Below are 72,089 nucleotides of genomic sequence, written 5' to 3' on the forward strand. Positions count from 1 at the left end.
AGAATGGGAATCCGCCCAGCTGTGGTTTTTGGACCATATCTGGAGCTACAAAACTCCAAATGGAGTGATTCAAAAAAGGAAATTCAACTAGACAAAATAAGGAACAACTTTTATGTTTTACATTTCTTCAAATTCCCACAGAAACAGTGTTCAATGGAACAGTGAAGTTGACTCACAAAAACTGAAAATTCTGCTTGTGTTGGTTTAAACTTTGAAATAGTATAAATGCTTAATGCCAACAAGTTTGGAATGCCAAATGTGGTATGTTGGGAGTGCCAAAGTCAATGTACATATTTTTATTCTAAAAGTCAACATTTTTGTTGACCAATAAGATGAATAGTGACACCAAAAATTTGAAATTCACAAATTGAAGAATTTAAAAGTTTCAAATGCCCTAGTATACCTAACAAGATTGGTTTGGATAGTTTGGCATGCCAATAGGGTTCAGTTAGCAGTACTGCACATGGCAATATGCCATTCTGATTTCATGGCTTTTAGCCATTCGACTTTGTATTGAGACTTGGCCTTGTGCTCGATATTACTTACTGTTAGCCGGGAGATGCATATGTGACCGATGGTGTGACGACCGAGGTACTAGGTACCCGTTATCCATCAGTCATCTAGTGTAGGTTACTTGGGCAACCAAATGAATAAAAGTGAACAACGTTAATGAAAAAAATGAATATACCAATACCAAACAAAGAAAGCATACACATTCTATACACATTTATTTTCTTGCTATTTTCTTTTATTATATTATTGCACCACTAAGAATTATTGCTTAACGCGTTGCTTTTGCCACGCAGATCCCGATCGTGAGCCCAGTAGACCACGGTTTGGTGAGTCCATCCTTCCATGTCACCTCATCACCTGCAGTGCATTGGTAGGACACTAGATGTCATTTTGTCATTTTGTAATTAAATTTTTATTTTCTCATATGTATTTGGGATTTATGTAATGTATTTTGAGGTCCATATAAATAATAAAGATTTATGGTTATGTATGGAAGTAATTTGAATATTTAATTGTTGTTTATATATGAGAACTCTGAGAAAGGGATGTTTGAGAAATGAAAAGGTTGTTGAGACCTGAAATTGAAATGTTGTTGAGACTTTGTTGATGAATTGAAGTTGGGATTGTTTGGAAAAATTATTTGGAAGCGCTTTTAACAGGTTCCGAAGAACTGTTTTCTCCATTTTTAGCCGGTACTCCGCCGGATTTTCTATAAAATTTTCGGAACCTCAAATAAATAATATTTTCGATAAATGGCTTAAATAAAGTATGTTTCATAAATTATATTCAAAGACATGATATAAATTAATTAAGGTATATTAAAGTGTGCCGGTACACCGTGTGGCATTACTTACTCGGGTATACTATACACGGGTAAGGGGTGTCACAATATATATGATAACTTTTTGTAATTTTAGTGATAAAAATGTCAATTTTTAAAAAATTTTACAAAACAAAAATTAGAAAAATACGAAATTGATATTTTTATTAATCTATATTGTGCATGCAAAGCTTTGATAAATTTTTAATATATATATATATATATATATATATATATATATATAATTATAGTAAAATGAAGATTTGAAAATTTAAATGTTATGCCTACAAAGCTTTGATAATTTTTTTTTAAAATATAAAATTTAATTTAATAAATTTAATATTTTATTTTAATTATTGGTGTAACACCGCTATATACATAGCCTAGTATATTGCACTGCTCGGGTGACCGGTGTCGGTCCGGACAATTAAGAGGATTAGAACTATGTTTAAGACATCTAGAAAAGCCTTGAAGGAAAATAAATAGTAATTACCAGATAGTTAAGTGTAAACAAGAAAGACAAAGCATAAAAAGTTAAATGAGCCAATGGTCACAGCGATGGGTGACCTTCCCAGAAAGTGACTGAGAGGTTAGTCCTAACCCTAATTTTGAACAGGAAATTGTGACGCCGCGATCCTAAGGACTATTGCGAATATAGTGGAAAAGAGAAAATCATAGAAAAGAGTTGATAAGCAGGTCAATTAATTAGGTCAGGGATCCAAAAGAAATACTAGATTATTTGCAAACTAGATCAATGCGACGAGGGGCAAATTGGTTAATTCACCCCTAAAGGTGACTCCTGACCTAACTGTCCAATAAAATCAGAGAAATGAAAATTTCGAAATATAGAATTAAATTAAAGAACTATAGAAAAATAAAGGAAAAAGAAAAAAGAAAAGAAAAGGAATTATGACCACATTCTTGTGACATCATACATGATGTCAAAAATATAATTAAATTAATTTAATTTTAAATAAGTCAAAAGACAAGATAAATACATAAAATTGAAAAAGAAAAATGTGTCTTTTTTCTCCCATAAGTGCCGTCCCTTCCTCCTCTCTCTTCTATCTCTTTTCTCACTCAAATCCCCCATTAACACTCACTTTGAGCTTGAGTACGTCCCAAATTCAGCCACTAATCCTTTAGTTTCTCAAACTAAAACTTTGTTTTGAGTCTTGAAAAGAAGCTTGATCAAGAAAAGAAGGAAGAAAAGTGGAAGAATTGAGAGTTGGAGCTTCAAAGTAAAGGTTAGTAATTTAAACTTATAAATTGTAGTTAAATTATGCTTATGTATGTGAATTAAACTTAGAATGAAAGTGAAATCCAAACAAAAACAATTATGGGGGACCAATTGTGTAATTCTGCCAGCCTATGGTGGGAGTAGAAATTGCATGATTTTGAGGAAATTAAAGATGTAATTGAGTTGAATTAAGTGTGTAGATGTTGAGTATTTACTTTAATTGCATTAAATGGGACAAATTCAAAAATTAGGGTTCTTGGCACTTAGGATTTGAGGAATAATTTAGAGAAAATTGGTAATTGATGTATTGGAACCTAATTGAGGTTTGAAATAGTCATTTGGAGTCATTTGGGATGTGTTTGAATGAGTGAAACTGAAGTGCAATTCGGATTGGTTAGGGGTCCCAATCTGGCAGTTTGACCTAGGTCCCTTCCAAGGACCAAAAATGAAATTCTGCTAACCCAATTGGTATGAGGCCAATTGGGAATGAAATTAGACACATAAAGACACAATTTTCATTTAGAAACCATGCCCAAAAAGTGACTCTAAGTTAGTGAACAATTAGGTCACATCCGGAATTGGCACACTGCCACTGTACAAAAATGACAAAATAAACAGTATTTGTTCATTTGACCATAACTGGGCTAGACAGGTCCAAATGACATGATTTTTGTGGCATTGAAAAGGCATGATATAGCACTACAACTTTCATGGAGAACACTAACCCATATTTTGCCCATAACCAAGTCATTTTGCCATCCAAATTTGGTTGCCCAAAACTACCAGAACCAAAAACTTGCCCAGAATTCTGGGTAACACCAATCCAGCCAGCCTTAGAAAAATGACCATATCTTGGGCTACAAAACTCCAAATAGAGTGATTCAATAAGGGAATTAAATATAAGAAAATAAGGAACAACTTTGATGAAGGACACTTAGCCAAATTTCCATGGAAACTAGACCAATAGAACAGTGCAAAATAGGGCACCAAAACTGAAATTTTGAATTTTCTCTTAAGAGATTTAAAAATTGAAATGGCAACCAAAACCAACAAATTAGGCACCCAAAATATGGTATGTGGGTGTAATTGGAATCCACATACCTATTAAGCATAAGAAAGTCAATAGTTTGACTTAAATAATGTCATAAATAGTAACCCCGAAATGCAAACTTGAAGGAACGTTATTTTAAGCATATTAGGGCAAGAATTCACTAGACATGAATTTAATTATTGGAATTATTATGAGTTGTGATACTGAAACACTGTAAATTGCATGTTTCAGTTGAAAAAGACCTGAAAAATGATAGGGCAAACTAAGTCAAGGCCTAGAGGCAAATCACTTCAAGTTTGTGCATAAAAATTTTTAAATTATAGTTTTCACATTGAAAATTAATTTGTTATATATTGTGAATGTGTTTTATTCATTATAAATTTCGAGAATATTGTGTTGCCTATTTTACAACTGAAATTTAGAATTAAAATTTTGAAATATTTAAATTGTGATTTATTGTTTGTATGAAATATGTAAATGTTGTGATTTGAAATTGTTTTTTATTCACACTTGGCATGATAGTCCCTTACTATGTTTCTTCTCCACTTGTGGGGTTGAGTTTGATATTTGATCATTTTCCTCTCTCTCTGGCTTGTCAATCTGAAGTGAGTTTGGATGAGTACTTATTAGCTAGCTAGCCACCTCCCTCATTGATTTCGATTAGTGGGGTGAGTTTACCTTGTCGTGGTGTACAACACGGCATGTTTGAAAATTTTGTGTCATGGCCTAAGTTATGTTATTGATTGGCAACACTGTGTTTATTAAATTGTTTAACCAAATTTGTGTTATATTAAGCTTTGAAAATTGTGAAATATTTAAATTGTGATTTGTTATAAATGTAATTTGGAAATTGTGAAATGCAATTATGTAATATTTAAATTATGATTTAGCAATGAATAGTTTATGTTTAGCTTTTTAAATTTTATTGTACACCACTGAGTAAAATTTATTCAGCGATAGCTTTATTTTGCTGTCGCAAATAGGAAAAAAGACATAGCAGCAGAGTGAGCTGCTATAGAAATAGGGGAGCACAGTTTGAAGATTTTGTACGGGTATTTATTTATACCCTTGTAAATTTGACTTGATATAAATAATTTTTAGTTTATATGTATCTAAGTAGTTAGATGAGTAATTGTACATTAAAGTTTGTAATAATATGATTTTTTATTTTCCTTTTGTAAATTAAGACTTGTGTAGGTAAATTTAATTTAATGCAATGTTTATGAATTTATCGAATTATTTTGAAACAAAATTTTGAGTTATAAATTTTGAATTGAAATTTGGTTGAATTGTATTGATTTGAGAATATATTGGCAGTTGGGGTTGAGAAATGAAATTATTGCGAGTGTTTTCACAGGTTTTGAAGAACTAGTTTTTCCCAATTATAGACGGCACTTTGCCGAAATTTTTATAAAATTTGCAAAAACTTTAAGTTGATTGAAAATTTGATATGTGATTTAACTTCAAATAAAATTTTTTAATTCCTACCAAAAGTGCTTGCCACCTTCAAAAGAAGTAAAATTTGTTTTAAAATCCCTTGTAGTGTATTTAATGGGTTATCGGTAGGCGAAGTTCGGTAATTTATTAAGTATACTACGGGATCATGTTATGCCTTACGAAGGGGTAAGGTGTGACAATTGGGACATAAAAATTATAAATAAAAAATTTAATTAGAATTTATATGCTGTGTTTATTAAATTTAAATTTGCATTGAAGGTTTAATATGTCTGTTGGAAGAACAAGTTTTCTACATATTACGTATTCCAAAGTTCTGATAAATTCTGACGTATGCTTAAGAAATAACCAGTTGAAATGACATTTTCATAAGTAATTTGACACACTTTGAAATGCTAGCTTGATTGACGATTTTGTACATATCTGATACTAACACCCTGACACTAACACACTGACTTTATTAATGTGAAATTGATTGACATTGTCAGTAAAATTGCTTTTTGAATTGACGATTTTATAGTTACTAGTTAAGTATTGAAATTATTTTTTCAATTAGCGTTTCACAAGCACTTATTATATTTATAAATAATTTCATATTTATATTATTTTCATAAAAGTTTTTAAAAACCACATTATTTAAATAATTAACCCTTCAAACTAAATACATATATAAATATTTCATAACGTATTAAAATTTAAAATCAAAAAAGAGCAGCATTGTGCCCAACTGACATAATAAACTGGCTTACAAAAGAATGGTGCTTCGTTAACTACCGCCACTGGCATGACCAAACCACTGTAGAAACCATGTATGGGAGTACTCTTACTGCTGGATCTCGAGCTCGGATGACAAGGTGGCGATACGCCATAAGGACGTGTACATGGAGCAAGAGGAGAAGTAAACAGACGCATTAATATCTGATATTGAGAAGCGGCAAGCTCCAGCCGGAAATGGTTTCCATATGCACTTTGACCTCTCCACTCCTCCCAACTACTGGGCCCCATGGTATGTTTCGATAAGTTCCACAATCTGTTTGGCTTTTGAGAGTAACAGAGGAAGATGTGAATTTGAATGATCCTTCTTTTACTATTTCAAGGTGGATTTTCCTCGCCGCAGGTTGTACAATTGAAGAGTTGAAGAAGGAAAGCAATATCCAGTGCTTTGTCTGAGACTATTAAGCTTAAAAGGCTAATCCATCTCCTCAGATCTCCTGCTGGCAGATTTGATTTTACATCTGGTAAAGGAATTGAGTAGAAGCTGCTTGATTACAATCAAGAAGCGTAGAGATTTGGAGGTATCTAGAGAATATTTTTTTTTTCTTTCCCTATGTTGAGACAATCTTTGATTTGTTTGTGCACATGAAGAATTGTCAGAAGTGTCCCCTGATCATCAGTTTCTTGTGAATACTATCTATGATAAGGACAATGATTGGTTTAAGTTGCCTATAAGGAATCTGAATTCTGGTGAATTGTGCTGCAAGCCTTAAGCATATAGGGTTTCAGCTTTGCTTGAGCCATGGACGGCCAAGCACTGCTTTATGTGGGTACTAATCAATATAAGTGTAACACCCGAATCCTATCTGAAGCTAGAACTGGAATTACATGCTCCCAAGACACACCCAAGGATATATCCCAAGGGATTGACCACTTTAAAACTTCTTTTTATTATTTAGGTAAGTATTCCTTAGTGTAAAGTAAAACTCATGAGAATTTAAATTAAAACATTTCATGTTATCATAAATCTATTAAAGTTATTAAAACATATTTTAGATAGTAAAAGTCCAGCTCAAATCAGTGAACATGCAAAAGTAAAAACCGACAGAGTTTCTTCTATAAAATAAACTAAATACCTGGGTTACCCCACAAATAACCCTCCAAGACCTACAAAAAAAATAATAATAACCCACGGAAACCTATGGGGTTTCCAACACATGCCCAAAGATATTTCATAAATAGATGATAATATAAAGATCTCATAAACTCTTTGTATAAACTACATACTCAATAATCATACTCAATCCAAAATATTAAAGGTGTTTACACCCTTAAAACTTCCAATCAATTACATAAGATAGCATAGTCCTAAACAAGAATGTCCATACTATAAGAAACTAATCCTATGTAGTCAATTTATTAAATTGAGTCTTCCACCTTCTAATTGTAACACCCCTACAATTATAGTCCTGTGCATTTCACTGTTTTGGTGATCGGTGTCAGTCCGGACTATTAAGAGGATTAGGACCATGTTTAAGTCATCTAGAAAAGCTAAGAATGAAAATAAATAGCCATTATATGATGATGAAATGAAAAATTAGAAAACAAATGAAAATAAATAGCCATTATATCATCCTCAGGCACATCCATTATTGGAATTACAATAAACTATAAGTGAGCAACTCCTTGCCCATCACATCTCATGTGAGATTCAATTCTTTACCTAGCCCCTAATGCTCAAAATCTCAGGCACATCCATTATTGACTTATCTTGCATTAGTTAAGTTGATCCCATTGAGCCAGTAAACATGCAAATAATTTTAATGTCCTTAAGCACAACCATTATTGGCCAGCAAACCATTTACATATTTACAACATCTCATGCTTAACAATTATTCTTAAGAAAATCTCTTAAAGTAATTGCATCATATGCAAGTATTTAAAATTTCTTAAAATAATTGCCTCAATGGAGGGCCCATGATATAATTACCTTTAATTATACCATTTTCAACTTAATCATTTGTTTGGAAGATTTTGTGGTCGGCCTAATTACTATTATGGTCTCACTTTGCACATTATCCAATTAGCATGCATATATCATATACTTGCATACATTCCCATACATCTCATGCATTCATGGATAAACATATAAATATGGTATGATCATGAACTTTCTAAAGGATTCAATTCTGAGCCACCAAGAATTGAATCAAGGCATTCCTAGGTGTATTTCATTCATTCATATTACAAGAGTTGCTAAAGGAGTATATAATCAACACTTGATCTTGAATTCCTCCCACTGGTCCCACCAATGTTCTTGACCTCCTTGATCTTCTAGCAATCCAATTACATAGTAATCCTTGGCATAGTAGGGTGAATTTACAAAAACCAAATAAATGAAATTGCAACCCAAAAATATTACAACCTTTATAATACATGCCACTAAAATAAATTAAATAATTTACAACCCAAAGAAACATAAAAGAAATAAATCCAATCACATTGGTCTTTTATTGTCCATAATCATCCATCATACATATCACCATTTAACAATTAAATAAAATATATACACTAAAATTAAATTGAATATCTCATATTCAACTTAAAAATCCATATTTGAATCTCATTCAAACAAATTTAAAAATTCAGATTTGAATCACATTCAAACAAATTTAAAAATTCATATTTGAATCAAAATTTAATTGTATAATTAAAACTCCTAATTAAACATTTTAATTAGCCATGGGCCTAATTATGGGCCTTGAAAACAAGCCCACATTCAAGCCCAAAATCCATGTGCATGGTTGAATGAACCAAACTATGTGCACCAATGGCACTCATCATCATACCGCCACCTATTCTTTGCAACCAGCAATGAATCAATCAACTTTTGATTAAATCACACAATTAAATCAGATATTAAACAATCTAAATGGCAAATATAGTGGCTCTGATACCAATTGAAGGAGCAGAAGCATGAAAATTATTAGATTAGAACATTGAATTCAAAAATTTTCTTCTAGGGTCTCATGCATCATGCAAGATTCAATTTTTACCTATTGATTTCAATGTTCAATTGCATATTAAAACACTTTTACTATATATTTGGATCTACATTTGCCATTTAAGATTTTAGAATTAACAAATTAATTCATTAGAACCCTAGATTAATTCAAGAATATGTGCACTAGCCTTTTGATGCACTATAGATGTGTTTGGTACCTTTGGGAAGCACCTAGGACCCCAAATGTTGTCCCTCTAGTTTGTCCACACTAAGATCACTAATGGTAGCCCCTTGAACAGCTTCTAAAGCCTTGCTAACCAATTAGAAAATAGGGATTTGCCTTTAGAGAGGTTGTAGATGTATACAGGACATTAGAAACGATTTCTAGCAATTTTAATTCAAGAGAATATAGGCAATTCTCTTTGAATTGATGAAAGAAGAAGAATAAGAGAGAGGATAGCCTCTTTGGGTGGTGGCACCTTGAGAGAATAATCAGATTGTTATGTTATTCTTTCATAATATCACATTATATAATTAGGTCATCACTTAAAACCCTTGCCACATGTCATCTTCTGATTGGCTCAGAATTTTAATTGACCTAATCACATTAAGCCAAGTGTCAAAGCTAGATTTAATCTTGACTTTGATCATCTTACATGATTGGAAGACAAATGGCAAGCTTATATGGTGCCATGTGTCACCATATCATGGTACCACATGTCACTCTGTGAAATGACCAAATTATCCTTGTATTGTAATTTTGAGTTCTCAACCCAAAATAATTATTTCTCCTCTTCTAATCAATTTATATCAAATATAAATTAATTAATTAATCTTTATTAATTAATTTCTCATAATTAAATTCATATATAAACACTTTAAATATAAATTTAACTTATACTATACATCCAATAACCTAGATTTAGTTTCAAGTCATGCTAGGGACTTTGCAATCTAATTGCAAACCAAACCTATTTAATTAATCAATTAAACTCTTTAACTAATTAATTAAATCACATTTAACTTAGTGATTACTTGTGTATGTGTGTGACTCACTAGGCTCATCACTAATTGGCAATGAGATATGATATTAACTCTTAATATGATCAGAACTCTTTCTTACCATGAATGATTTCTCTAAGTCATTTTAGGCATCCCATAGACCATGGTTAACACCTAGCATAGCATGCCATGGCCACCCAATCAGTAATAAGGAATACCTTAAATGAACCTTTAATCATATGTTACCATGCACTAGAATCTCTATGTTATAAAATCCCAATTCGAGCTGGAGTCATGGTTTATGTCAAACTCCATTTGCTATGAATATTATGTTCTCTTTTAATTCCAATTCTTAATTAAAAAGATTTTCTCATCAGAAACTCTTTTCTGATTAAATCTATCTGTTCTAGCCAGGAACTTAAAACATCAAGAACAATTAAATGAATATAGGATTTTATCCCTATTTACTTAGGGTAACAGATTACATCTTGATCAACACCTATCTCCATACATAACTAGTAGGAGCCAACACATGCCCATATACCCATACACAGTACAAGTATGAAAGCAGTATCAAACTCAAACCACCTATATACAAGATAACTGTGCTATCTCGAGTCTAAAGATTATATGCACTGATATGATTTATGACAATGCATTGACAAGAGTAAACTCCATGTGCTTGTCATAAATGTCACTGGTTCGGCCTACTTATCATGCATAAGTACCTATCATGTTCGCTATATGGCATGAGACTCACCATTCCATCTTATTTACATCTCATATAAACAACTTGGGAACAAATATGATTACAATCTTTCTGGATAAGTCATGTCCTTATTGTGAAGTATCCTCGATTGTGAACCAATTTATAATACTTTGTGCTAGAAATACTGTCACTCATATTCTTAACAACTTAAGAATAGAATTTCTAACAAAATATCAATGGACCTTTTCTATTACACATAAGTATATTATGTAAACGGAAAAGTGAAAATGCCTTTTATTAATAAAACATGTACAAGATACATACTAAATGATATGCTCTAGGGCATACTACTAACAGAGCAATCAGTGGAAGCCGAGGCACAAGGGGAAGCCCCAGTTCTCCAGAATGTGAGTGGGTCAGCAGTTCCAACTCCTCAAATGCCGCAGTTTCCTGCTCAGTTCGCTCAGTAGATGGCTGCACTATTTCAGCAAATGGCCAAAGGTATACGCACCCAAGCCCCAATTCAAACCCCAGCAGCACAACCACAGCCTCCAGCCAAGCAGTATGACAAGTTCATTAAATATGGGGCTACTGAGTTTAAGGGGACAGTGGATCCGTTGGAGAAAGAGCAGTGGTTGGAAAGAATAGAAAGAATTTTTAAGAAGTTGCACTGCACGGACGAGCCAAAATTTGAGTACTCAGTGTCACTTCTATAGGGGGATGCGTATGATTGGTGAAAAACTATCCCCCTTAGTCTGGTGGAACCCCAGTATTGACATGGGACGATTTCCTCAGAGAATTCAGATAAAAATACGTCCCAGATACTTATATGGATATAAAGCTATAAGAGTTTTTAAGTCTGAAACAGGGGGGCAGAATAGCGGCTGAGTATGAAAGGGATTTCTCCTGTTTGAGCCATTATACTAGGAATTTACTTTCTACAAGCAGAGAAAGATGCAAACGGTTTAAGACTGGCTTAAAGCCCAGTTTTAGAATGCAAGTAGTTGGATTTCGGCATGAAAATTTCTCTGAACTTATATCTCAAGCACTTGAGCTAGAAAGGATTGAAGCAAAAGGGGCACCAGAGAAAGAGAAAATAAAGAAGACAGAAAAAGAGAAAAGTGGGAAGTCAGTGGATCAAAGTTCCAGTGGCAATGCTGGAAAAAGAAAGAACTTTGGGGGATAAGGCAGTGGTAAAAAGTCTGGTAGGGGAAGATTCTCTGGACAGAGACCTCCTCGATCTAGTTAGCAGACAACCAGAAGTTCTTTCCCTCCCCGTCCATGTGAAACATGTGGTAGAAATCATGGTGAGATATGCTACAAGGCCACTGGAGCCTGTTATAACTGCGGGGGCACAGGACACTTTGCTAAGGACTGCACCAGTGCCCATAGGTTTGGGCCACCTCCTACTACTGCAGAAGGTTCTGTTCAGAGTTCTACCACCAGAGGTTCACAATCAACTAGCAGAGGTAGGGGCAGCACCTAAGGCAGCCATGACACAGTGAATCAGTCAGAGCAAGGCAGTGCTCCAGCCAGAGTCTACACGATGAGACAGAGAGAAGAGGCTGAGACATCTAATATTGTGGCTGGTACCTTCTCAACTTTTAATCAAGATGTGTTTGTATTATTTTATCCGGGTTCCACCCACTCTTATATTAGTGTTAGCATCCTTGGTTATCTTATTGTTCCTTGTGTAAAAATGGATTTTGAGATGCTAGTAACTAGTCCGCTAGGACAAGAGGTTAGGGTCAACAAAATGTATAAAGATTTTCCTTTGATGATCCAAGGACACACCTTTTTATCTGACTTGATAGAAATGCCCTTCAGAGATTATGATATCATCTTGGGCATAGATTGGTTAGCCAGGCATCATGCAATGATTGACTGTAGACTGAAACAGTCATTTTTTGTCTCCCTCAGTACGATGATGTGGTAATACATAGGGAGAGGCAACTATTACCATCAAATCTCATTTCAACTGCACTAGCTAGAAAAATGATCCGAAAAAGGTGTGAAGCATATTTGGCCCATGTAGTAGACACCCAAGTGGGGAGTCCAGCATTAAGGGACATCCCTATAGTATGTGACTTTCCGGACGTGTTTCCTGATGAGTTGCCAGGATTACCTCCGGAAAGGGAGGTGCAGTTTGAAATAGATGTTATGCCTGGTGTGGATCCAATCTCCATTAAACCTTACAGAATGGCACCTGCTGAATTAAAGGAGTTGAAGGTGTAATTGCAAGAATTGCTTGACAAAGGCTTCATTCGCCCTAATGTGTCACCTTAGGGAGCACCAATGTTGTTTATTAAGAAGAAAGATAGCACTCTCCATTTGTGGATTGACTACAGGCAGTTGAATAAGATGACAATAAAGAATAAATATCCATTGCTCCGTATAGATGACCTGTTTGACCAATTGAAGGGTGCAGCTGTATTCTCCAAAATTGACTTAAAATCAGGCTATTATCAGTTGAGGGTGCAAGAGTAGAGTATTCCCAAAACTGCTTTTAGAACTCGATATGGCCATTATGAGTTTCTGGTTATGCCATTCAGGTTAACTAATGCTCTAGCAGCTTTTATGGATCTGATGAACACTATCTTCAGACCATACCTTAGCCAATTTATGGTTGTGTTTATTGATGATATTCTGGTATATTTGAGGAATGCAGAGGAGCATGATAGGTATTTGAGGATTGTACTACAGACCTTAAGAGAGAAAAAACTGTATGTCAAATTATCGAAGTGCAAATTTTGGCTGGAAGAAATCTCTTTCTTGGGGCATATTATAACAGCTGAAGGCATTAAGGTAGATCCCAGTAAGATTGAAGCCATCCTTAATTGGAAGCCACCTAGGAATGTTACAGAAGTCCATAGTTTTTTGGTTTTAGTTGGATAATATCATCGGTTTGTGAAGGGATTTTCTATGTTGGCATCTCTACTGACCAAACTGCTTCGGAAAGATGTGAAATTTCAGTGGACTGATAAATGTCAGCAGAGTTTTGATGAATTGAGGAGATGTTTGACTGAAGCTCTAGTCCTTACTTTACCTACACCGGGTAAAGAATATACAGTTTATAGCGATACTTCTCACAATGGATTAGGCTATGTACTAATACAAGTTCAAAATGTCATCGCTTATGCATCACGCCAGCTAAAATCACATGAGAGAAACTACTCGACACATGACTTGGAGCTTGCAGCTATTGTATTCACTCTGAAGATCTGCAGACATTATCTGTATGGGGAGAAATGTTATATTTACACAGATTATAAGAGCTTGAAGTACTTGGGCACCCAAAAATAGTAGAATTTGAGACAGAGGAGGTGGTTAAAACTGATTAAAGACTATGATTGTCTGATAGACTACCAGCCAGGGAAAGTTAATATGGTTGCCAATGCTCTGAGCCATAAAACCATGGCTAGTTTAAAGGTTTCTCCCTTGTCCATGGTACATGAGTTGAAAGCACTACATGTTAGCTTGGAGGTTGATGATGAGGGGAAAATGATAGTTGCAAGGCAAGTAAAACCAGTATTGATTGATCAGATTAAAATAGCTGCACAAACTGATGAGAAATATCAGAAATTAATGAAAGAAGCTCAAGATGGCAAGAAATTTGAATTTTCTGTGAATGATGATGGGTTATTGCTACACCAGGATAGAATGTGCATTCCTAATAATGTTGAATTGAGACAAATCATTATGAATGAAGCACATGATTCTCCTTTTGCTATGCACCCTGGTGGCACTAAGATGTACAAAGGGGTAAAAGAACATTATTGGTGGAATGGGATGAAGAAGGACATAGCTGATTTTGTATCCAAATGCCTAACTTGTCAACAAGTTAAGGTAGAATACCAAGTGCCAGCTGGTCTCTACATCCATTTCCAGTGCCTGAGTGGAAATGGAAAAGGATCACAATGGATTTTGTGATAGTACTTCCGAGAATGCAAAAGGATCATGATGCAGTGTGAGTCATAGTGAACAAATTGACCAAGTTTGCTCACTTTCTGCCAGTGAGGATGGACTACAGTCTGGACAGATTGGCTAAACTATACATTGATGAGATTATGAGACTACATGGGGTACCAGTGTCAATTGTGTCAGACCGAGATCCTAGGTTAACTTCTAGATTCTAGGGTAGTTTGCAAAAAGCCTAGGAACTAAATTAAACTTCAGTATGGCATTCCATCCATAGACAGATGGCCAGTCTGAGAGGGTGATTCAGATATTGGAGGATATGCTACGGGCTTATGTGATTGAAATTGAAGGTGGTTGGGATACACACTTGCCTTTGATTGAGTTTGCTTACAACAACAACTACCAATCAAGCATTGGGATGCCTCCATATGAAGCTCTGTATGGCAGGAAGTGTAGAACTCCTTTATGTTGGGATGAAGTGGGGGAAAGAAAATTGATTGGCCCAAAGATTGTTCAGCAGACAGAGGAGAAGATCAGACTTATCAGAGACAGACTTAAGGCTGAATCAGACAGTCAAAAGTCCTACATTAATCTAAAAAGGTGAGATATTGAGTATGCAGTGGGTGATAAGATATTCCTCAAGGTTTCCCCTTGGAAGAAGATTATGAGATTTAGCAGAAAAGGGAAATTGAGTCCTCGTTTTATTGGACCATATGAGGTTCTAGAGAGAGTGGGTCCTTTGGCATACAGATTGGCACTACCTCTAGAGCTAGAAAAGATATATAATGTCTTTCATGTGTCCATGTTGAGGAGGTATAGATTCTCATGTGCTACCAGTAGAAGAGATTGAGGTGAATCCAGACCTCACTTATGAGGAAGAGCCTATTGAAATTCTGGCATATAAGGTAAAGTTACTGAGAAACAAGCAGATACCATTAGTGAAAGTGCTGTGGAACCATCATTCAGGCTAGGAAGCTACTTGGGAACGAGAGGAGAATATAAGGAAGCAGCACCCACAGCTATTCAGAGACTAAGACCAGGTAAAATTTCAGGACGAAATTTATTTTAAGGGGGGGAGAATTGTAACACCCCTACATTTATAGTCCTGTGCATTTCACTATTCCGGTTACCGGTATCGGTCCAGACTATTAAGAGGATTAGGACCATGTTTAAGTCATCTAGAAAAGCTAGAAATGAAAATAAATAGCGATTATATGATGATGAAATGAAAACTTAGAAAACAAAGCATAAAAGGTTAAATGAGTCGGGGGTCACAGTGATGGGTGACCGTATCGGGAAGTGACTGCCAGGTCAATTGTAACCCTAATTTCGTATGGGACATTATGACACCCAGTCCTAAGAATTTTTGCGAAGCTAGTGGAAATGAGAAAATCACATAAAAGAGTTGAGAATCAAGTCAAATAATTAGATCAGGATTTAGGAAGAAATACAGTGTTATTGTTAAATCGGATCAGACCGACGAGGGGCAAATTGGTTAATTCACCCTTGGAGGTGACTCTTGGCCTAAATGTCCAATAAAATGTAAGAAATTAAAATTTTGAAATATAGATTTAAATTGAAGAAGTTATGGAAAAAGAAAGGAAAAAAAAAAGAAAAGAAATTAAAATAACTCTTTGTGACATCACTAGAGTGACATAAGCATGACATGATAATTATAATTATTAATAATGGAAATTGTGGATAAATATATACCAATTAAAAGTCAAATACACAAATCAAAAAGCAAAAATTTTATTGCCTTCTTCCTCCTTTGCCTTGAGCCTTCTCTCTCCTCTCCCTCTCTTACATTTTCCACCATGAAAGCTTATCATCAAGCTTTCTAAACCCAAATTAAACCATAAATTCTTTGTGAAAGATAATAGGAACCTCAAGTTGAACCTCAAGAGAAAGATTAGAAGGAGAAGAATTGAAGAAAATTGAGGAAAATTGGAGATAAAATTCTGCTCAACAAGTAAGTTCCTCTTTCCAACTTAATTTGAATAAAATGCATAGGAATTAACTTGAATAAGTAGGAAATTGCATAAAAAAATAAAGAAACCACTCATGTATGAAACTTCATGGAATCCAGCCAGCATGTAATTAATTAGGGTTTGATATAATTTGTTGGAATTAAAGGTGTAGATGAGCTTGAATAAGTGTATAGATGTGAAGTATGCACTTTAATTGCATGAATTGAACCAATTGAAGAATTAGGGTTCTTGACCCTAGGGAAATTGGGAAAAAATTTGGAGATTTTTGAAAGTGAAGCAATTGACCTAATTGAGACTCAATTTGGTCAATTGGTGGGAATTAGAGTGTGTTTGAACGGTGAGAATTGGAAGAGAATGCTGGTTGGTAAGGGTCCAATTCTGGACAGCCTAACCATGGTCCACTTAAAGGACCAAAATTGAAATTCTGCTTCTCCAATTGGCATGAGGCCTATTGAAGATGAAAATGAAGACATAATGCAACAATTTTTGTGCAGAAATGTTGCCCTAAAAATGACCTTAAGTTAGTGAAAAATTAGGTCAAACCCGGATTAGGCACACTGCCCCTGTATAGAAATGACCATATGAACAGTACTTGTTCAAATGGTCATAACTGGGCGCAGAAAGGTCCAAATGATCTTATTTTTACACCATTGGAAAGTTATGACATAGTACTACAACTTTCATGGAGAAAACAATCTCAAATTTTAACCATAACCAAATCAATTTGCCACTCAAACTTGAGTCACCAAAACTGCCGAAACCCAGAATTTTGCCTAGAATTCTGGAATTGGTCAATCCAGCCAGTTATGGTTAAATGGCTCATAACTTGAGCTACAAAACTCCAAATAGAGTGATTCAAAAAGGGAATTAAAGTTAAGACCTTAAGGAACAACTTTGATGAAGGAAAATTAGCCAAATTTCCACTTTAGAGGCTCCAATGGAATAGTAAAAGTGAGTGACCCAAAACTGAAAATTTACAAATTCTCCTAGGAAACTTTGAATTTAGAATGGCAATCAATGCCAACAAATTTGACACTCAAAATGCGGTATATAAGTGCATTTAAGACTGACATACCTATTAAAGGTGAAAAAGTGAATATTTTGACTTGAATAGTGTAATGAATAGTACTTTCATAAACAAAAATGTAAAGGACCTGAATTTATAAACCGTAGTGGGTAAAATAAGTCTACAAAAATTTAATTGTTGAAATTTCTCATTAGAAATTATTTAAATGAGTACTGAAACACTGTAAATTGTGTGTTTCAGTAGAAAAAGACACTTGAAAGGACAAAGAGAAAGTGAGTCAAGACCAAGAGGCGACTCATAAAAGGTTTGTACACAACAATTAATTTCTTATTGATTTTCAATTGAAATTTTATTTTGAACAAACTATGAAATTAATTTATGACTTTATTTCTATCAAGAATTGTGAATAAAACAAATTGTATACTGTTGGCCTAAATGTTGAGGAATTTATTTAAATACAAATTGCTAAATGCTTTGGTGCTTAGGAATAGTTCAAATGCTTTGAAACCACAGCAATCATGATTATTTGTTTGAATTCCTCACTAGCGTGTCTAGTGGAAAGAATTGGTTTTGAACTCCCTCTCTGGCTGAAGTATTGAGGTGTGTGCCAGTCGAGGATGAATAGGATAAGTACTCATTTATTTTGCTAGCTAGCTATGATATTCTGCATTAGCCTTTGGCTATTGGGATGAATTGAACATTGATATCATGATTAAGCTGTGTGACTTGTTAAAAATATTATTTGATGAATTATAAAGTGAAATTTGATTTCTTTAAGAAATTTTCTGTCTTTCGAAATTAAGCATGATTTTATGTGTTAACACATCAAGTGGTTTACTTGTGATTTATTTATTGTTTAAATTATCATTCTTTTAATGTTGTGCACCACTAAGACATTGGCTCATTGTTGTCATAGATAGAGATACAGATAAAGCAGCAGAGTAGACTGCTTATGGCTAGAAGTGACTGCACTTTTGAATTTTGCTGGGTATATAGATTATACCCCTTGTAAACTTTTCATTTTAATGTATATGAACTATATGTATATACTGTAATTGGTCTTGAGTAGTTGTATAATAAAGTTTGTAAATTATTTTGATCTGTAAAAATATTGTAATATAAACCTCTTATTCCATTTTATGACATGCTCAGTTATTTTGAAAAATTTTTTTATAAATTGCTGGGAATGATATTAAATTGAGTTTGAATTGTGTTGTTGAAATTCAGTTGAATTGAACTATACTGGAGTTTGGGGTTGAGATAAATATATTGGAAGTGCTTATACAGATTTTTGGGAAGAACTATTTTCCAAATTATAGAAGGCACTCTTCTGAATTTTTAAAAAAAATTGCAGAGATTTTAAATTAATCAATAATTTTGATTTTGAAATAAATTTCAATTTGAGGATTTTAATAATTAAGAATTATGACCCACCATTTTAAATTAAAATGGAAAGGGTTTTAAAATCTCTTGTAGTGTATTTAATGGGTTAACGGTAGGCGAAGTTCGGTAATCTATTAGGTATACTATGGGATCATGTTATGCCTTATGTAGAGGTAAGGTGTGACACTAATCGCCTGTCAAATGCTGTCTACGCCTTCTGTGCTGCCTTGCTCTTATCTGGACCTACAGACATTCACAAGAACAATCCACTAAGCAATAATGCTTAGTGGTGTATTTACCCTTATGTTATGTGTATGGTAATATGCGTAGAATGTATATAATATGGCATGCTATAATGTATAGATATAAGATGAGGAAATACCAACATAAAGGCATTTATAATTTATTAAGATATAATCATTATAACATTTATACTTATTATGAGTCATACTAATCATAATTCACATGGTAATTCCAAGTCATGGACATGAGCACCATTATAGTAAGAATTTATGTGTATGATTCTCAATGCCATTTTTATGCACCTTCATGCTTATTTATAACAACTAGACATGCCAATCTCCATATTATCCCTACACACATATGATATTATCATGTAACACAACCATGCGCATAAATTAACACCTCAAGCATCATGTGACATTGATTTCCATATAATTTATTATCACAATGCCCATGTCATTTATAATGGTGGTGACAAGAAACACGTCATGGCTTTTAGCCAAGAATTTCCTCCCCTTGATTCCCACCATGGCTCTTTGCTAAGTACACATCATGGCTACATGCCAAGTTATAATCACGTCATGGCTACATGCTAAGTGAATCCACATCATGGCCCTAGGCCAAGTAAATCCATGTCGTGGTAATTTAAACCATGTATGCGCGTATATAAATAAATGACTAGTCATACCAAGGGATATTAAACACATCATGTCACCATTGATTATCTTTAACATGGGCTTAATTTAATGTTTCCAGTAATAAATATCATATATGTGGCTGTTCATATCATTTACAACTCATTTAATATAATAATGGTGCATGCAATGCAATAACCAACATGCAGCATAATTTCTGAAAAATAGCAGCATAATAGTCATCTTGTAAAATATACCATTAATTCTACATTAGTCCAATTATCATTAAACTTTACCAAAACATAACATTATGAGTCTATTTAATTCTCCAACTTTTTTCACCTCAATCTGAGTTACAGAATTCTAGTTATGAATTTTTTTACAGCTGTTGTGAACTGCACAAGACCTACACAGAGCACTAAAATGTTTTTCTCTCTTTCAGTATGCTACAGCCCAAATTAGCCTTTGACCCAAACTACAAAGTTATAGGGCTTTCTTAGAGCTTGAATTTAGACATAAGATTCAATTAAAAGTCATTCTTATAGCCTGAATTATGATCATTTAAAGTTGTTATAACAAAATAAAATGTAAATTCTAGCAGCAGTACAAAACAGAGTAGAAATTTTGCACAAGCAATATGTAATTTTATTTGATAGAATCAGTTTTTCCACAAAACATAAAAGTTTTAGCTCTTTGATTGAATTTCATTTTAGGCACAAGATTTGCTCAAAAACTATTTAAATTGGCTGAGTTATGCCCTCTCAAATTGGGTTGTTCCAATAGTACTATAATCAAACTTAAATCAAACAGCATATAGTCAATTTATTTTCCCAACAACACCCATACAATTTGCATCAAATCAAAGGCCAAAGCCCAAGGGTAATACACTAACCTATTGTACTTAATTTTCAGTAAATTAAAATCCACAATTTTGCCTCTAAAGATTTGAGATCAATCGACCAACACCAAAAACCCTCAATTTGATAACCTAACAGCATAACCACATACAATCAACACACAATTCCATTCGGCCATAGCTAAAATCATCAAGGGAGGGTTTTACTTACCAAAAATCAATTGAATCTCCCCTTAATTTCTCCCAATTCAATTTGGCCAACTAGGTTTTAGGGCTTCCCTTGCACCAATCTTCAAAATAATAAAACCCTAATTCAATTCTCAACATGAAATTGAAAGAGAATTCAAGAAGAGAGGAAAATCATTAGTCTCTTACCTCAATTCAATTCGGCACTTCAAGATTGTCTCTTCAACAAGTTTTCTTCAATTTTTTGAATGCCAAGAATCGATTAAATCAATGATTGGGGAAGATGGAATTCGCCTATGGAGGGTGTAAGGGTTTGGTGTGTTCTTCCTTTATTTGATTGAAGAGAAATTTGATAGAGCTAAGAATGTGAGTGTCAGCTAAGGTAGAGGGAATGGGTTTGTGGCTGAAGTGCTTAGTTTATTTAGGTTTTATTAATAATAGGATGAGGGAAAATGAAACTAGGGCCAAAATATTTTAATGGGCTCAACCCACTCACCCCTTACTAAAGGAAAATAGCCCAATTACATTAATTAACTCTCCAATTGATAAATTAACATTAATTATGGAATAATTAAATTAATTCCTAATGCAAGAATAAAATTACTCAAATTAACTCAATTTCATAATAATTAATCCATTTACAACTAGGGCATAAGTGAGGGCATTACAACAAGAGACCATGCCTGTAAGTATTATGTCAATGTTGCATCATTTTGATTTGTCACGTGCTATCTTTGATTCAACAAAATAAAGTTTGAACTCTCTTTTATCTCATCAAGACATATTTTGGAATGATTGGATCAACTGATGAAGATGTTTTGCTTTTAGATGAACCAAATGACAATGTTTTTATTAACATTAGACACATAAATGTTTTTTACTTAGTGATTGTCAATATCTTTTCTACAACATTTTCAAAGGTATCACTTTCAGAATACTTTGTGCTGAACTTGAGATTTGAAGTTAATCTTAGTTGAAATGGAATAATAATCATATGCATGTTTTAGGTTTTTCTAATAATGCAGCTGATCCATTGTCTGGTATGACATTAGTTTGGGAGTGCTGAGGTCTGGCCCATTGCTTGATTGAACATCATCAGGGGTACATTTATTTATTTACTGATGTTGCCATGTAGGGCTAGCTGGTTGATTTTATGCAGTCCTGCTGATTCTTCTTCCAGTCCCAAGAAAATGGGAAGTTGGTGTGCTTTGTCTATGTTACTTAATCCTAGCGGAACTTAGAGAGACCTTTCCTAATTTGAGTGGGAAAAATATTTCTAAATATGATAAAGGTTATTTCCTAAATTATGATAGAACTCTTATTTTAGTACTATTCCTAAATTTAGTAGAATTCTTAATTAGATTAAAACTGATGGGACTAACACTATAAATAGGAGCATTGTGTAAAGATTAATTGGCTTTGCCCATGGAGGGGGGATTGCCTATAGAGTGAAGGGCTTTGCCCATTACTGAGGAGTGGCTTCTGCCCATTGTGAAGAAAATATTTTTGTCTATTGAGAAGAGTGACACTAGCCTATTGCAGTCTCATGGAGAGAGAGAGGGAGATTTTGGCCTAAAGTGAAGAAGGGCATAGTCTAAGAGTAGGACACCATTGTCCATTATACTTGAAGACATTGTCATAATGTAATTAAAGTAGTAAATATATTGGTTACGTAGGAGACTATGAGGACTAAATAATGTATTTACTATGATCTGCAGTGTGGTTTTTTTTGGTATACTTGGGATGATAGATAATATAACTTTGAGCTTGTAATTGTAATTGATGATTTATTTTATTGATAGTGGAAGATGACATATGTTACACTCATTTCATATAGGCATTTTAGGATAGTTTTGCATCCATTTTACCCTTATATTTTAGTATATTTTATGTTTTTAGCTTTATTTTAGCTTATTTGTTAACTTTAGATACTTTATATTTGATTCTTGTAATTTTGTTGTTTTTGATAGGATTTTGTGGCAAATCGAAGATCAATGAGTGCATTAGGAAGTGATTTGAAAAAAATTTAGAGTTCCTTAAGCATAGAGGAAAGTTGAAGAAATCAAGCCTTGAAAGAGCAAGTTAGCCGAAATTTGCTTGAGACTTTGCTTAAGATCCTACTTAGGGTAAAGCGGCAGTGCTTAAGGTGCAGCACAAGTCAAGCATGAGCAGAAAAATCTATTTTACTCTAAGTCTGCAGAGATTTGCTGAGGGTCTGCTTAACCTTAAGCAGACAGTGCAACCAGAAGCTGAAATTTGCTAAGAAGCTGCTTAGGGTTAAGCCGAACCCTAAATAGACTGCCCAGAACGTGAATAATGCTGCTGACTTGGATAATTTTACACCTCATTTCCTATCCACTCCTTGGCCCTTATTTACTTTTAGGGCAACTTTTTGGGACCATATAAATTCATCATTTCCTAGTTTTTGCCAAGAGAGGAAAGAGAGGAAAAACAAAAAGGAAAGAAAACTTAATAGAGAGAGAGAGGAAACGCCATTTCTTTTGGGGAGGAGCTGCTGCAACCATTTTTGGAGCTCCAGAAACCAGAGTTTTGGGTTCTTCTACCTGGGTTTTTCTATTTTAGCCCTCTTATCATGTTTTTCTTTACTTTTCCATCAATCATTCTTGTAAATACCATTATGAGTGAGTAAACTCTTTAGATTTCAGAGTTGGAAAATATGTTTTAGACTAATTTGTGGATTTGAACTGGGTATTTCCTTATTTTACATAAATATGAGTTTTGATTATTTCCTTGTGTGCTTGATTTACTTGCCTAATGTTGGTACCCATTAGGTATTGTGTTAATCTTTGATTGAAGGACCGAAAGGTGAAAGTCATTAATAGATAATCAAGGATTGGAACTTAAAATCACTTAGATTTAGAAATAAACAAGGATTTTAAGAGGAATTAATTATTGGTTGCAAAACTTAATGGGTTTTAAAGTAATCAAATAACATACGAAAGTAGGTTTGGTTATTTCAGAATACACTTTGGTTTGCTTGAAAAAGATATCAAAGGAATTTAGAATCAATTTCCTTCAAACTCTATTTTTCCCTAAAAATTGAAATGCCCAAGACAAATCCCAATTAATTTATGCATAAACCCCCAACTCTGGAATCACTTTTAATATAATTAGATTTTGATTTGAATTACCCATTGTTAATTTAGTTTAATTGCAAACTAGATTTAGAATTTATTTGTTTACTCTTTACTCATATTCTAATTAGATTAATCGATTTACTTTGCTCATTTACATTTACCATTTATCCCTTAATCATTAGCCCAAATAATCGCTTCATTCATAGTTTGGTACTCAAATGGCAAATCCTCGTGGGAACGATACTTGATTCATCACTTTATTACTTGAGACAACCCGTATACTTGCGAATTAGTCGCACCATCAAGGTTTTGGCGCCATTGCCGGGGATTTGATTTTTGTTTGATATTGAACAATTGTTTGTTTGGTTAATTTGGGCATTTTATTTTATTTTCTTTTTACCATTTTACTTTGAGAATTTGTTTATTTTGTTTTTCAGGTACTTTATTTTATGAGAAGAACAAAAAGTGAAGAAATCAATTTATTCTTTGATCCAGAAATAGAAAAGACAGCAAAAGCTTTAAGAGCAGAATCTAAAAGGAGAAAAGCTGAAATTAAAGCTCAACAACAACAAGAAAGAGCACAAGAGTAAGAGCAATTACAAGAAGAAATGGCCAACAATAATAACAACCGCTCTATGAAGAATCATGCCTATCCTAACATTGGGGATTTCATGCCAAGTATCAGAAGACCAAGAGTAGAAGCTAACAATTTTGAACTGAAGCCTGCACTCTGTCAGATGGTACAACAATCACAATTTGGAGGAAATCCAAGTGAAAGTCCACATGTGCATCTAGCACACTTTCTTGAGATCAGTGATATGTTAAAGATAAATGGAGTTTCTGATGATGCAATTCGACTTAGATTATTTCCTTTTTCTTTGAAGGACCGAGCTAGAGAGTGGTTACATTCTTTGCCACCGGGTTCTACCACAACATGGGATGAACTTTCTCAAGCATTTTTAGCTCAATATTTTCCACCAAGCAAGACAGCTAAGTTAAGAAATGAGCTGACTTCTTTCAAACCTAGAGATGATGAGAGCTTATATGAAGCATGGGAGAGGTACAAGGATTTGCAAAGGAGATGTCCACATCATGGGATTCCTAAGTGGATGCTTGTTCAACACTTTTACAATGGAGTTTCACCAGCTATTAGAAGTACAATTGATGCATCTTCTGGAGGTGATCTTATGGAGAAATCTGAAGATGAAGCTTTTTCTGCTCTTGATAAAATTGCTTATAACAACTACCAATGGAGCTGTGAGAGGAATGAGATCAAGAAACCAGCTGGTATGTTCGAGCTTGATGCCATGATTATGATTAATGCTAAGTTTGATGCTTTGACAAGGAAAATGGACAAGCTAAGCATGAAAGTAGATTCTTCAGCTGGAGGTTCTAGTAATTCAGTAGAAGTTGGAGCTGTAAATGTCAATTGTGCAGCTGATTTTTCTGTACTTAATCAAGATTTTTCAAGTGAGCAAGTGGATTATGTGGGGAACTACAATCAAAGACCAGGTGGTAACTCATTTTCTACAACTTATAATCCAATATGGAGAAACCACCCCAATTTCTCTTGGGGAGGTAGACAAAGACAACATCAAAATTTTCAGCAACCTTCTGGGTATCAACAACATCAGAATTTTCAGCAGAATAGAGGTCCTCCTCCTGGAATTCCTAAACCTCAAAATGCACCTGCTTCACCTCTACCACAACAAGCACAACCAGACAAGACAGCTAGATTAGAAGCTATGATTGAGACTCTACTTGTGAGCCATCAAAGTCAACAAGATATGATTTCTCAATTAGCATCTAAAGTAGATCAAATGGCAACACACAACAAGATGTTAGAGAATCAAATAGCTCAACAGGCTAGCTCTTCAAATAGTAAAGCTTTTGGGAAGCTTCCTAGCCAACCTGAGAATCCAAGGGAGCAGTGCAATGCTGTTACTTTAAAAAGTGGAAAGGTAATGGGGAAAGAACACAAAATTGAAGTAAAGTTGAAAGAAAAGAAAGATAAGTGTGAGAGTGAATCCACTTCAACTAAAGCTAAAGCTAGTGAGGAAGCAAATGAAGAGAAAGAAGATAAAAAGAAAATAGAAGAGAAATATGTGCCTCTTGCACCGTACAAGCCACCATTGCCCTTTCCTCAGAGGTTTCATAAAGCACAATTAGATAAGTAGTTTGGGAAATTCCTTGAAGTTTTGGAGAAGTTGTATATCAATATTCCATTCACTGATGTCATTTCTCAAATGCATTCTTATGCTAAGTTTTTTAGGGAGATTTTATCAAATAAAAGAAGGTTATAAGATTATGAAACTGTTGCACTTACTGAGGAGTGCAGTGCTATATTGCAGAACAAGCTCCCACCTAAGCTGAAAGATCCTGGAAGTTTTTCCATACCATGTCACATTGGAGAAACAAGTATTGAGAGAGCATTATGTGACTTGGGGGCTAGTGTTAGCTTGATGCCACTTTCCATATGTGAGAAGTTAAAGGTTGGAGATCTAAAGCCCACAACTATTTCTTTGCAGTTAGCTGACAGATCTATAAAGTATCCAGTTGGGATTTTAGAGAATGTACCATTAAAAGTTGGGAAGTTTTTCATTTTAGTGGATTTTATTGTACTAGAGATGGAGGAGGATGTAAGAACACCCATCATACTTGGAAGGCCATTTTTAGCCACTGCAGGAGCTAATATAGATGTAAAGAATGGGAAATTGAAGTTGACAGTGGGGGAGGAGGAAATAGAGTTTAATTTATTCCAACATTCCAAGGAACCAGCTGTGATGAATTCTTGTTATAGGGTAGATGTTATAGAGCATGATGCTGAAACTGAAGTTACTAAACTAGAGGAAAATCAAGCTATTCCAATGCAATGCAATCAGCATAAAGTGCGAAAGAAAAAGTCAGCTTCACCATCTCATTTGATTAATAATGAAGTTTCAAAAGTTAAGCTCAAGCCTCCATCAAAATCACTCAAAAGAGGAGATTCATCTAAAGTTTGTAAGAATATTCTTCAAGATATAGTTGGGATTCTGAACAAAGCAACAGGTATTTTCATATATAATGGGAAAAAGTTGAAGTATAAATTCATTTCAGCACCTGTTGTGAAGGGAGGTAATATTTTCCAATTCCAACCACCATGAGCTTTAAAAAGAAGGTCAAGCTTAAGACCTTAAATAAGCGCTTCTTGGGAGGCAACCCAAGCGTATCCTTTTATAGTTTATTAATTTTCCATTTCATTTCATTTTCAGTTTTTACCCTCATTAAACTCAAAAGTGACATTTGTTTATCTTTTGTAGGTCATTCATGAAGATTGGGCAAATTAACATATGTAGCAAAAAGAAGGAATTGAAAGAGAGCAAGTATAAGCAAAATTCTGCACTTTATCCAGTACCTGTGAATAGTAACACCTTTAAACTTGTGCTAAATTGCTGATATTGCAATCTACTTGATAGCACATGTTTAATTTTGTGTCTTGTGTAAATTCTGTGAAATGCAACTTAAATGAGGATCAGTTTTGATATTTAGGACTGATGTGAGCTTTATTGAAGTGCAAAAATAGTGTTTGTTAAGTTTTACCTTTTAGTGTATATATAGTTTTGTAATCTGTTAGAAATTTACATGTTTTTGTTTGAATTACTGCTAGTTTTTGTAGTCTGCTGATTTTTGTTACTGTTCATGCTACTGTTCATGCTGCTTAAAAAGTCAATTTCTATGTCTTTTCTGGAATTTTTGAATGTCTGAAACTTGTCTCAAATGCTGCTGAAAATGTGCTTTGGGTATAAGCTTAGGAATAAAACCATTTCGTTGGGTTGCAGAAAGGTAATTACAATCCATGCCCAATTTAAGCTATTTGCCTTTCAATTCCTTCATGGTTGTGTTATGTTTGATAAGTTTATGAGAGATGATGAGCTTAAATTTTTCAATTTGGTGGTATTAATGTGTATTTGGTAATTGCTGAGGGTCATGATAGCATTCCATAACATTTGGACTGTTTTTGGTAAGTAAAATCACAATTTTTCCCAAAACCTGCCTAAACTTGCTAATGATGTTGCTTACTAAGCTGTATCCTATGCAAATTCTGCTGAACCATATGCTTAACCCAAAGCATAACCCAAATTACCAGATGTCTGCCCCACATTTTAAAAAGCCCAAAACTTCCTCCATTTTTTTTATAAAGCCCCCGCCCAAACTCCCGATAAACCAAAGCTTCATTCCGTCGAATCCCTTCCCACACCATTTTTTCTGGCATTTTTAGGGAAGCTGAAGAGTTTATTTCTCTTCATTAAATGGTGAGAACCAAGATGTGGTCCACCCACAAACCCTAACCCCAGTCCCAGTCTACCACTACCTCAATCACCACCACCGCAAACACCACCACTACCCCAAGGCCAAACACCAACCCTCATTCCGCCGACCCCCCTCTCGCCACAAACTGAGCCGCAAAATGAAACACCCATTTTCGAAACTCAGTTCCAAGAACCAATGTTTAAACCTGTGCCATCTCAAACCAAATCTAAAGGTAAAACTAAAAAGGCTACGGGTAGACCCAAGAAAGCCACTGTCGGAAAAAGAAAAGGAGCATCCTCTGCTCCTTTAGACTTAAACTCTCCACCTCAACCTTCCTCTGAACCAGTCAGCAAAAGAACTAGGTCTTCCTCGCAAATTCCATCACCAGCGGTTCAAACCCCTATACCTAAGTCACCCTTAAATTCTCCCCAGCCTGCCACTGCCCCAGCAGCACCTGCGTCATCTGCCAATGATATAGAGGAGGTATTTGTTCCATTACCTTGGGCTTTTAAAGACATCGATATGAAAAATGCTTATGAGGGTTTAGCTTCTAAACCTATTTTGGCAAACAAATATATGGATGAGCAGATTTTAAAAGAGTTAGGCATTTATGATTCTGTATTTGCCTATTTAGATGCTGTCAACTGGACTAAATTTGCTAGAATTAGGGAACCAGTGTACAAGGATTTGACCTTGGAATTTTTGAGTTCCTTAAGGCTGAATTTCAAACCAACAGTACCTGAGCATAAGGATGTGATCTATTTTCGATGTGCTAGCATTGATAGGGAGTTAGACATGGATGCTATGAATGAAATTTTTGGTTTTCAGGGTTCGGGCTATAAAAATATTGAGTGTCAACAAACCATCTATGACTCTGTTCAGTTCTGGAAAGACATTGCACCTTATGGGGGTTATTACAGACAGAGGACAGCAAAAGCCTCTAGGATAGTCGATCATGTGTTGAAATACCTCCATAGATTTATCTCTTACACTGTTTTAGGAAGGGGACACGATATGACATTGTGGGTCTTTGGAGATTTATTTTTCTTGTGGTGCATGAAGGAGAGAAAACAAGTTAGCACAGCCCATTTCCTAGCTACTCATTGGCACCAAATTGTCACAAAGCATACCAAAGGTAGTGTAGTCTTTGGAGGATATATAACTGCCATAGCCAACTCATTTAGCTTTGATGCTAGTCTATATAAGCTGCTGCCAGTGTCTGGTGAATCATATATAGACAGCACAATGTTGCTACACATGGATGTTTGTGAGAAAGTAGGACATACCTATGCTTTGGTACAGCAGCATCCTAAAGCCAATGGTACTGCAGACCCAACTTCCTTTGCACCAGCAGAACCCCAACCAACCACTGCCCCGCAGTTTTCAGCAGATATTTTGTCCCTCTTAAAATCCTTGGAATCCAAAGTAGCCAGTTTCACTGTCCAATCATCTGTTCCCTCACCTGACACCATAGATATCCTTGCAACCTTGAAGAGCTTAGAAGTTAAAATTGATACCATGGGTCAATAGCAGGTCAACCAAAAGAAGAAGCTAGAAAAGAAACTTAAAAAGAGATTTTCATCTCTTAAAAAGAAGCAGAAGCAGCAACAACTTCAAATGTTGGAGCTCTACAATAAATTGACCCAATCTTATAACAATTTATATCATTGGGGCCAAGACATGCTTCAAGAAATGAAAGACCTCACAGAAAATTTGGAAACTGCTTCTGAAGCTTCAGATCACAACGAACCTATCGCAGAACACAGGCGGACACGATACTGACAACCAAGCCTTGACAAAGAGCTTGAGCGATGTGATAGTTTAGTACTAGTTTTAGTTCTTCAATTCAGTTTTAGTTTCTGTTTTAGGTTTGTTTTGTAATCTGTTTATTTTAATTTTCAAACTTTAGTCATAGTTGTAATACTTTGGTAATTAGTTTTTATGATTACATTTGCACTTCTTTCCTTTAGTTTAGTTTATTTTATTTTATCTTCTAATATGGATATAGTTATTCTATGAATGCCCTTTGGTTTAATTCTTGATTTAACTGTTCGATCTTATTTCATTACACCTTTTCATCTTCTTGCACATTATTTTTGTACTTTATCTTTTATTCAGTCCTAATTTTGTTGATATTGATGAGTTGCACAATTTCCTTTGAGCTGCATATGTTTAACATCATTTTGAGGTAACAACTTACTCTTTTACTATTTATGTTTATGGTATGTTGCCAATGCTTATGCTTTTGTTTATCCTACGCAACAGGTTAAGCAACATCTTAAGCAGTGTAAATTCATACATTTGGGATACTTTTTCACATTTTTCTCTCTAAAGCTTCATTGTTAATATCATTTTGAGTTAATTTTGGAATTCTTGAGCTTATATTGATTTAATCCCCAATTGTATATATTTCATTAATTGATTAGTTCACACAATTTTGCCCATATTTGCATTCATTTTAGACATTGAGGATAATATTTCATTTGAGTTTGGGGGTGAGGGCAAAATTTGCAAATTAAAATTTTCTTTAAAATTTTCATTCATTCATTTATTGCATTTCATTCATCCATATATAGATAATCCATACACTTATACATATACCACACACATGTCCATACTCATACACATACATTTGCATATAGTTTTCATATATATTACACTTAGTTTTAATTTGATTTATGCATTCATTTTAGGATCATGCATATCATAAAAATAATTTTTTACCTTATCCTTAGAGGATTGAGAATTACTTTGAAGAGCAATTGAGCTTACTTTTAGAAGGGTTTGATGGATTAAAAGTTCTGGATAGGTGCAAAGTTATTAGATTCTTTCTTTAGTTTATATCTTCTTAGCCAAGGGCCACTCAATCAATTGCGTTGACTTTGAGTGCCTAGAGAAAACTCTAGGGTGAGAAGTAGCTAATTGATGTCTCACTAATCCTAGAACAATCTTTCTAAACCTTTCAAGGCGAAATCATAGCATGGACTTGAAAAAGAAATGATCTAGGCATTCTTTGAATTTTAAATCCATATTTTAGCCTTAGCCAACCTCACTTCAAAATTTCCCTTTGGAACCAATTTGAGCCTACATTTATCCCTCTTATTTCTTTGGAACCCACATTAATGCCTAGCCATAAACCCAAACACTTACGTACCCTCCATGAGAATAATTCTTTGAGTGATAGATACACTTAAAAATAATAATAATAATAATAATAATAATAATAATAATAATAATAATAATAATAATAATAATTAGTTGGGAGAAATGATATAAAAAAAAGGGGGGGGGCTAGCAAATTCAATTATGGTATGTAAAGTAATTCACCACCCAAGTGCACAAAGAAATGAGTTTGGGGGTGAATTGAAAGGGACGATTGTAATTCAAGGTCAATGTTATTTATGTAGTCCCTCTAAAAGTTTCAAAATTATATGCTAGCATTGGTGAATAGTTGTAAAGTTCCTTACCCTATTTGATTCAAAAAAAAAAAATTTTGTGTGTCTTGATCTTTTAATAATTTGATTATTCTCATATTTTGTTACCTTTATCCTTTCCTTGTTAGCCACATTATCACCCCCTTGGCCCCATTACAACCCTTGAAAGTCCTTTTGATCTTTTGATGGTGTTTTGCTACATTAGTGGAGATTGTAATAGGAGAATTGCCTATGGAATTGTGATATCATTAATCTATTCATTTACTTCCACCATTATTTGAGACACTTTAGTTTATGGATTACCCTACAGTCTATTTAAGTATGATTATTCTTTGTGATTGATTGGTTTGGGCTTGATGATATGGATAATTGACCCAAGGCTAAGCAGTGATAACTTTGGTAAGAATTAAACTCTTTGTATCTTGAAAGTGGATATATGGTTTGTTGGTGGCTAAAAGTAAGTTTAAAAGTTTGGATAAGTAATTTTCATAAATTTAAGGTAAAGTACTCCAAATTGCATTAATTGTTTTAATTGCTTGAGGATAAGCAAAGGTTTGAGTTTGGGGGAATTTGTTACACTCATTTCATATAGGCATTTTAGGGTAGTTTTGCATCCATTTTATCCTTATATTTTAGTATATTTTATGTTTTTAGCTTTATTTTAACTTATTTGTTAACTTTAGATACTTTATGTTTGATTTTTGTAATTTTGTTGTTTTTTATAGGATTTTGTGGCAAATCAATGAGTGCATTAGGAAGTGATTTGAAGAAATTTGGAATTCTTTAAGCATAGAGAAAAGTTGAAGAAATCAAGCCTTGAAAGTGTAAGTTAGCCGAAATTTGCTTGAGACTTTGCTTAAGATCCTGCTTAGGGTAAAGCGGCAGTGCTTAAGGTGCAGCACAAGTCAAGCATTAGCAGAAAAATGTATTGTACTCTAAGTCTGTCGAGATTTGCTGAGGGTCTGCTTAACCTTAAGCAGACAGTGCGACCAGAAGCTGAAATTTGCTAAGAAGCTGCTTAGGGTTAAACCGAACCCTAAGCAGACTGCCCAGAACGTGAATAATGCTGCTGACTTGGATAATTTTACACCTCATTTTCTATCCACTCCTTGGCTCTTATTTACTTTTAGGACAACTTTTTGGGACCATATAAATTCATCATTTCCTAGTTTTTGCTAAGAGAGGAAAGGGAGGAAAAACAAAAAGGAAAGAAAATTTAATAGAGAGAGAGAGAGGAGACGCCATTTCTTTTGGGAGGAGCTGCTGCAACCATTTTTGGAGCTCCAGAAATCAGAGTTTTGGGTTCTTCTACCTAGGTTTTTCTATTTTAGCCCTCTTATCATGTTTTTCTTTACTTTTCCATCAATCATTCTTGTAAATACTATTATGAGTGAGTAAACTCTTTAGATTTCAGAGTTGGGAAATATGTTTTAGATTAATTTGTGGATTTGAACTGGGTATTTTCTTATTTTACATAAATATGAGTTTTGATTCTTTCCTTGTGTGCTTGATTTACTTGCCTAATGTTGGTACCCATTATGTATTATGTTAATCTTTGATTGAAGGACTGAAAGGTGAAAGTCATTGATAGATAATCAAGGATTGAAACTTAAAATCACCTAGATTTAGAAATAAACTAGTATTTTAAGAGGAATTAATTATTGGTTACAAAACTTAATGGGTTTTAAAGTAATCAAATAACATACGAAAGTAGGTTTGGTTATTTCAGAACACACTTTGGTTTGCTTGAAAAAGATATCAAAGGAATTTAGAATCAATTTTCTTCAAACTCTATTTTTCCCTAAAAATTGGAATGCCCAAGACAAATCTTAATTAATTTATGCATAAACCCCCAACTCTGGAATCGCTTTTAACATAATTAGATTTTGATTTGAATTACCCATTGTTAATTTAGTTTAATTGCAAACTAGATTTAGAATTTATTTGTTTACTCTTTACTCATATTCTAATTAGATTAATCGATTTACTTTACTCATTTACATTTACCATTTATCCCTTAATTATTAGCCCAAATAATCGCTTCATTCATAGTTTGGTACTCAAACGGCAAATCCTCGTGAGAACAATACTTGATTCATCACTTTATTACTTGAAACGACCCGTATACTTGCGGATTAGTCGCACCATCAACATACCTGTAAATGTAGTCTTATGTAGAGATAGTGAACCATGTAAATATTAGTATTTTGTATATTTGTAGTTTACACACTTTGGTAGTACATAACAGTCTACATGCAATTATGTTTTTCTCCTGGTTCTCTTCCAACTAGCCTCTTTCATGTCGTTGTAGTATGCGTTTATTGTATCTTCTTATTTTTTACTAACCTCCATATGTTACATAATTTCTTTTAGCAACTTTCTTTAGTTAATAATTGGAGATGTGGTTTGTGGTTGCCAATACCTTTCATCATGCAGTCATTTCTTGCACGGTATATTTGATTGCTGAGGATATTGATTTTTGTGATACATACTTGGCACTAATTATAAGGGAACTCTGGAGCTTTAGACTTTTTTTGGATCCTCTGCCTTTGCCTGCTGGGAAGGTAAGAAAACAATCACTATCATCTTGCAAAATGTGTGGAGTTAAGCAGTGGTGGCAACAGTTGTCATGGGTGTGTTTATGTTGTAATCTTTTAGTATTCTTATCATTTCTTCTGTTGTTATTGCAGAAAGGAGAGCTTAAAGCCAGATTCCTTCCTCTTCCAAAATATTTTTCTCAAATTTCAATCAACAACCATGCCCTTTACTATATCATCACCGGTGGTATAAGTTTTTTTGGCACTAACTTTAGTGAAGGGATTCAGCAAGCTCCATGGAAATTTATATTTCTATCATATCTAATTTGGTGTATTGGTCGAAAATTTTTTACATGGATCCTGATCTTGTTAATTATTGGAAGATATGAATGGAAACTATTTCAATTAATTACTTTGAACATCTGTTTCCTGTAATACCTACCCTCTGCCTCCTGCTTTTCAGAATGTATTTAGATGTTGGTTAAATATGTTAGTTATGCAAAATTGCAAATAATTGTTGGTTAAAGATGTTTAAATTTTTTTATAGATTGTTGGCTCTCAGCTGATCAACTGAATTTGTGTGGTTAAGTGGTTTAATGTCCGAGATTTAGAGGTTAAAGGTCCTACAAGTGTACAAAGCATGCCTTTCCTTTTCACTGGCTGCATTTATATCTTGTCTCATGTGGCTTGATATTCATTCTAATCTCAGTTACAATGAGGAAACATTTGTTAATTCTTCCTACTTATTTTAGCCATTCATGTATTTGTCCGTGAGCATGTGTATTTTTGTTCTCTTTGTTTTGAGTAGAATTGTTGGTCAAATCCTGGCCTCCAAATTTCTTAAGATGCCAGTTACTGTAGTTGATTACGACCCATCGAATGGCAAGTGGAATATCATTCAACAACAAAATATGCTTTATGAAAGAACAAGAATTTTGAATGGCTCTGCCTCTTCTATGAGTGTTGCCAACCGGTCCTTGGATAATCTAAACTTTGGATCTTCAAGTGAAAGTCAAATCTGAAGATGATAACTTGTGGAATGACCTTGCAGAGTTTTATACTTGTGAACGTTATAATGTCTCTTCTTATGATGGAGTTTCAATTCCTCTTAACTATCATACATTCACGCAAACATAACTATGCATATCAAAACCCTGGGTTGCTTCATGGGCATGGAGCTTATGGGCATGGAGCTTAGGGTGAGTTACTTGACAAAAGATGGTGTAGTGAGTTGAAAAGCCTTCTTGATCGTGGCTGGGTTATTGCATATGCCAATCTTAGGTCTGTTTCTGCTACACTACTACTATTTGTTAGTTTTTTTCGTTTCAACTTGTGTTCACAAAGTATTTTAAATTCCTGTTCTGAAATGTCTACCATTTGCTTATAGTTATTTAAACTTTAGAAGTCTATAGAATATGTTAAGCATTATAGCTTACATAAGAAGTGGCATCATAATGGCAGAAGCACAAAGAAACTTAATTCCATCAAAGATTCTCTCTCCTCTGCCTAATTTCCTATTGAAAAAAAAATTGCAAGAAAAAAAGATTGCCAGCTGGGGATAAAGGGCTCGAGGACTTTTGGTTGCTTCAGCCATCAACTGTTGCCCAGATTTATTTCGTGCTGCATATTTGTCTCCGTTTATGTTTCTATCATTTGTTTTTTTGCTGTGGATGAAGGTTCGCTACTTTTATGTTCTTCTCCAAGTTTCTTGACATTTTTTATAAAAGAAGGAACCAATAGGAGGAATTATTTAATGATTACAGTAAAATGAAACACTGAAATGGAATTATTTTCAATATATTCATTTGTGAAACATTGCATTTTACCGCTTACTGCAGCTGAATTTGAAGAGTTTGAATACCCAGGGGAACGAGGACATCAATATTTTTCATGCCACAAGGAAATATCTTCTATATATGACAATGTTCAGAAGAATGTCCTTTACCCTCCTATACTGATAACCTCATCTTTTAACACACGGTAATCTCCTCACACGCTCTGCTGGCTTCGTTCATAGTCAATACAAACAATCGTGAACTTGTTGGATTATTGAAAATCCAAACCATTTCTAGTTGATGCATATTTGTAATCTTGAAACGTGGTTATGACGTGTCAAATAGGTAGGACTTAAATATGGCAGGGAGGTACTGAGGTTTCTCCTGATATTCGAAATTTATCAGCTGTCCTTTCTTCTATTTGGTAACTTCGTAAGTTCTTATGCTTTTGGTTTGATAATGATGGATACTTTATATTTTTTCCTTAGATGTGATCTTATTTCTCATTCAATGCTTAAAGAATTAAGTTCCAATAATTGATTCTAATGTGCATAGGTTTGATCTGAGATGAGATTTTCTCCTTTCAGCTGGATAAGGGTGGACTTTATGGAAGATGGATAATGATGAAAATGAGCAATTTCATTATATCGATGGGTGGACTTCATTGAGATTCATTATTGAGATATATTATATTGATGTGTATTCTTAATGTGTAATCTGAAAAGCTGGATAATGGGTGGACTTTATTGAGATACTTATTATATTGATGGGTGCAATGAGTTTGTTTCAAGCATATGCCTACATGACTGGTTGTATCATTCATTTGATGTGAGGTCACTGGATATGTGGCAAAAGATCTTGAGCATATCTTCCTATATTAATGCCCATTTGACTGAACAAAATATTTTTTTTTTCCTGCTTTAGTATAAATATTTATGATGACAAAGTGAATCTGCTTTTCATCTTCTAGAAATTTTTTTTTTTTTTTAGCGTTTGCTTTTGTCATGAGTGAGGTGTTCATACTTTCATCTTCATTGAATCTTTCTGATTTTTATGACAGGTAGCGAAGGGGGAGATTCATCTTTGCAAAAGAGCAATCTTTAAGATCTTAATCAACCTCTAATTGCCAACCAGGCTCCAATCTGGAGCTAAAGCATTGGCATCATATCATTTTCTCACCCCATTTAAATTATATGCAATCAAACTTGGTGGTTGTGGTGTTTCACGGATTAGGAATCGACTTCGTGAGAATATGGCTGATCTGTCCCATTTTGCCCTAAAGCTGCCAATGGAATCAGGACAGAAGAACTTCAGATTGTACAGGAAAAGCAGACCTCAATTTGCTGGTGATGAGTTGCTTTGGCATATTAGATTGTAAGTTTGTTATTTGTGTGTATTAATATAATCCCTTATTATTATAAAACTTAAGAAAGTAAAATTTTGATTTTTCCTTATCTTTTGATAATACCTTATAAAAATTTGGGAAACTTGACCTTTTTTTTTTTTTGTGTGTACATCTTTGTTTATGTAAATAACAATTTCTTAATGATGATGATTAAGACGTGCAAAATCTTTAAAATCTAATAGTTAAGTAGCCAACTAGGCTACTTCTTCGCCTTCAATCGCCTGAAGTTTGTCAACGGTTCATAATCAACCACCACATAAGTTTCCATTTTGAAGAAAACTTCCCCACAAGAGCTCTCAAAGTAGTTTGCCAAACGTGGAACCATCATTCCATTTTCTTTATTTTATGCTATGTGTTAGCTATTACAGAAGATTTTCCATTTGAAACAGTGGAGTATCTTGTAGTGAAGGTAGTGAAAGGTGGGTAGGGGAAGGGATCTCTTGTTTTGTATCATTTTTTTGGGAAAAAAAAAAGTAGGTTTTGCTCATCATTATTTGGTTTTAGAAAGAAATTTGTAGTGCTATGTCCAAACAACTTTATAAAAGGGATCCACTCAAGCCCTCCTAGATCAAATACACACAAAGAAATAAAAGAAAGAAAAAGCAGAAATAATTATTCATATATCTATAAATATTTCCATGGGAAACAAAGCTCAATGGGTATGGCCCAATTATGATAATTGCTATAAGAAAAGATACCCCAATTATGATGAAGAGCTTTGCATTATACGAATTACGAAGGGAGTGTCTATTTCCTGTTAACATCAAATCCCTGTTTCTGGTGCGGGATTCGATTTCTCCCATTCTAACCCCTTAGTTTGCTTTTCGTGCTTGAACAGAAGACTATCACCAACTCAACCAAGACTAGGAAGATGGTCAACTATAAGACCTTTGAATTTGCTTCTTTTGATAACAAGGCTTGTGTGAGGGCTCAGGTTAAGTTGAAGACTGCCATAAAAATGTGAAACACAATTTTAACGTAAGAAAACACTTTTCTGGTCTTACATCACGTCATAAGGATCAAGATTTTGGAAATAAAGCTGATACTTCAACCTTGCAATTTCCAATAATATAAGCAAAACACTGCCTTCCTGCCACTGAATTGTATTATAAACTACAACAGGCAAAAATAAGGTCAAGTTTTTTAACAGAAGCAAGAAATTTTGACTTTGTATTTAGACCAAAAGCAGATTGTTGAGTGGAGAAATTGCCACCCATACAAATCTGCTTTGAGGTCAACATAACTTCCCGAGTTGATATATAAATTCTAATGCCACCCTCTACAATGACCCAAAAGGAGAAAGGGGGGGAAAAATCAAACAAGCAAGAATTAACAAATTCACCCGTTGAATCATAGAGTCCGGAGGAAGAGCAAAAGAATATGGCCATAAACACTTTCCGAGCTTCTCTGTAGCTTCTGATCTTCAGCTCTGACTCTCAGATTTATACCCCAATTGATTTTACATGCTCAAAAGCATCCACTTGTTTCATCCTGGAACTGTAATATTGCGGAACTCACGTCTCTGTCCCCTCTTCAACTGTTGGAAGACTACCCTCTTTGATAAAGGCTGGATTAAGAAACTTGGAAACAAAACCCCATAATTTGTAAACGTCCTCGAAGTTGGTGAGAAATCCCAGAGATGCAGTGACCACCTCAATCCTTATGAACCCACTTTTTCCATTGTGTTGCCCATTTTCCATTGGCCTACATAGAGTGGTATCTTCAAGGTTCAAATTACCACGCTGCTGTTTTGGGCTATCCAATATCCTTATGTGACTAAGAAAACCAATGCCAAGAGAGATACCTTCTCTTTCAGCAAGCTTCTGAACAACTTCTGGATTTATCAGCCCCCGATTTCTATCTCTAACGTTGAAAGCAACAGCTGCACCCCTTTCATATTTTATTTTCGGGCCATAGATGTGAACAAGATGCACTCTTCCTTCCCCATCTGAACTGGGAAACCTTAGTTGAAGCAATGAGGTCACAAGCCAATTGATCAAAAATCTCAGCCTAAGTGTGGTTTTATTGAGACCCAACATATTCACATGATCCAAATGCCGGCAAATAATCTCAGGTTCCCTCCTATCCCACTCTTGCCCATCGCCATATTCCCCATCACTTGTGTACTCTTCATCATCCAGGCTGGTTACAGATACTTCTCCTGGCTCCTGAGCACGACTTAGATGATCATTATGGTTGTCCTCCATGCTAAATGATACCCTTCTTCCCCTGCTTGGATGTTCATTCTCTTCCAAACCAAAAAATCTACCACCAGCATATCTATTCCCTTCCCTTCTTCCCAACAACCTGAATTCACCTTCTGTTTCTCTTCTGATAGCACTCTCTTTCATCTCTGAGCCAATTGCTGAGGTTGAGCCATTTGCTAGGCTATGATGCACAGCAGCAGATGTTGAATTATTGAGTTTAGATCTATTTACAGCAGAATTTGACAAAGAACCAGCTGAATGTGGGTTGCTGGTTCCAGGTTCTTCCTCAATCTCACGAACATGTGGACGATCGGAACCCTTTTTACCATTTGGCAGAGTGCAGTTTGTTTCTGTCAACTGTTCTTCTTCAGGAACCTCCTTAACATGGTCCAATTCCTGTGAAACACACATCACAGCAGCATCAAAAGACAGCATATGATGGTCATCTTGTGGCCCCATGTTTACCCCCCTGTCATCATATATTGGGCTGCCATATATCTTTGATGTTCGTTTTGGAGAGATTCGCTTGTGGCTATTCTTGCCAGAAAACCAGAAAGGTGGTAAGGGAGAGGACATTTTCTGTTTGTTTAACTGAACTGCTGTGTCTGATCCCAATGGACTCTGACCCAAATCAATCCAGAATGAGTTGTCTGACGATTCATCTTCACTAAAGACTGGGCTTTTCATTACTTCACCAACTGAAATACTTTCAATTTCTTCAAATATGGTGCTCGTCCCATCTCTATCAGAACTGTTATCCTGTTCCATCTCTGTCTCAAATACATCCCTCACCTGAGCAGATGTAAATGCACCAGAAAAGGCAGGCAACTGTGAGCCTGGGCGAGTTTCTGTTGTAGTTTCAGCATTCCCAACAACTTCATCATCTTCAATACCAACCAATCTGTCCAGACCATCAACAGAATCACTCAAATACAAAGGATATTCAGGTGTGATTTTTACCATTCCAGACCCTGTACTTCCAGACTGATTCTGAAGGTTTCCCATCACAGATTTCTTGATAAGAAGACAACCAAAGCCAGTTGGATCATGCCCAAATACTCTGTAAAATGAAGTAATAATGAAATCAGGCCGAAACAAGGACAACCCAAGTGAATCCATATCTTTGGGACCCAATGACCCAGCGTCAAGCAAGACATGCCAATTGTTCTGCTGAGCCAGTGCCATCCATTGGTATGAATACTTGGCCCCAGTAACTCTTGACTGCACTGGAAATACAAACAAACCAACTGCAGAGTCCTTCTTCCTCCTCTTCTTGCTTGAAATTTGCTTTCTCAAATCAGTGGAACAGAGTTTAAGAGTTGGCCATTTGAACCATGCGCTATAAACTTTTGCACCTTTTTCTTTGGCACTCTGAGCCATCCAACTCACAGACTGGCTCTCATAATCAAACATGGTCAACAACTTCTTATTGGTATGAAAAGGGTACGATTCTGCAAGCAATTTAAATGCGGAACCTCTACTCACAGTAAAAACAAGGCCATACTCATGCTCAGGGATGTTCAGATAATCCATAATTCTGGTCTTTACATCATGTTCCACAGTGCCTTTCTCAGCACCACCATAAAGAGCATGATTACTCAAATTTGCAGTTATCTCAGATAAGCTAAATGTAGAAGAATCCCAATAATGCAAAGTCTGAAGATATGAAAAAAGCCCAAATCCACAGTAATCAAGGCATACCTTTGGACTCAACTGTCCATACTCATCTGATCTTAGCTGATCAATCTTCTCTGAAGACTGGTACTTAGGGTACATTGTGAGGAACTTGGAGAAAGCCTCATGGAGGTCAGGAATGGAATCTTCAGACTCAAATATGCGTTCTGCAGCAAGGGCAGTGGCACGTAAGAATTCACGCTGGGCATGTAGTCTCGCTAGGGATCTTGATCGCCCAAGGCTCTCGTCCTGGTTTCCAAGTGACTCAGACTCCATGTCTTGGGATTTGAAGAGAGACCCATCTTCAGATGCTTCTTCAAGAGCCTCCCTGAGCTTATGTTCTTGCAGTTTCCGAAGAATTGACGAGTTCTTCTTGAGTTCAAGATTGGATTCAGACCCATCCTTTTTCCTGCTCTTCTTGTCCAGGATTAGAGCAGCACAATGAGATATGGGCTTCCACAGTGAAAGATGCATCAAAGCTTTTGACTTTACAACCAATCTGAGCGAGAATGAAGAAAGTAACCTAGCTCAAGACTCAAGGAAACAGTTGGTTTCAGTTGAGTTTAGCCCATGTCCGAGAAACAGTGGAGGGTCAGTTTCAAATTCTAGGTTCTGTAGAAAGGGTTTTCGCTTTAGAACTAGATCAACAAAGCTGTGAATATAGATTTCTTCAATAAACTAACTAGAAATGAAGAACCTGAAAATGAAAGAGAAATTTATAGAAACTAAAAAAGATGTCAGCCCAGCTCCAAAAATTTCCAGGTGAAAACCCACAGAAACATAAAACCCAAAATTCAAATGACAGAATTCAATAAAGTCAAAGCCCCATTCAGTGAAAAGTTAAACAAGGAAAACAAATTTGGAAGAAACTCAAGAAAGAGAAACAGTCAAACCCTAGAACCCAAAACCCAGATCCCCAAATTTTGCAAAAGAAACTCGCATTCAGCAAGAAAATCAGTAAAAAAGATGGAGAAAAGGGTTTCACATAATCTTGACGGTTAGTAGAAAGGAAAGAAAGCCCTTAAAGCCTTAAAATCTGCAGGTGAAGATATGCCAAAACTCCACTAGCACAACTCAGAGAGCTCACAAAGAACTTCTCTTTCTTGATTTTCACTCTCTTCCCTGCAACACAAATAAAAGCAGGCAAAGCAAACCCCTCTGCACATTTAATGCTTATTTACTCTGTGACTAGTAAATCCAAACCTAAACTAAGACGTATATTGAGAACCCGCTATTCTCTCTCTCTCTCTCTCTCTCTCTCTCCACAATCTTCCACACTAACCCCTCCTTGACAAGCACTGAGAAAGGACATTGACTTTCTCAAAACAAATGCAAGTGCTGTTATTTTTTTTCAACCTTTCGCTTATTATATATTAAATATTAATTAATTATTTATTTATTTATTAAATTTTTTTTAGATAATATTTTTATTTATTGATAAAAAATTTCTTTATAAAATTGAAAATTATTCATTTTATGTTTAAGAATTATATAAATAATACAATTAAGAAAGGAATATCTTGGAATTTTTATTATAAATAATGAAAATTTCTATAAAAAAAATTGTTTTTAATAGGAAAAAGAAATTATCATCTATATAACAATTTTATAAAACTTTATAGTTTTTATATAATTTAATGTGCTTTGTGGGAACCACAAATGCCTTTTTCTTCTTGTGGTCATGGCTAAAAGTCAAATAAGCAGTGGCTTTTAAAAGCTGTTTTCTGTCCAACTCGGCCGTAGCAAAAGCCAAGGCTTATTCTTGATTATTAATCTCCACTTAAATTTTAGTTTAATAATTAAAAAATTACCTTCAAATCACTCCTTAATTATTCAACTTCTCCCCAAAAACAATTGTTTAATTACATTTATTATCATTAAATTTGCCTTTGGCCTACATAAAGCATTTTTTTTATTATAGTTTATTTTGCATATAATTTATTATAATAAAAAATTTACAAATTTGTTAATGAGTAAAGTTTAAATTAATAAATAAATAAGTAAAAAAACAAATTAAAATATTACTAATACATTAGAAAATTTTAAATTTATAATTAAATATTTAAAATATATATAACTGATAAATTAGGTTAGATTGCATTAATTTAAAATTGTAACTTTTATTTTACATGCACATATTATAATAAAAATATTTGTGATTTTTTAATTAAGAATAAAAATTAAATAAAATTGTAAACACTATTAAGTCACAATATTAATTTATTTGTAATACTTATTTTGGAGGAGCTAATCAATAAAAAAAATATATTAAAAATAATTATATAATATTATTATTATAATGAAATTTAATCATTAAATTCTATTTTTAATGCAATTTAAAATTATTTGAAATAAAAAAAATTGTGGTGCATATTCAAAAATTTATGCCATATACTTTTATTTTTAGTAGAATTTGTTAAAATTTCAAAATTACAAAAATTTTGTTTTAATCAAAATTAAAATTGAATTTGGAGAAGTGTGTCTCATTTGATGCTCCAATTGACATTTTTTTATTATATATCAGTGGATCCCACTTAACACGTTGGCTAACTTAAAGTAGTAATAACTAAATTAAACTAAATCAATTCGGTTTAGTTAATTAATAAAAATTAATGGGAAAAATATAATTTATTGTTTAAAACTTTGTTCCTCACCCTACAAACCCATTTTAACTCTCCCTTCTCCTTCTTCGCTCTTCCTTCTTCGTTAGATATCTGCTTTGGTTTGCACTACTTCTTTTGGAGTCCACAATCATTGTTTTTCAATGGTCAATATGGAGTTGCTAATCTTGTTCCTCACCCTTGCCAAACTCACTTGCATGTGATGCAATCTCTGCTTCACCCATTACATCGATCGATTATCCGTCGCAATCTATTATGTCGTAATCTCTGCCTGTTGGTCTACCTCTCTTGATACTCTCTCTAGCTTACAATCAAGTGAAATCTATCATTTGAAGACGTGTTTCAGTTCAAGATGCAAATTGTTAATTTATTGTAGGTTCCAATTTAATTAATTATAGGGTTATTATTGAATTGAAATTATTTTTATAAATCTGAGAATTGAAAAAACTTGTGAACTGAAGTTGAATCTGAAAATTTAAAGGTTGCTGATTTTGAATTTGAGTTGTAGTTTCCTCTAAATTCCTCTTGATTTTTGTTGTAGATCCTTTGGTTCTATGCACCATTGCCTGACCTTGCCAATCATCTTCACTGCTATGTGCTCGTTCTCTCTGCCTCACTTCGCATCGTCGTCCCTTGTATCGTACCACAAGAATAGCCCAGTGCCATAAGAAGTGAAGAACATCCTTTTAGATGTTCTTCAATTTCTCAAACGATACTTGTAATCTATTTTGCAGCTCTCATTTCTCTTATAATATGTTTTTGTTATTGTTTTGATTGAAATGTTGTTGGTTTTGTTGATTTCTTGATGCGTTGTCCATGTGGATTTGTCCATGTGAAATTTTGTTATTTATATAGAGATATATATTTAATAGCATTATTATTAATGCAGTTTCTCTTAGAGTTCGTTGAGTCTAATTATAAGATTTAATATGATTTTATTTTTTTAATAATTTATTATTTATTTTTATATATTGACCCACAGAAAAAATTTTAAAATCTACCACCGAAAAAAATTATGAATATTTTAAAATAGGTAAATAATAAAAAAAATTTGTGTGCCATTCCGATGTAAATAAATAATTTTATTATAAATTTATTGTGATCTTAAAATTATATAATAAATAATAACAATAGAAATAACAACTCTAGTTGCCAGATTTACTTGTATGTTTAACTGAGTATATCTTTGGGCAACCCTCTCAACAACTAAAAAATGATTGTAAAGAGCCTACCAATATTGCAAATTTCAAGCATAAAATATTATTATTGAATTAGGTTTTCAAGAATGTCTTGCAGTTGAAAGATGAACATTGATGTCCAAGTGAGTATGTTTTCAATTCAAATGGAAATGCAATTATTGAGTCCATCAAGTTTTGGCCACTTATATCATTCCAGTCTAATGGATCTGTTCTAGGCTTTCTGTTTATTTATTTATTTATTTATTTTAGCACTAGTGTGATAGGTGCTATTTACTAGGTCAAGATTAAGATAATTTTTTTTAGGCATTCTCTAAACATATAAATATATTTATAAAGAAAAAAAAAACTGTTAAATTTAAAAGTTTCTAATTATAAAAATGTTTTATATTATTATAGTAAAGCTTCTTATATTTATTAATTAAGAACATATTACTTATATGTTAATATAATATAAAATAATCACTACAATATATATATATATATATATATATATATATATTAATTTTCCGTAAGTAAATAGGGCTAAGCAAGGAAGAGAAAATAAGAGAGAAGGGATTTCCTCTCTTTTTTCTTCTTACTATTTTTTCTTTACTCTTTTCCTATCAAAATAATGTCCCTCTAATTTGAGTATCGGAGAGTCCTTATCAAGGATTACCGTGATGAATTTTTAACTATTTTCTCTTTCTCTTTCTCTTTCTCTATTGGTCATTATAGTTAAGATGAAAGAAATGGAAACCCATCAATAAAGCAACAGTTTCATACTTTACCATTAGAAGATTTAGGTTCAAGTTTTTATTTTCTTAATTTAAAAAAAAATTTAATTTTAAATTTAGTGAATATTCACAATATAAAAATTAATTTTTTAAAAACATTTGAGAAAAGTAGACAACATAAAACAGAATAAAAACTTGATAAATGAGAACATCAAGTAGGATTAGTATTATTGAATTTGTTATTTATTCACATCTCACAAAATCCAATTTTAGTTTAGGCCTATCACCACAAAAAGACATATTAGTCAACTTCTAGACCAGAATTATTAATTTATTTAAAAAATAAAATAAAATAAAAATAATAGCACTGTGGCTGGATCACTGCCAGTGTTTGCTTTCTTTTGTTTAATGTATCCAAGATACTAACTCAATAAAATACACATAATTTCAACAACTCTCAACTTGTTCATATGCTTCCATATCATGTTGAATTTTGTATTTTTCTTTTTTTTTTCTCCCTAATCAATTTTAATATCTTAGATATACTTCACATTCTTGCCGAATATCATGAATTAAAAATGAAAATCAATGGAGTCCAAAAGAAAAAACTTGATGGGCACAGCCAAGTCCTTACTAATTAGCAATAAAATAGAAATATTTTAGTAAAGAATTCATTTGTTTTGTGCTCATGGCATGCCTTATTAAATATGTTAGGTGTTGTGGGGATGCTGTCCCTAATATGTTCCAAGATTTTATCTTCACTCTTTCAACCTATTCTTTTTAGCCCAATTGCAAGGATTAATGTTTTTGTTTTACCCTGGACAGGGACACTTGTAATACAGAGTTAGGATTGTCATATTCATGGATAAACAAATATAAATAAATATAAATAAATAAATAAATAAATAAATATGTATATATATATATCATATTCATGGATAAACAAATATAAATAAATATAAATAAATAAATAAATAAATAAATATATATATATATATATATATATATATATATATAGATAACCTTTGTGAATATCAAAAAAAAATTTTAATTCTGTGTAGTCACAATAATCAGATAATAAGTGATGACTTACACAACGGAAGATAGTCATGAGAGATTCTAAATTTAAAACATTTTCATTTCTCATATCTTAAAAATGAAATAACACCGTTTAAATTACACTGTCATTGGTGATTAGAATTCTTTACAAGAAGATAAAAGTAAAAAATATATTATAATCATATTAAAATTGGTTTAAGACAATATAGTTATAATGCAAATTAACTAAATAAATACAAATAAATGAATAGACTTACAATTAATTTTTCATAGAGCTTTTTATTAATATTAACCCGTTAATAATGTAGGGTTTTATGAAAATAAATCTAATAATACAAGGATTTTAACTAATTATGCAAAGTACAAAGCTTGAGGAAGGCACTGGCAAGGCTTGGCTTTGATTTAAATTGTAAATCAATCAGATCAAAATTGAATAGGAATCGATTCGGATCGTTTTGATTGAATTAATTTTTTCATTTAAAAAATTCAAAAATCTAAAAAAAAATTAGGCCGTTAGATTTGAATCAAATTGAAATGGAATTGAAACCTTAGGAGGTTCACGATTCTAGCTTTAAACCAGTTCGAACATAAACCGACCCCATTATATTTGGATCATGGTTTGGGATGGCTTCATATTGTATGGTTACTCCACATGTTTGGTGTAATACCTTGGTTTTTTTAAGCTTCTATTTTTTTAAAATTCAAAAATATTATTTTAATAAAATATATTATCTTATTAATTTAATTTTAGTGTTTCAACATTTTTTTATGATTGTTAAAATTACTATTAGAATTATTACGAAAGTTTAGTTTGAATGTATTAAACATTTTGGACCTACTTGAATACAACTAAAAAGTTCAAGGACTAAAAGTCTAATTAAAATATAAAAAATAAACCCAGAATTTTTAAACAACAACTGGACCCCCACCCCCAAAATCTTTGTCTTCCTCTCGCATCTCTCCCTCTCTCTCTCTCCGTTCATTGTGCCTCCGACTATACTAGTAGCGAGCGACGACTGGCACAGCTCCTGTGAACCTCCAGTGGCGCTTAGCGGCACCAGTGACCCTCCTTGGAGGGTGAATGGCTGCGGTTTGGGCCTTAACGAGCATGCACAGCAACATTTTTCCAAGCACGATTCTGGTGGTTTCCAGCGATAGATGGGGGTGTTCTTTGTGGTGTTAGAAAGCTTATTTTGAGAGCTTTCTTTTGATACCAATTTTGCAATAAATGGTGATTGGAGGAAAAAGTTATGGAGGAGAGAATTTTTGGGTTTTTCAAGATTTCTGATCAGATCTCGGACAATCTGATCATTGGATCAACAATCCGAGATCACCGATGGACTCAGAGCAATGAGACCTTTGAAATGGGATTGATCCCGCTCCAATTGGATACCGTTTAAAAAAGGCGATTATATGATAATTATTAATAATTTTTAGACTTTATTTAGGTGCAATCGGACCAGCACTCGGGATCGAGTTTTCAACCTATTGTAGGTGTCCAACAAGCTATCCCAGAAAGGGGTCCCGTTTACAATCGTTCCTAACATTTTCAGATGTTCCAAATGCATTCCAGGTAGCAGAATTTACAAAGGTAATCAGTGCCGGCTAACCTTTTTTCTTCTTTTAGCTAGACCAGCTGTAATCAGATCGATCAATCTATGAGTTAGATATTGATTAGTTTTATAAATTCAATATTAATTATATGTCTAGTATGCTCATGCATTTTATAAATATTTAATTATGCACATGTATAGTTAATATACTAAGGGACATCTTGGTTGCTGCATACTTAATTATTGTTATTTATTTGTAATTGCCGCTATTAGGATAAGTTGGAGCTCTATGTGTGTGTTGGCTTGAGTGTGGTGTGGATATGGATATGGGTAGAACGGGTAGTCGCGGCTGGAACTTAACTCGCTGAGACCCAATCCTTATATATGGATAAGTCTAGGTGAGTGCGACTTTGAGTTGATCTCGCTAACCTCGCACGTAGAATATTAAGCGAAAGTTTGGCTTGAATTGACATGGTTGGCAGGTATTGAATTAATAGAACTGTATAGGGGATCAACTCCCACATATATATATATATATATATATATATATATATTGATGTGATACATTAGGTGTGTGAATAGCTCCAAATTAACTTCTTGTGCAAATATTGGGTGAATTATTTGTTTTATGTGTTGGATGTACATTTCATGATAGTATTGCACTAGTTTTAGATAATTATAGAAATTGCATCTATAATCAATATCTAAACTCTCTGAGTCGAACGCTCAATCCTGTTCAAATATTTTTTTCAGATTGCAGGAGGAGTGATTTATTTCTTTGAGTCTAACCTGCATTTTTCCTCCGTAAATTGTGCTTTTTAGTTTAATACTTTTTGTATCTATTTATTTATTTATTTAATAGCTAAAACTCTACTGTGACATTAGGTTATGTAGTTATGGTATTAATTAATGAAAAATCATTATGATATTAAATAGTTATACATGATAGTATCAGGGTAGAACTGGACTCCCCTAATTTTGATTTCTAATGGTTATTGGGCTAGGTTGACCCAAATAAAAATATAATAGTTTATTTTATTTTATTTGCATATTGAGCTTTAATTTTGACCCTGGTTATAGGTTTAGGAATAGTAAGACTTATTACAAGCCTCGAGAGCTTTATACTGACCTAGGTCCTATTGTCAGTCCTGCTCGTAAAATCGGGTCGTGACATTTGAGAAGATTATTCCTAAAAAAATGGTGATTTTGGATTATAAAATGGTAGTTTTCAAACCATCATTTTATCATAACTTCTCAAATCACCGAAGTTTCAAACCACCAAAGTGGTGGTTTGACATGGTTTAAAATTTTCATTTTTTCATTTTATCCCTATACAATATATTAAATTCTAATTATACAGTTTTAATATTATATATTTATAAGACATGTTTAGTGATTAATTGAAAAAAAAATTTATAAGAATTTTATTTTCCCATTTTATCCCGCACAATATATTAAAGAGTTTTAACCTTATAAATATATAAGGTATATTTAGTAATTAATTAAAAAAATAAAAGAAAATATGTCTTTAATTATTAATATTATTATATTATTTATAAATTAATATTTTATTTAAATAAATATTTTAAATTATTTATATATTAAAAATAGTAATAAAGGGTTTTTTTTTGTAATTTTTATAATTATTTTACTGTATCATTTTATGTAACCAAATAAGAGAAGATTATTAAATCATTTTATATTATACTATCTTTCTAAATATATTCACAAAAAAAAATCATATCATATGATATGATACATTAGTTAACCACGGTGTACTCAATCCAAATGAGGTGTAAGGTTCTCTTTCTTATGACGCGCAGAACCCCCAGAAGCTTCCTCAGAGAGAAAGGCCAACTACATCTCAGTTTAGTTTGTCATCTTGGAAAGTTGACCAAATCCCATACTATTTAAAAAAAGTTTGATGTTTCTATGGAGGTTAATTTTTCAAAATAAAATCCTTTAAAAAAATCCAAAACAAATAATTAGAATTAATTAATGTATCCTTGACCTTCGTTCATTCACACTTAATTATAAGAAAAAAATGTCAATAAAAAACAAAAAGAAAAATTATAAGAGAATTGTCTCTCATAGGGAATAGACATGACAATTTTTTTGGAAGAAAAAAAACAAAAATAGCAGTAATCAAGCTGTGAAAGTAATCAGATTGACTAATCAAACTGATGATATTATGCTAATTAATGGTCAAAATAATTGCTTAAAAAAAAAGCAAACAAAATACAAAGTCAAATCTTCCATTCAACTTGTGTCAATCTTTTTCAATCTGATCATAAGGAATATAATATTCCTTTCTCAGCAGCCATACAGGGCTCTGAGAAAATTCAACTTTGAACTTCATTTCAATAGTCATATATGACTCACGTGCAGAGCATGTGCCTCAATTTGGTTTGTGTTTACTCATTTGTTCTGCTGTTTAAAAGCTTAGCTCAGCCTTAAAAAATTTCCATTACTGCTCTGCAATTACTTTCCAAGAATCCTAAATTGGCTAAACAGATAATTGAAGTAAAATTAATTTTAGATTTTTTATAACTCAAAATTTTTTAAAAATAATGAGAATTATTGGGATTTGAAAAATGATATTCTGTATTATGAGAAAACTCGATTATTATTCTATTTATTTAAAGATAAAATTAATATATTAATGATATTGTATATTGGCTGAAGCACAATGATGGGTTTAACCCATCACGTGTGCATGGCCGTTATTATAGCCATAAAAGTCTTATTAGAGAAGGAATTAATATTCTGCATAGTTAGGACTCTACTTAAGCTAAGAATTAGGAATGATATTGAAAATCAAATTTCTAATAATTAGAAGACATATAAATACTTACATTTAGCAAAAAATTAGTGGTTGCTAAAAGGTGGTATTTTGGCTGTTGTTAGAAGCAATATTTGGATGCTCTCTTATTGCAATTTTGGTATCAAAATTCTCTTTCTTCTTTTACTATTTCTATGGAAGTTCACTACAAATAAGATATATCTAGACCGTGAATATATATTTGATTTATTGATAATTTGTGATTAATATGAACTAGTGATATAAGTTTGGTTATTAGTATATATATTGATGATCTAATATTGTAGGATAAAAATAATCAAAACTCAATATCTGAGACCTTCCCTTTCTTTAGAAAAGTGCCAAACTGGGGATGGTCAATCTTAAACACAGGGGTGGACAGCATCAAAAGGGCCAAGGAGTAATAATTTTTAGCAGTCAAAAATAATATTGTGAGGGGAGAACAGAACCTTTGCTCAAATCAATAGGCAGTTGCTGAGCTGCTAAGGGCTTTTCTGCAAAAAGAAGAAATGGGTTGCCTGCATGGAATTAAGAATCCTTCACTTTGCATTGTGACCGTGGAAAAATGTTAATATGAAGTAAATGATGTAATTTAGAGCAGAAAGACAGTCTAGCTTTGTCAAAGGTGAGTTTAATAAGAACCTCATTTGAATTAAAGATAATGAGCAGCAGGGGATGAATTGATGAACTCTTTTACTTTCTTTCTTTTGTAATATGCCTTTTTCTTTATTCTTGATTCACCCTTATTGCTTTTCCATGATGTCCAATTCTTTCTTTCCAAGTTTTATTGGAAAGTGGCAGGTGACCAACACCATCCATTATGCAGTGGAAGCTAACCCTTTTTGGCATTTTACTCCAAGATGCTAATAATCTATCCTGCTCCCGCCCTCTAACTATGGCCATATCTAGCAATATCATTATAGGACACTAAGAAAAAAATCAAACCCTAAAGTCCTTATTGGCAAAGTTGGTGAGAGTGAGGTTGTTCATGCATTGATAACATAAATTAGGATCTGATGCATTAAAGTTTGCATTATGATATAGATTCCATCCACCCAGAACAGATTTGATTAGCTATTAGTGCGTAGGGCCAACCTTGGGCTGGGCCTCTAAATATTTAAGGCTGTCCATGGTCCGTTGGAAGTGGGTGCAACTTTGGGTTAGTTCTTCCCTCCTATCGCTCTCAACTAAGTTGGCTAGTGGCTACTCAGAAACACCATTTCTTCCGCTTCATATGAGCTTGCTTAAATCTTATTTTTTTTTTCATTTTTTTTAATATTTTCATAAAAAAATATGCAGCAGCGCTGAGTATATAATTTATCTTATTGAACATTCGATTTGAGTGATTCTTGACTTAATACAAGAGTGTGTGCTTTCCATTCTACTGATTTAATTCTTTTATATTTGAATTTTGATTTAGTTCGATTTTTTAATAATTTAATTTTGATTTATATAATTTCAATTTAAGTTTTAATTTTTAAAATAATTTTATATAATTATTTTTATAAAAAAATTATACATAAATTACCATTTAACTTTTAAAGTTGTTTGTTAATACACAGTAATATTATAATATATTTTTTTGACTTTACATGAATTATCATTTAAATTTTAAAGTTGGTTGTATTAACAAATTAGCATAATTGCTTCCAAACAAAAATAGAGGCACAAACTCATGAAGTTGTCCACCCAACACAAGCCAAATACACGAAGCATGTTGATTCTTAACTAACCCAAAAGGTAATTATGCATAACAGTCACTCCACAACTAAAAGTAGCAAATGCAAGGATCCAGCAGTTTGAGAGTTCTAAATCTCCCAAAGATGCAGTCACAACAAAGCAAATTGGAAGCCTAGACCAACATCAGAATCTCTTATAACCAGCAGCTATAATCAGCATGTCCATCTGAGACCATCTCTACAAAAAACAGTCACACAAAATTCCACAAAAAAAACCAGCCATCACGTCTATGAAACTAGAACTAAGCAATAAGTTCATTCACTTTTGCGACACCTTGCTTAGTGAGAAAGTCTGCGATATTATTGCATTTATGCAGTACATGTTGAATAGAAATGAGTCAATTTCATTAAAAATTTGCTGCAATCTCCATGGTCTAGGATGATTATTTGAGCAATTGACCCAACACACTGCATTGAAGGAATTTGATTCGATGATGATAACACATGGCAGGCCATTAGGAACCTTCCTTCCAAATAAGTATGATACTTTAAAAAATTCATCCGTTACTTCTAAAAATTTCCTCTCAAATAAGTTGTGAGTGAAAAAGGGCTAGTTATATATATAAAACAATAAACTTAAATCTATTTGATTCCTTACTATGAATTGGATAATTTGATTTTACGATTCGGAGTCCAACTAGCCTATTGTTGTATACCCTAGCAATCTAAATTCTGAACTGTAAAGGGGCTCTTTCTTTAAAAATAAAAATCCAAAATTGCCCAAAGTTTACTGGGCCTACGGCTTTAGCCCACCAGACGAAGAATTTCAGGACTTCAGAATCACCGAACTTCCTTCCACCTCCCCTACAACGTTCGCAATTTCAATTTTAGGCCAATATATTCCAATTCGTCAGCTTGATTAAATTTAAAAATGCAATCTCTTTGACCTTTAAGGAACCCATTTACGCATTGCAAAAGAAAAATTCAAAAATTTCATAGCACGCATAGAAATTTCCAACAATGTCGATAAACTACCCATTTGCACATTTTCTTCCACTACTCTCCAAAAAATTTTAAAGAGTCTTACCAAATTCAACTTCACTAGATCAAGCTTGCAAGTTTCACCCATGGATTCTTTTTCTTTTGTCTTCCTCTGTCACAATAATATCACATAAATACTCTCTGCTAGGGCTTCTCTTTTATAGCATCTTCCTGCAGCACTAGAGATGAAGCCAAGCATGTCCTTGAAGACTCAGAACTTGGCCTTGTTGCTTCTTTTTGTTATTGCCAATTTCTTGAGCTATTATCATTGTGAGGCAGCAGATGAAGATAGTTCTAAACTTGGAGCTTCTTTTATCTTTGGTGATTCTCTAGTTGATGCTGGAAATAATAACTATTTACCAACTCTTTCTAGGGCAAATATCCCTCCTAATGGGATTGATTTTAAATCCTCCGGCGGAAACCCTACCGGTCGATACACTAATGGGAGAACCATTGGTGATATTGTAGGTAATTATAAGCTGATTTTTCTTGCTAATTACTAAATATTTCCAATGATTTTAATTTTTCCTTTTTTTTTTGTAATTACTGCTTTTTTTTATCACATTTTTTAGGGGAAGAACTAGGGCAACCAAACTATGCTATCCCATTTCTAGCCCCAAATGCCACAGGAAAAGCTATATTGTATGGTGTAAATTATGCTTCAGGAGGAGGAGGGATTTTGAATGCAACTGGAAGAATATTTGTAAGCACTCAACAACTCTATATATACATATTATTTTTGTAATTATTTAATTATAATTCACATAATTACCTAATTAATAGTAAACTTATATGTATTTATATATATGGCTGTTACAGGTTAATAGGCTTGGAATGGATATTCAGATAGACTATTTCAACATTACTAGAAAAGAGTTTGACAAATTGTTGGGTCCATCAAAGGCAAGAGACTATATTATGAAGCAATCCATTTTCTCTATCACCGTTGGAGCAAATGATTTCCTAAACAATTATCTACTTCCAGTTCTCTCTGTTGGAGCAAGAATTACTCAAAGTCCTGATGCATTCATTGATGATATGCTCAATCACTTAAGAGGTCAACTTACTGTAAGTAACTCTTAATTAATTAACATGTAATTATGTTTCAAAATGGTTATTAATGAAGTAATTATTTGTGGTAGAGACTATATCAATTGGATGCTAGAAAATTTGTTATTGGAAACGTGGGACCGATAGGCTGCATACCTTATCAAAAGACTATAAATCAACTGAAGGAGAATGAATGTGTGGGATTGGCTAATAAGTTGGCAGTTCAGTACAATGGCAGATTGAAGGATTTGCTTGCTGAATTAAACGATAATCTTCCTGGAGCTACGTTTTTGCATGCCAATGTCTTTGATCTTGTCATGGAACTCATCACAAATTATGACAAATATGGTGAGTAATATATATATTTGTAAGTTTTTCTTGAATTTTTCATCTTGCGAACTCTTTGGTATAAAAAATGGAAAATTCATATATGAATATATATGCAGGATTTACAACAGCAACCAGAGCTTGCTGTGGAAATGGAGGGCAATTTGCAGGGATAATTCCATGTGGACCTACTTCAAGTATGTGCCAAGATCGGTCCAAGCATGTGTTCTGGGATCCTTACCATCCCAGTGAGGCTGCAAACCTTCTACTTGCCAAGCAACTGCTGGATGGAGATAAAAGATACATATCTCCTGTGAATCTTAGGCAACTCAGAGACCTTTGATATTATAAATTTCTTGAATTCTGTTTCTTTGTGTGAACAGTTATCCAACTTCTTCTTCTTCTTCTATTATATCAACAGCTAGGGTTTTGCTCTAACTATATAGTAAACTTCTGCACACCAAACTTTTCCCTTCTTTTCCTTAATTTGATTTGCAATGCTTTCATGTTTGCTAGCAATATATGGGTAAATTTTAACAACTGTCCTTGAACTTATATAGTTGTAACACTACGGTCTTTCAATTTAAAAATGTAACATAAAACCCCCTCAATTTTTAAATTTTACACAGTAAAATCCCTCTAACCTAACCAATCACTGATTTTCCAGTTAGACGTTGACCTGGACAATTCCAGCATAACGCTTAGTCATTATTTCTCTTTCCTCTCTTAAGCCATGTATAAATTGAATCATTCTATTCTCTATAGAGAAAATAATTTTTCATGTGTTGAGAGAATAATTTTACACTTTGCATAAGAAAGAAAAGAAAAATACTGACTAAGTATCACGCTGAATCTGTTCACGTTAGCATCTAACTGGAAAATGAGTAATTGGAAATCAAAGAGATTTTACTATGTAAAATTTGAAAGTTGAAGTGATTTTATGTTACATTTTAAAGTTAAAGGATTATACTATTACAACCATATAAGTTCAGGAACAGTTGTTAAAATTTATTCTGCAATATATACAGTATGAGAATTAAAATTTTGCCACACTTTTTAAATTTCAAATCATGCTTCCGCATTTTTATTTATTTTCATTTAGAAAAAAAAAATTTACTTACGTCTATGATTCATTATGGATTGAAAATATAAATTTTTGGGTCTCATTACTTATTTAATATTTGAGTCTTATCATACATAATGTATTAGACAAATTACATTTTAATTTATTTCAATATTAATTTATGTAAATAACTAAATTACTTTACACATAACAAAATTAGTTACTTTAATATTGTAATCCAATTATTTGTATTTACTTTTATTTTTTTTATTTTCTTTTTGTGAGACGAAAGATTTCCAACACTTCCTCTCAATTACAATCATTCAGTTGTCACTTAATAATTAATTAGTAATAATTTACTAAGGGCTCAATTATACAAATATATGAACGGCTAAAACCTACAATTAGGAATGAGCACTATTTGGTTTAAATCAAATAAACTGAACCGAACTACTTTAATTTCAATAATTTGGTTTGATTTTAAAGTAATTCAGTTCGATTTAATTTTAAATTTTAAAAATTTTAATTATTTTGGTTTGGTTCGGTTTTGGAGAGAAAAAATTTATTGAACCGAAACAAATTGAATTGCTTTATTAATTTTAAATTGTTATATTTTATAGAGAATTTATATATTATATGTATTTTTACATATATAAATTATTTCTGGATAAAAAAAATGTATGTGAATTATTTAATTTCATTGATTAATAGTTATTAAGTTGAAATTAAAATTAAAATCAAACCAAATAACTCAAAAATTAAGTATAAATAAAAAAATATCAAAACCCAAAAACCAATTGACTCGAACCGAATTAGAGTGATTTGATTTGATTTTTTATACATTTTAATTTGATTTAATTTCTAAAATATAATAATTTAATTAATGCAATTTTAATGATTCGATTTTATTTGTACTGAATACTCAACTGTAACTACAATATGAATATTTCACAAAAAAAAATGATCAAAGGTAACTTAATCCTAAAAAATAGAGAAAGATTATCCATATTTAAATATTTTGCCTTATTTTAAATCGATGTAGGACAACAGTTTTGCTCGTGTCAATGTTAGTTGAGAATTGATGGGGTTTGTGAAGAAATGAGCACCATCCTGGGCCAAATCAAGAGGCATGTGCAGGTGTGTGATAAGGTTATTAGTACTTTCAATTGGTGGGTTCTTCAAATTGTAAGACCAACAACCTGGGCCTACTCCAAGAAACGAAGTGAAGTAGGTTGCCAGCTAACAACACATCGCAAGATATTCTGCCCATACAACAATCTGCATTAGGTGGATAATCAAAATCCTATCTAATTATTTTGAGGCTCAGAATAGAAACCACGACATGTGGATAACAGTATTAGTTAGATGCACTTAATGCACACATATTATTTTTCACAATCATATAGAACTCACTTTCTATATTATAAGTAAGACTTATTTTTCTATGAGAGATAAAATAATACTTTTATATGCACTGGGATTATTTTTTAATATTCTATTACTATGTAGGCCTAGCCACCGATTTGGTAGAGCCAATTTTGAAATAAAATCAGTAATTCATGGTTCGATTAAGAGAAGAATTAAAATTAGATTGATTGATCATGGTTCTGACTTATTCTAGTTTCTGATTGATTTGTTTCAATTTAATTTCAATTTCAATTCTTCTTTTAAGCGTTTCCGTTTTAATTTGAAAGTAGCTTAATCATCTATATAGTGTTCCTTAAAAGTTGTCACTTATTTATTTTTATTACAAATTGAATTGGGTTAAATTAATAATTCGAATCACCAACTATAATCCAATTCTAGTTCAAGGCTTGGGGAGAGAGATCGATATTGACTCATATAACCAATATGGTTTTGATTTAAAAACTTAAACCATTGATTTAGGCCGAAATCAATATTTTGTTTTTACCATGACGCAAAGCTGACGTGATAGCCATAGCATGAAACTAAAATTTTCAAAGAAACCCATGAAACACACATAATGGTGAAATCATTGATTTAGAAGAAATAAATGTTTTGCATGGAATGAAGTTTATTAATGGGCCAGAGATTATTTAAATTAATAAAAATAAAATTCACGTTTTAAGACATAAAATCTTGGGAGTTAAGGAAGCATATGGATAATGCAATTGTGGTGGGAATCGCAATGCATGCAGGAAGAAAATGCCAAAAAGAAAAAGAGTTAGCAATCTGAATTCTGAAGCAGGAGTCAGCAGATAAAGAGAGACGAGGTGTCAGCTATTATGGGCACCGAATGAGCAGTGGTAGGCAGAGGACAGTGGCTGGTAAGACCATCAGCAATTAATGTTCTCTTGAAAGCGACATATGATATTATCAATTAGACATTTAGATGGCTACTGAGGCCGCGCGTGCCACCGGAGGGAATCCCCACCACCATAGTCCACCGACAGCTTCTGCTTCTTCATCTGACACCTCTCTCCCCTTTCACCGGACCCTATCCTTCTTTCTACCAGCTCTCGAGTTTGACTTGTTGACTCGAATTCGAGTATGGCCAAGCTAATGAGCAGCTGAATTCATACCTCATTTTGTTTGGTGCCATAGTACAAAATTTTCTGTCCACTATTGGTGAGGCAGAGCTTGTTGCTTATTTACCAAGGGATCAAAAATATAGATTTAGCAAACTTTTGTTGGAAATTTAAGTGAATCTCTTTCTTTGCTTTTAGAATGTTTTGGTCATATGAGCTCATATGTATCTTTATATAAGCAGGGATTGTGATGGATAGAATAATCGTAAAAATTATTATATTTATGAAAATTATTATATTTAAGTTAAATTTAAATTTTAATAATATACTCAAAATTTGAATTGTCTTAAATTTAATAAAAATTTATTTTTAATTATCAAACTAAATCTTAAACTCAATTCTTATTATTCAAAAAATATTTAAACTCATTTAAGTTTATATATTGTAATTAATAATTTACATAAAAATTATATTTATTAATAATTTATATTTTAAAAAATTAATAATTTCATAAAATATTTAAATTCTATTTTATTTAAAATAAAAATATAAAAATTTATAAATATTATTATAATATGTATATATATTTTATATTTAATTAAGTATTTATATAAACAGATTCAGGTAACAAATACTCAACATATAAAATTTAAATCTAATCCAAACCTGTCACAGATATTATTTATAAATTATCCAGATCTATCTTATTAAAATTCAATTAGATCAAATACCTATAAAAAATCTAACCCATTACCATCTCTCATGTACAAATATCATCCTTGCTTTTGTGATTTTTTTTTTTTTACCCATGTAACGTTCGATAGTCAAGTAATAATAAATATACTTATATGATGAGAAATAATTATTTGTTTACTCTTTTATAAAATTAAAATCAATTATATTACCACTTAATTAACAACATTTTAAATATGAATTACAAATTATAGACTTTAAAATTGCAATTTAAAACAATGATAAATCGAAATTAATTTTTAATTTTACTCTAAAGCACTATTAGTTATTAAAATCAATTATATTACCACTTAATTAACAACATTTTAAATATGAGTTACAAATTATAGATTTTAAAATTACAATTTAAAACAATGATTAATCGAAATTAATTTTTAATTTTACTCTAAAGCACTACTAGCTATATAAATAATATAAATCGTCTTATAATATAAATAATCATAATGTAAATGGTAAGTGTAAATTTTTAATTTTATCTTACATAAAAATAAAAATAAAGTTTTGCTTCGTATGCTATTCATTTATTATTATTATTATTATTATTATTATTATTAGAGATAGATTTTTTATTGAATTAAAGGTTCAATACAAGGTCCAAAAGACAAAGTAAGATAAATCAATAGCCCATACCCGAAACTCAAATACAGCCTAGAGGCCCAAAAACTGAAAACCTTAGGCTAAGGCAAGCGACTCTAAAAGCTTAGCACTCCGGCGAATCCGATCACCACCCATTGTGGCTTTCATCATGGCTTGGAAGAACAAAAATAGAGACTCCTTTAGTTAAAAACAAGCTTGAAGAGTGAACCTTATCAAGGTAAAAGGTTGGAGTTTCTCTTCCAACCAACCATTAGATCCTCAAGGGGTTAAATCACGGATCTAACTCAAGCAAGCAACTCATGAAGGAAGAAGCATGGCAAAATTTAATTGGTACCTCACTCTCTTATAGTCATAGGAGGTCACTCATAAACATGTAAGCTCACACTTTCAGCCTAAATTCCATCCTTCCACAACAAACCTGTGGAGACATCCTCCCCACAAAGGTAAGAACCACACACATAAAACATAAGTATTGGTGCACATATCCTCATAAGCTTTCCTCTCAAAGGCACAACAAATTGGCAAACTCAAAAATTAAAAGAAATATATACATTCCAATGGTATTCATAGACAATTAAAAAAATAATAATTTTTTTTTTTTAAATTATATACCGATAATAAACTTCAGTAACTGCTAAATTTCAAATACATAGACAATCTTTCGCATGGTATTCATTTATCAGGAAATAATACAAGTATAAATTTAAGCATAAAAGGTGAATGGTTGATATCTCATGGTTGAGGGTGACGTGCTATTTTCAAATATGAAAGGACGTGGACCTTCCTTCTAATAAAATCATTCTAATGAAATCAACGTTTGCCTTGTGCGTGCTTGGCGTGGTATCACATGTTCACATGGACAAATAATTATCTCATTCATTTTTATTTTAATTAAATAAAAATTAAAAGCAAATTTAAAAATACAAAAACTAAAAGCACCTTCATCAGTAAAAAAAAAAAAAAAAAAAAAACGGAACGTTATAAAATTATAAGATGAATTAGAAATGAAAATTAAATTTTCATGACAGATAATTAATTAAATTACCATGTGAGTGGAATAGCAGCCGTGGGATTTTATATTATCCAGAAGGTGAAAACAAATTCAACGGTGAAGACGGAGGGAAGGGGAGAGAGAGGGGAACAGTGATTGGGTAAGGAGAACAGTGAAGCGAGAAATCCGGGAAGGGATTGAAGATGGTGGTACGGAGGAGGAATCTGATGCGGACATGACGCGTCCGAAATCAGAGGAAAGACCCAATTATTGCATCCCACGCTGCTCCGACATGCATGATTCTGTCGGTCTCTTCTCTTCTCTCCTCTCCTCTCCCATCACCCGTTCCCATAACTCTCTTATTTCCTTTTGTCTTTTTCCTTACCCGCTTAGCTAGTTCAAGTTTTAGTCATCCACATCCCCTCCGTCACTATAATTTTCCTATAAATATCAAAAATTAGTTTTATATATTAATTAAAAATAATAATATTAACCTTTATATTTTTTTATGATAACTATACATTTAAACTCAAATAGACTCAATATTTTACCAAAACAACAACTAATTTATTATTAAAAAAAGAAAATAATTATTATATTATTAAAAATTAAATTAAATTTTATTTTATTTATTTAAAATAAAACTTATTTATACTTAATTGGAAAAATTAAATTTATTGCGTCAAATATTAAAATAAAAATATAGGAATAAATTTAAAATTTATTTCAATTAATAAAATTTAATTCAATAATATTGAATTTTTTTAAAAGATATAAAATTTTATATTACTTTAAATTTTAACTAAAGTTAAATAAATAAATAATTTTTCTGTCAAAATTTAATTTATAATTTATGATTTTTAGATTTTATTTTCAGAGTCAATACTCCCTCCGTCTCATTTAAATAGTTGTTTTGACATTTTTACACAAGTATTAAAAAAATAATTAGATAAGATTATTTTTTTTATAAAAAAATACTAATATTTAATTAAAATACTCTTATAGTATATCATTGAAACGTGGAAAGGTATTAAAAATATATTGAGGACAATAATAAATAAAAATAAAATTAAAAAAATAATTAATATTTTTTATATTTTTAAAATAAGAAATAAAATAAAATAAAAAATTCTAAATCGTCTATTACAATGAGATGGAACGAGTATTATTCAAAGGGATCATATTAATTGAATTACATAAAATAAACTATCAATAGTAATGGGCATTTGAGATATGATGAGTAATGATGATGGGATTAAACTAAGTGTATGGGATCATGTGTAGCCCACAAAATCTATGCAAATTGGGAATTTAATATTATTTAGTATATTATAATGTTTTGATTAGTGTATTAATTATACATTTATGGCTTCTAATTTTAGTTTATGGGTAGGCCAGAAAGAAGTTGAAGTTGACACTCATTCTTCATTGGCCATTTACACATCAGTTTCAAATGATAACATTTATGTGTTGGATGACATTTTTTTTTTTTTATTAAAAAGCAAGCTTAGAATTTTTCTCACATGGTGATAGAAAAATGGTGTGAGCTGCAATCCACTTGCATTAGTTATTTATGGATTAAAGCTTAATTTCATCCTTATGCTTATTGAGAGAGTTCAATTTAATTAATTTTTAAATTTTTTTTATCTAATTTAGCTAAGACGTTTCAATTTAATCTCCATTTAACTCAAAAATCGAGAAAATAAAAAATTTAAACTTCTTACTTTTTTTGACTTGAATAAAAAAATTAAAAAATTTAGTCATAAAATTAAAAAACTGAACTCTTAATTTTTTATTTAAATCAAAAAATTAAGAAATTTAGCTCATAAAATTTAAGTTTTGGACTAAATTAATTTTAAATTGAAACTTTTGAAATAAATCAAACGAGAAATTAAAAATAAAATAAATTAAACTTTCTCAATAAATACATGAGTTAAATTAAGCATTTTATCATTTATTTATTAATCATACTGTGATTTTAGATATTTATTAGTGTTCATGTGTTTAAATTGGCCTTGACAAACTAAAATTTATATAATATATATTTTAATTTAGTAGTATTATATATTATGAAATTATTTAAATTTTAATTAAATTTAATTATATTAAAAATATAAAAATAAAATAAAATTTCTTTGTCAAAATAAGAATAGGTTATATATATATATATATATATATATATATATATATATATATATATATATATATATTCCTATTATTCATTGCAATTGTAGCTAATTAGTTTGCCTAAGTTATGAATTAAACATATATACTAACAACATCTGTATTAACACTTGATTTTACATGTAAATAGAATAGCTTTTGATTGCTTAGTTATAATTATTGTAGCCATAGTAATTAAATTCGAATTGAACTGTTAGGTTAAATTAATTAATCGATTCTTAAATTGATTTAAATTTATAATTGAACTAAATAAGAAAGTGATTCGATGTGACTCAATTGATTTAGCGATTGCATTAGTGTGACTTAATTGGCTCGACTAGTTCAATTATTCAATAAAATTTTTTTATCTTTTTAGTGTTGATATAATGAATTGAATTCAAAATTTCATAAAAAATCTTTTAAATTAAAATTAATTGAGTTAACTTCATAGTTATATGTTTATTTATTTCAATATATTTATTTTTGAACAAATACTTATTATTTCATGAATATTAAAAGAGAAATATAAAATTTTTTTATAGATTATATTACTTGAGTACTTTTACATAAATTTAAAAACACTATTAAATTTTGTTAAATATAATTTAATAAATGTAAAAGTTTTATTTTAAATAATTAAAATTTAATTAATTATACTTATTTATTTATATTAATAGGTATTATATTTAATTAATTTATATATATTTAATTAATTTTTAGTAACCTACTTATTGAATCATTGACCTATTCACTTACTCGTTTCATTGGATCAACTTCCGGAACGGATTTAACAATACTTATTGCAACAAACAAATAAAATATAAGATATAATTAATTATTTCTAAAAAAATTTTTAATTTAAATTTAGTTTATTATAAATTTAATATATAAAATATATTTATTAATTACATGAATCTTACACACTTACATAAATTAAGCTATGATTGCAAGTTATATAAAACAATTTATGACTCATAAATAAAAGCACAAGAACTCAATTGGATGTGTATTTTTGTTAAGGTGAAGGAGGTTGTTTATGGATTATTCTATTTCTAACCCATATAGGTATAGGTAGCTACAATTAGCTTTGATTAATTAATTAAGAACAAACTTATATAAAAAGAAGAGGAAAAAAAAAAAACAATTTAAAGAGAAGGCTATCTGTCTCTTGCATAATGGATGTATTATTGGAATTTGGAATGTAGCTAGAGCTATACCTTGTTTGCTCCAAATTCTACTTGTACAACCCTTTGTCAAAGGGCAGTCTGTTTTCAATTAATGGCAACAAGAAAACAAGTGACTTTGTGATCCAATGTGTTTTCTTTTTGGTTTTTGTGATTTTATTGCTACAGAATGTATGAAAAAAAATAGATGTAAGATGACTCCACATCACTAAATTGGGACCCCTTTTTGATCAATAATGCTATTGCCTCTACCTAACTCATCACATCCTTCCCCACCACCAGAGAAAAAAGGAGATTAGATTAGTGCTGGTATTAGATATATTTATTAATTTTAATGGATAGAGTAGTATTAAGATTATATTTATTTAATTTATATTTATTAAATTAAATTAAGATTCAATTATTAGAGTAAAACAGGCATTTAACTATCCAATTATGAAAACAGATAACTCAGTATTGGATTAAGAAAGGCATTTTACCACTGAAGCAGCAAACCAGTACATGGTTTTCACTTTCCAAGCACATAAACAGAGACATATAAAAACACAAGATTCATACCAAGCTGAGAATAGCCGACTGCATTGTCGTGCCTAACAGAACACTGTAAAGCTGCACTCTCTCTCTCTCTCTCTCTCTCTCTTCCTCATCTGCTTTCTGCTCATATATCTCTCAGAACTCCCTTCAGTGTCCTCCAGATTCCCTCTCTCTCTCTCTCTCTCTCTCTCTCTCTCTCCATAAAAGGACCTTTGCTTCCCACTCACAATTCATTCCCATCTTCACATTCTTCCTTTGCCACCTTCTAGTGATTCTTTATTCACACTCTTTAATCTCCTTCTTTCTCCCCACAGAACCAACCAAAAGAGAAGCTCCTTCACATATCCCAAAATGCTATCAGATTCTTCCACTGAAACTAGAAGATTAACCAAACCCCACAACCCTGGAGCTCCGCCCCCAGAACAAGAGCACCTCCCTTGCCCTCGCTGTGACTCCACCAACACCAAGTTTTGTTACTACAACAACTATAACTTCTCCCAGCCTCGCCACTTCTGTAAGTCTTGCCGCCGTTATTGGACCCACGGCGGCACCCTCCGCGACATTCCTGTTGGTGGCGGCACCCGCAAGAATGCCAAGCGGTCACGTACTGGTGCTACTGCAACTGTGGTAGGTCCTATCACTGCCACCACAGCTGATAATCTCCCTTTACCAACTACTCCTGTATTGGTGCCCTTCATGACCAATCAAGGAACTTCCGTACAGTTTGGCTGTGGTGGTGGAGGCGGCGATGGGAAGGATAGCGGGAGTAGCACCACGGCTGCTTCTGCCGTGTGCGGGAGCTTTACATCTTTGTTGAATACTCAGGGACCTGGGTTCTTGGCGCTGGGAGGATTTGGGGTTGGTCTAGGGACTGGGTTTGAGGAGATGGGCTTTGGGCTTGGGAGAGGAGTGTGGCCTTTTCCTAGTATGGGAGATGGTGCCGCTGGTGTTGGCGGCCACGGTGGTGCTGGAGGTGGAATGGGTAACACGTGGCAGTTTGAGAGTACGGATAATGGATTTGTTGGTGGGGATTGCTTTCCTTGGCCTGATCTGGCTATTTCAACTCCTGGAAATGGTCTTAAATGATACTGTTCTTTGGCCAGTTCTTGTCTTTTCTTCCGGGTTTTGGCCCTTTCCTGGAAAAAAAAGAAAAAAAAAAACCTTATTGGTTTGATGGTTTACTTAATTACTACTTACTAGCAAGTATTGAGAGGATAATTAGGTTTGAAATTAGAAGAGAAATGTGACTTTCCCCCTTTTTTTTTTTTCTGTGTCCCATGTGATATTGTTAGTTTTATGTACCTCTTTTTTGTGTAGTTGACATGGTACCATATTTGGCTACATATTCTTCTGATGAGTACATTACATGCCAATAGAGCACACTAATCAGGCATTTGATCTCTTTTTCTTTTCTAGGAATTTCAATGGACATTCTTGAGAAAATGCAGTGTTGTTAGAGATCACTTATTATTTTTTTTTTTTAATCTTCTTCATAATCATTGCAAAAATTCTTAGAAAATGTGATCAGATGGTGGGATTATGTCCTAATTATGTTTAATTTAATCTGAAATCTACATTTTGTCATTTCTTGTCTGATTGGCCATGATAATCTTGCAATGGATTCATCTGAAGAAAAGAGTCGAGTCTAAAGCATATACAAGCAACTGCAAATGTGATCATTGAAATCATCTTTTGAATTCAATCCTTGAAACCACCCTCTCTAGTTTAAAATAATTTCTTTCTCAAATTGAAGTCCCATTGCATTCTCAAATTCTCAAAGGAAAACTTAAATTAGTCATTGTTAATAGAAACAACTACAAATCCCCAAATGATTAATATATATTTTGTGAACTATAAAACGGAAGAAAGATAACTTGATTAAAAAAAAAAGAAATCTATTGAATAGGACTAAGAAGAATCCTTGCCATCGTCATAATTTAAATACACCCCAATATATGGGAGAAAGATTTTTCTTGCATAAATCTAGTTTATTGTAAACTTAAGACATAAATAAGTGCGATTCATATATTTAATAAGTGAGTTATGCTATATATTTCGTGTCTTGGATGTAAGGATGACAACGAGTAGGGTACCTATAAAAATCATCTTACCCGAACTCAATTAATATTCTCAAAACCCGAACCCATCTCAAATCCGATTAAAATTTATTCTTGACTATCCAAACTTGTCTCAAATCCAATTATTATTATTATCAAAAAAACTTGAACCCATTTAATTTTATATATTTTAATTAATAATTTACATAAAAAATTATTTTAATTAATAATTTATATTTTAAAAATGTAATTATTTCATAAAATATTTAAATTCCATTTTATATAAAATAAAAAATATAAAAAATTTCATAAATGTTATATAAAAAAATATATATTATATTTAATTAAATATTTATATAAACAGAATCGGATAATAGATACCCAACATGTAAAAGTCAAACCCAATCTGAATCTATCACGAATATTATTCTTCAAATTTAAATCCGTTTCAAATCCAATTATATTTATACTATCAAAAATTGTCCTATCAAAATTTGGTCTGATTGGATACTCGCAAAAATCTGATCCATTGCCATTCCTACTTGAGTGCATGATAAATCAGGTTTAAACAAGAATTTTCCTGAAAATCAAATTTTTTTTTTACTTAAACTTAATTTACTATGGACCCAAGTCATAAATATGTGGGACTCATATGTTTAATAGGTTGATCTTCCTATACATCTTGTATATTAAATTTATAGTAAACTATGAGGATTAAATATGAAAGTAAAATGAGAGTAAAATGAGAGAAAAAATTTTAAAGAAAATTAAGTGAATTTAATCTACTGTGTTATCTGAAAATTAAGCTAATTAAATTATTTTATTTATGGTAATACAATTATGGATAAATATGTGATTTAATTTTTAATTATATTTTTATGTTTATGTAATTATAAGAAATATTTAATGAATGTTGTGGAATGATTTGATGAGTATATCTAAAAATCTCTTTGAAGAGGTGAAAATTTTTTCCTCCTCTTGTTTGAAGAGGGAGAAGATGGAAAGGTCAAAAATTTCAAAATAATACCTTAACAATCATAATAAATAATTATTGTAACATTTTATAAAGTATATATGATGGGCAAAAATGTAATTTTCCTATATAATCCACCCCACTTTCCTTTCAATTTTCAGAGGAAAGTAAAGCCCATAATCAGTCCAGGCCTAGGTCCAATCTATGACAAGAAGCAACGCCCAAATGTTACAAAACGCCTCATCCCTATTATTTATTGCAGGTAAAGTCATAATTTTGAGATGCTAATTGATGTGCGACTTGAAGCCGATGCCCCTATGAGTCTCAAGGTTTTATATTTCAGCTAGTTTACTGCTTGATCAAGACCTTATTAGCATTCAAATGTTGATGATCTTAATATAATATCAAGGATTCATGATTGTCCATCTTTAAATTTAAGTGTAGACTAGGACAAAAAATTGATCTTAAAATATTGTATGGAGATGATCCAATATCAATTTTAAAGGTTTCTTTGAAATAAATTGTTTACAATAAAATAATTTATTTGAATTCTCATGTAATTATATTTATTTCTATTTTTTTAAATAAATTTTATTTTAAGTTAAAAATAATTAAATTATTACATTTTAAACATAATAATTAATGAAAAGAAATCAATTATATTGAATTCTTATAAGATTATAATTTCTAAAAAGGATCTCAAGACTCAAAATAGTGTACTTGTAGCTAGTGAATATAATTCAAGTCAACAGAATTTCAAGCCACAATAAATTTTCACTCTAGAGAGAATTAACCCAGAATCCATTTTAGCTTATTTTATTATTGTTTCATTTGTGGAATTTGTGCTTTTCTTGTAATATAAGAAACAAGAAGGCAACTCAAAATCCATCAGAAAGTATAACACAAACCTTCCAATTTAGGAAAATCCATTAGAAACTATAAGCTAAATAGCTAATCCTTAATTTGATTCATGGAGTATTGACTTATCTACTTTTGATTCAGCCCCACATTCTTGTTGTTAAGTCCATTATCTTTTCCCATTTTCTATTTTACCATATTTCTATACCAAATTAAAGATTTGCAACTTCAAATTAAGTCGATCACAAATCCACAAGTACTTGCACTAGTGCTCTACCTTATACAGAATCCTCTTCTCTTTTTTCTTGTTTTTCGCCTTTCTGCCTGGAGGCTCATTCTCCTTTTGCCGTTTCAGTGGTTGCCCTTGCCCCTTTGGGCAAGGGTGGCCTTCCCCTCCTACCAGACATGGGTTTCCCTCTCCCACCTTTGTACAGGTTGGGTATAGTGTGGTTTTTTATTGTTTTTGTAGGCTGAGCTTTATTAAGAAGGAGTTTTTTTTCGAACTTGCTGTGTATGTTTAGTGGTGATTCTATATCTTTGTGGGAGAAGGGTGTCTTAGAGACATTCACATTGCTTCTCTTGTGGCTAGGGATGTCAATGGTTAGGGTATCCACGAATTTTAAGATATTTGAACCCGAACCTGTCCCAAACCCGAATAAAATATATATTATACTAATATCCGATTAATAATATCCGCATACTATTCGAACCCGATCCGAATCCGATTACTAATATCTGCATACTACTCGAACCCGACCGAACCAATTATTTTTTATGCATTTTTGTTGGAAAAATGGAAAAATATCCAACCGAACCCAAACCTGGACATTACAAATTCAGTCAATAAACAATATAATACTAAATATTAACCAAAGTTTTCATAATTCAAACAAACATGATATATAAAACATGATACAAATATCATCACATTACATGTTAAATGATAATAAATTATATCAAAAATTATAAAAATGAGAAGTTAAAAAATACAACACTTCTAAAACAACTCATACAACCCATAGAAACACAATCTTGGAACTTCAAAATCTCAAGGCTTGATTAAAATTCCTTCAATACTTTTAAAAATAAATTATAATAAAAGATTTAGAATATTACACTTTATAAAACAATACATATTATAATATTAACAATTATGCACAAAAACTTAAGAAAAAAGACATACACATATTGAAATTGTAAAATACATGCTTCAATCCACATCTTTCTCGACATCACATAAGCAACTTGCTTCCTCAGTTGAACAAAAATCTAAAACATTAAAAGAAAAAAAATTAAACATTGGTTATTTTTACAATTAAAGTAAAAAATATAAAAATTAAAAGAATTGATAGATGTGATAGTTACCTTTAATTTCAGCCCATAACCAATTTTGTGAGCACATCAATGCTTCTAAAGTATCCTTATATAGCCTACTTCGATGAATACTAACAACTCTACCACCAGTACTAAAAGCAGACTCAAATGCAACTGTAGACACTAGCACGGCCAATCTGCTGTAATGTAGGATATTTTATCCCATTTGCCTTCCATTGAATAAGAATATCAAAATCTTGCAACCAAGGCAAAACAGGCTCCTAAAGATAATGATTTAATTCAAATTTCACATGAACATTGCTAGAGAAAGAGCTAAGAAAGGCAACTAGATTATTCAAATCTTTGGTTTCTGTCACTTGAGCAGACAGAACTGAAGAGACACCATGAGATTTAGGCTTGACTTTTGATTGGTAATCAATGAGCAAATTGTAACAAGTTGTCTTATCTTGCTCAATCTCACTCCATGCATTCTCACCATAAATCATAGGAAAATAATATTCTATCACTTTCATCTTATACCGAGGATCCAATATCACAGTTATAGCTACAGCTACAACAATATGAACTAGACTCCAATATTTCTCAAACTTCTCAAACATTTTACTAGACATGGCCTTTATAATCTCATCGTCAAAATTCATCTATTCCACCATTTTATTTCTCAATTGACAAATTGAAACAAAGAAACAATTGGCTGTTGGAAATTTTCCCCCAAAAAACAATTGAGTGATGGTATAAAAATTTTGTAATTTTTTTGTAACCAAATTTGCCAGTTCCCAATCAAAGCTCAGTAAGTACATTAGTATAATATTTTTCCCTAATCCTCAATCTAGGAAAGACATCCTTGTACTGAATTGTTGTTTGAAGCATCAGATATGTCGAGTTCCAACAAGTTTTACAATCTAAACTTAACTTTTTCTCATAGGAAAGATTCAATTGTTTGGCCACTTCCTCAAAATTTTCAACTCTTTGAAGAGTGGTTGACCAAAATGCTACACTGTCTCTAATTCTTCCAAGTGAATGCTCAATAGTAGACAATCCATCCTTCACAATAAGATTCAAAATATGCGCACAACACCTCATAAGCAATATGGCCCCATCACATAAAAGATCACCATACAATTTTTCAAGAACTATAGAGATCATATCATCGTTTGTAGGGCTGTTATCTACTATGATTGTAGAAATATTTGTCTCTATATTCTATTTGGTAAAAGCATTCATCAAATGTCTTTCAAGCTCTTCCTTTGTATGAGGCATTGGTGCATAAACAAATCTACATATTGACAATGAAAAAGTAAGAAAAATTAACACGTAAAATATATAATCATTAAGCATTCTAGGAAAGATAGGTAAATTACCATAAAATGTGATTTTGTAGCACCCATGCATCATCAATATAATGTGCAGTGATGGACATGTAACCCTTTTTTTATTTGATGTCCACATGTCTGTGGTGATTGCTATTCGACTCTTTAGTTTCTCTAATTGTTTGTATAGTTTCTCATGATTAATATCATAGATATTCAAAATATCTTCCGTAGTAGTAGTTTGAGAAACCATTTTGAAAAGTGGTTGAAGACTAGCAACAAATCTTCTAAACCCACATGTTGAACAATTGATAGAGGATACTCATGTACTATGATTGCAAATGCCAACTCTCTTATTGAAAGCTCTTGATCAGATGTAAAATTCCTAAATTGTACCTTCCCATCATTTGTTCTATCTAAATAAATTTGTTTTTGCTTCTGTAGACATACAGATATATCTTGATTGTTCTTCTTCTGACACTTTTCTATATGATTATTAAAGATTTAGTGCCATTTTTGCTATTTGCCTTAAGGCTTGACTTACAATGATGA

General features: G+C 32.5%; 3 protein-coding genes, 1 long non-coding RNA gene and 1 other non-coding gene across 5 annotated transcripts; 3 read left to right on the plus strand and 2 right to left on the minus strand.

Annotated features, from left to right (window-relative positions):
* Positions 1 to 24,837: 24,837 nt before the first annotated feature.
* On the minus strand, positions 24,838 to 24,944 carry LOC131181945 (small nucleolar RNA R71). Its single transcript, XR_009150415.1, has one exon. It is a non-coding gene; the product is annotated as a small nucleolar RNA R71 (small nucleolar RNA).
* Positions 24,945 to 34,262: 9,318 nt separating this feature from the next.
* LOC131181551 (uncharacterized) lies at positions 34,263 to 37,365 on the plus strand. Its single transcript, XR_009150081.1, has 3 exons — positions 34,263 to 36,086; positions 36,227 to 36,313; positions 36,942 to 37,365. It is a non-coding gene; the product is annotated as an uncharacterized LOC131181551 (long non-coding RNA).
* A 992-nt stretch (positions 37,366 to 38,357) lies between these two features.
* On the minus strand, positions 38,358 to 42,481 carry LOC110672245 (uncharacterized). Its single transcript, XM_021834966.2, has one exon. The coding sequence runs from the start codon at positions 41,639 to 41,641 to the stop codon at positions 38,801 to 38,803; it is 2,841 nt and encodes a 946-aa protein (XP_021690658.2). The 5' UTR covers positions 41,642 to 42,481; the 3' UTR covers positions 38,358 to 38,800.
* An 11,299-nt stretch (positions 42,482 to 53,780) lies between these two features.
* On the plus strand, positions 53,781 to 55,668 carry LOC110672241 (GDSL esterase/lipase At2g23540). The gene is made up of 5 exons (XM_021834962.2): positions 53,781 to 54,321; positions 54,426 to 54,556; positions 54,673 to 54,921; positions 54,996 to 55,251; positions 55,350 to 55,668. Exons 1-5 carry the CDS (start codon positions 54,039 to 54,041, stop codon positions 55,571 to 55,573), a joined length of 1,143 nt encoding a protein of 380 aa, XP_021690654.1. The 5' UTR covers positions 53,781 to 54,038; the 3' UTR covers positions 55,574 to 55,668.
* A 9,287-nt stretch (positions 55,669 to 64,955) lies between these two features.
* Positions 64,956 to 66,404, plus strand: LOC110672258 (dof zinc finger protein DOF3.4). The gene has a single exon (XM_021834987.2). The coding sequence runs from the start codon at positions 65,356 to 65,358 to the stop codon at positions 66,088 to 66,090; it is 735 nt and encodes a 244-aa protein (XP_021690679.2). The 5' UTR covers positions 64,956 to 65,355; the 3' UTR covers positions 66,091 to 66,404.
* The last annotated feature ends 5,685 nt before the right edge of the window (positions 66,405 to 72,089 follow it).

Source organism: Hevea brasiliensis, chromosome 7, assembly GCF_030052815.1.
Source record: "Hevea brasiliensis isolate MT/VB/25A 57/8 chromosome 7, ASM3005281v1, whole genome shotgun sequence".
In the NCBI taxonomy this organism is placed as follows: domain Eukaryota; kingdom Viridiplantae; phylum Streptophyta; class Magnoliopsida; order Malpighiales; family Euphorbiaceae; genus Hevea; species Hevea brasiliensis.

Bases quoted from the DNA above. Each gene is read 5' to 3' on its own strand.
- LOC110672241 (XM_021834962.2), top strand. From the start codon at position 54,039: ATGAAGCCAAGCATGTCCTTGAAGACTCAGAACTTGGCCTTGTTGCTT. The intron at 54,922-54,995 runs GTAAGTAACTCT...TATTTGTGGTAG, and splicing joins ACTTAAGAGGTCAACTTACT to AGACTATATCAATTGGATGC. The intron at 55,252-55,349 runs GTGAGTAATATA...ATATATATGCAG, and splicing joins CACAAATTATGACAAATATG to GATTTACAACAGCAACCAGA.
- LOC110672258 (XM_021834987.2), top strand. From the start codon at position 65,356: ATGCTATCAGATTCTTCCACTGAAACTAGAAGATTAACCAAACCCCAC.
- LOC110672245 (XM_021834966.2), bottom strand. From the start codon at position 41,641: ATGCATCTTTCACTGTGGAAGCCCATATCTCATTGTGCTGCTCTAATC.